Genomic DNA, 72,089 nt, shown 5'->3' with positions numbered 1-72,089 from the left:
CTCGTTTAAATTTTTTTTTTTAATTTCTGTCTCCTACCAGTACAAAGTATTCACAGCAAGTCTTAAGTCATCACTTATTTATTTCAACAAAATTTAAGTGCATTAACCAAATGGGAAGCTGAAAATAGGCGGGTATCAGGTTATAAGGAAGGTACACAATCCATCTATACAAGGTATCTTATTTCATTGGTGCATGTGGTCAATATAAATGTCATAAAACTACCGTTTAAACTGCCACCGCTATGCAGATATTTTACCTGAAGCTTCAGAATTTGTACGTTAATTATTTTCAGTACTCATATTGCTTATTTTAACACAAAAATTGTTTCAATTGGCTGTAGTTGTTAGCGCTAACACTTTTCACTTTTTTTCATGTAATGCATGTCTAATTTATAACAGTTGGTGTTTTTTCTAGTTATTTTCTAACCAATTTTAAAATAATATCTTTTTTTTTTGTTATTTTTTTTTTAATAAAAAACTGTTATCTATGGTTAAACTCAAATAAGTTAGTTGTTTTCAAACTAAAAATAAAGTACAGTTTTTTAAACTTATTTGTATGGTAAAGTGTGTAAAGAAATAAAAATATAAAATCTTGAGAATAAAAATTGTAACACTGATGTATTTTAACTTAAGAGTGTTCTAACTTAAAATTACTTCAATGATTTAGTTTCTGAAATTCTGTATACTGTTTAGTTTATATTTTTTCAATTTAATCATTAAAAAGATGTTTAAAAAAGTTATGTTACTAATGCATGATTTATTGTACACATATGTCTAAGAAAAATGTAAAATCAGACTTGTTAGATATAAGTTTTCGTAAATAATACTAAAAAGGCTTGATGATTACAAAGTAAAGTATTTTGAGTTTTTCTTTAGCAAAATATGCAAATATTTAACTTATTACGTGTTTTCAAACCTATGTATTACATTTTATTATTTCTATATGTTTAAATGAATACTTTTTATTAAACAAACACAAATTTGATTTGTTATTATTTTTTAATTCAATTTATATACTTAACTTAAAAAATGTAAAGTATATACTTTCATAAATCAATCTATTTATACTTATTTTTTACCATTCAAACTTGTTAGATATTCATTTTAACTATACTTTAATTTGAAGTAAAGTAAAGTATTTTGAGTTTTTCTTTAGCAAAATACGCAAATATTTAACTTATTACGTGTTTTCAAACCTATGTATTACATTTTATTATTTCTATATGTTTAAATGAATACTTTTTATTTATATTATTAAGTTTTCTCGTTTGTATTTTTATGCTTTAAAAACTCGATAACATAAGTAAGAAAGTCTATACAATTTTAGTTTTCAGGTTTTTATCGTCTAATAAACTTAATTTAGTCTCAAAAGTTTCTGATAGCTTACACTTATCTTTAGCTTAAATTTTCTATTTTAGCAACTAAGTGCTTTCAAAGCTAAAAATAATCAAGTTTTAATGCTTGTTTAATTTAAATGTTTGATTTTTGTTCATTTAACAATCTTAAAGTTTTGTAACTCATTATTTTTTGTGTATTAAATGATAAGATAAAATAAAAGTTGTATAAGTATTACTCATAAGTTTTTATAATAAATAGCTGTGTCGTGTAAATAAAATTTTATTTTTGAATGTAGCTGTTTTAAAAAGTATTTGTATGAAAAGTACAACTTTAATGCTTAATGGTAGTGATTTTTTTTTAACTATGTGTTTCAAACAACAACAGTAAAAATTATATTACGTATAAACAATTAATGAGTTTCTGTATAATAAAACTGCTAAAAGTTTTTTAATTGATCAGAATTTTTATATAATTAAAAAAATTCAATGTTATTGAACTTTATATACTTATAAAAGCTACAAATATAAGACTTACTAACTTTAAAAAAAATATTTAAATTTTTTGAGAGATAACAAATTACTATTCAAGTTTATATTTAAAATAGGTTTTATTTTAAAAACAATTGTTATAGTTTTTGTCTGTTTTTAAAATGAAAACCAAGTCGCAAACTTGAGCAATTATCAGCGTTTTTGAAATAATTGTGCTACTAATTGTTTACTTTAACATTATGTAAAGTTGATTTCAGTGATAAAATCAAAAACACAGGTGCTTATTTTCTATATTGTTTTTTTAAAGATTGTTGATAAAAAAGCTTAAACTGTGCGAAGGACTATGAATCATATCTGGATGTTTGAAACTAATTAAAAGTTAATAAACTGTTTTGATTTGAAGCAACAACAAGCAATTTAAACAAAACAGAAATTTAAAAGCTAAAGGACGATCATTGCGTTGTTGATTTGTTTAACAATTTGTTATAAATGTTTTAATTATTTTTTTTTTGATAGTTATTTTTAACTTAACCTGAACTTAAACTCGTAAAAACTATTACTAAGTTAAGTATAACAATGGAAAGATAACAAACGCTACTAGCTAAGTTTATTTCCGATAATTACTTGTAGCTTTTAAACAAGTTATTACGAGCTCCATAAATCAGTAATCACCTGTGTCAGTTTACAATCATAATCGTGAATGTAATATTAATAACAGTATATGAAATTACAGCTGTGCGGATACCAATTAATAGGAAATCCACACTTTGACTTTGCGTCGTAAAATCGAACGCTTCCGACGACAAACTTTGACGTCATAAAAGTCACGTGAACGCAATCTATTCTCATTATAGAGACTTTTTTGAAAGATAAGTTTGCGTGGCTGTTGAAAGAAAATTGCATTAATTTGTCACCAGACAGTGCTTAGAAAAATTAAAGTTTTCAAAAACTGCGCCCTAAAGTTGTTTTTTGTAATAAATGAAGTCTTGTTTATTATCTGTTTTTTTTTTTTTTTTTTTTTTTTTTTAATAATATATTACACCACTTCTAATCTGTTATAAATCAGAAAAGACTTACAAACAGTTTTGAACGTTTATTTTTGTTTTGAGTAATTTTAATCTAAAATGTTTTTACGTATTCAATTATGTCTACAAATGTAAATTTTGCTTTTTTTTTTACTTAAAATAAAGTTGTACAACATTTTAAAAGTTAAATTAGTTATCTTACCACCTTATTTATTCTGTTTCAAATTCTTTCCAGTTACTTTTTAGTTAAACTATTTTTATGTCGTAAGAGCTGTACATTTTAACAATAATATTTTTTCCACTAATTGGATAGCTGGTAAACATAAATGTGATATCATAAACTTGTTCAAAACATTTATGCAAAATAATTCAGTCTTGATATAAAAAAAATTTGCTTATTAATTTCTTAATTAGTTTCAAGCTAGTAAATTACTATATATAGCTTATAAAAGCTACTAAATTTTTAATTTTAGGTAACTTAAACTGAAGTTTAATCGAAATATATCGTTTTTTTTTTAAATGAGAACACTTCTTGTTTTTTTGTATTTGACTAATTTTTTCGTTTTAAAATATCAATAAGAAATTAAAATACGCAAACTTATAAACATATGAGAATTTTTTTATATAGGCATGCTTTTTTTACGTTAATATCTCTTAAAGCTTAAACAGATACTGTTAAAAATTACTACTGTAAATTTAATGTAAAATAATTCTGCAAATCAATTTAATTTTCAAAAGAGAATTCAATTTTTAAATATAGAAAATTGTTTTTAAGACAGTAGTGAACACAAAAACCAAAATTTGACGCTTTAGCTTAAGCCCTTATTAGTTTGTCAAAATAATTAGCTAAAACTGATTAACACTTTCATTTTTAATTTATTTTAAGTCTTTTTTTGTTTTAATTTAAGTTAGTGTTTTTTATTTTTTTAAACAGAAAATCTCGGCAATTTTTTGCTACATACCAATTATATTTGTTATTATAATAGTTATGAAGTTTATTTCATTAAAAAAAACTATTTAAAAAAACTGCAATGTATAAAATAATCTAAAGCAAAAAACTTTTAAAATATCAATTTAAGTTTTTGTGTTATTTGAGGAACATAACGTTAGGTGCAAAGTGTTTTTATAAGATTGTAACACTATTTAAAATTGTTGTGAAGAAAATAAATGAAAAATTTAAAACTCTATTGTTGCTTTAATTTTACAACCACGTTCACACACTATTTTATTGATAGTGCTTTTATTGGTTCGTTTTCAATTGCTTTACTTAAAGTAAAACAACAATTACATAACAAATCAATCAAACAATTTATTCTAAAACGCAAATTTGTCACATCAAAAGATGCAATCTTAAGCCTCAGTTCTCAGTGATTTAAACTTCAACGGAAGCAATTTGTCCTGCAATTTTTGGTTCTGAACTGTGTGTGACGTGACAGTCGAATTATGGTAATTGTGACGTCACAAATACGAAGCGATTGGGCAGGGCGTGACTCCGTTTATTAAAGTAATAAGAAGCACTTTTTTAAATTGCACCCTAAAATGTTTCGACCTTTAAAAATGAACTCTATTCAGTAACGTTTTATTTTTTTATATAACTGATAAATACTTAGATGATAAATAGATTTGAACTTTTTATTCAAGGTCAAAATGATTTGTTGGAATAGTTGTATTTTAAATCAAGTTACCGAATTATACTACAGTGAAGGTTAGTTATTCAAGTTTTATTCAATTTGTTAAGCATGTTGGAAGTTTAAACTTTTGTTAAATTTTTTAGGCTTTATTTTGCTGTATACAAATTTTAAAAGTACATTAACACAACTAAAATTATTTTTGACTAGTCACGGTTATTCTTTTACCTTCACTTAACTTTAAACTAAAATTGTTATTTTAAAATTATGCCAATTAAAAGTATAATAAGTTTCATTTACTGAATATAATCAACTATAAAATTAAGCTAGCAGTAATTTCAAACTATACTAAAGTAAGTGTTATGAAAATTATGTTATTTAATTTGAAGTAAAAGCAAAAGTTCGTTTAAAGTTAAACTTAAAATGTTTAATACGGTGATTTTTATACACAGATGAATGTAAAAAACTGTTTTTGTTTTTTTGCTTAAGAACTTTTATACTTACTAACGTTTTCCGCTTTAGAGCTTTTTACATTTAACTAAATAAAAAAGAAATAATAACTTTCATTTCTTAGTAACTTGAATTTGTGATCTAAAAGGGCAATATTAAATGAAACACCAAACCATTTCTCACGACTGTGAGCTAATAAAGCGCCGATGAAACCTCTAAACGGAATTTCGATACCTGGTAATAACGGTTTAAGTGCTACAAGGTCGCTTATCTACAGCATTCTGTTTCCCACACACATCTTGCATGTTATCAATCGAAAGCTTTATAACGCAAAACTTGAATGGGTTAGTAGTTTTATTAGTATTGTGAATCACTGCTACTTTTTTTTTATATAGAAATTATGTTGTGATTTTAACTGTGTATTTGTGCTTGAAGCTTTAAAACTGCACATTTATATTTTTAAATATATATGAGTTTTGAAATAAGGTGTTCAAATTACATAGCTTTTAATCTTAACAATTTTGATCAATAGTTTAATTTGAAAACATATATCTAACGAACTTATCAATAATATAGATTCTTAAATTTATTGATCAAAAATAAACAGACTTTTGTAACAATTAACTACGGTACTATTTAGAAAAATTAAACTCTTTTTTAATCAATATTGCAAATAAAACTTTATTTGACGATAATGCAATATAAATATGACTGAAAAAGAAATTTAATGAGATACTTTGTTATTATTTTAAATATTTCCTGTGTTTTATATTTTCAAAAAGTATATCTTGCAATTTTTTAACGAGCTAAACGTTAAAAATTAAATATACAAACTTATAATTGATATGATTTTCTTGAAAAACGTTCTAATCTTGAATAAAATTAATTAGTAAGTATAATGCCATCGTTTATATCTTTGAAGTGTTGGAAAACATTTGCCGAAAGGTGCTAATTTTTTTTTTGGTTTAAATAAGTGTTCTTTTTATATTTTTTGTATTCATAGAAAGTAAAAAAAATATTTGAAGGTTATATAATGCAGCAACTTAGATGGAAAGAAGAATAAAATGTTATTAAATAAATACATTTTTGTTAAAAAAAATATAGAGTAAGCGCAGTCAATAAAAATAGTAGTAGTAGTAGTAGTAGTAGTCAATTTAAAAATTTTAGTTTTAAGAATTTATTTAATAAATTAAGCAATAATAATCAACTATCAATTCATGAAATAAAAGCCAAACTGTAAGGGTTTACCACAAAAAACATTTTTATTGTTTTAAAAACGTATAATCAACGCTGAAAAGTACATCGCAGGCTGCAGTTTGCCAACCCCTAGTTTAGGCTGACTGCATTTAAACCACAAAATTTAAATACTAATTGTAATTATTATGTAGCGTAAAAATGATAAGTATTAAATTCTATCAAATATTTCTGTGTTATTGAAGGTTTATAGTTTAATAATAACATAAGCCACTAGTTTTGTTAGTTAGTAAAATATAAAATAAGTTGAAATGTGTTTATTACCTTTAATTAAACCGAAACTAAATAAAAAACTCAAAGCAATGTTGATTTTTTAACTATAGCATTCCTACGCTAAAATATTCAGGTTTAATTGAGTCTTGGACTATAAAAAGCATGATTGATAATAACTTTTAGATTTATATTAACGGAACTAAATAATGTTAATTTATAACTATAATAATAAATATATTAATTATAAATAATGAAATGTTGATTTAGTATGATCTTTTGAAATCAACTTATAATATTCAAAACTATTTTACGATCATTTAATAGTTTATAACAATTTTTTTTTAAATGTACTAGCACTAACAAAAAGGATATTATAAATCGACACGGGCTGTTACAACTAAAAGAATTTTAAAAATCCAAACAATAAAAAAATTCTTATACTAAAAAATGTACCAAAAAGGAAAACCGCAAAAGAAGGTCGCACGAAACAGAAGCTGACGTAAGTCGACACAAAAAGATGACGAAATTTACTTCTATGACATCACAGTATCTACTTACCCTAACAAGATTTTTCCGGCACCTGATACCAATCTCCACCCATTTGTCGTAATTAGAGATTCTCAGGGTATTTGAGGGGTAACGGGCAGATTCTAATTGATTATGTTGAAAGTCAGCCAACTTGACTGATGACCTTTTAATACAAATTAATTACGTAATTGTTTAAAAGACCTTTTTTACTTCTTCTGTAGCTAAGTCTTGTTTTCTAGCTTACAGGTGGAGTTTTATCGTTAAACTTTTAAGAATTAAATAACTTACTTAGTTAGGACTAAATTAGTCAAAAACTTTTTGTTTGCTCTTAAATCGTATTTTTTTTTTACTTTATTACACTTTTTGTTTTGTTTTCTCATTACCAGAAATAAGTATAACTACTTTCTGTTAAGTTTGTCAGTAGAAAAAAACTATTTTATTTCCTTAAAATATTTTTTTCTCTGTATTTTGTTGGTATATCAGCTTAAATTATATTTAAATAGATTGCTTAATTTCTAAAGCTTGTAAGGATCAATTTATAAGTAAGACATTTTAACTATACTTTTTCAAAGTATTTAAACTAGCTTCTAAAGAAATAGAAAATTACTTTATGACAAAGTTTTATACTTTTAAAGATAAAACTGTTTCCCAATATGAATGTAAAAAATGTACGAACTAAAAACACAACTAAGTATCAAAAAAATCTACGAGTTCATACGTTAAGACTTAATTCAAAACTTTTTATTTTTACTACGTACTTAAAAACTAGCAAAAAAGTTCAAACAAATTATTTCAGTGACATTAATGGACAGGTTGTATTCTGCGGGTCAGTTGCTATTGGCAACAATTGGCACCCAATGTATCACATGACCTTAGCAGCATACGCCAACTAAAATGGCGCGAATCGCAATTGACCGGAAAGTCTGGCGGTTTCATGTTTCGACTATCTGGGATCTGGGCAGAGGCCAAGACTTTTCGTTTTGTTTTAATGTTTTTTTCCGTTAAGGCTTTTCGATCACGTCATTTGAATTTGTTGTCTTTTTTGTTTTTCTTTCGATTGATCTTTCACTTTAGTGTCTGAAGTCATTTAACACGGGCTTTAGAGGACTTCTTAATTGAAATGAACTAAAGGTTACTTTCATTGATTTTTTATCTGTTACAGTTTTTTATAGAATTCTTGAAATCACATTTTGCAGATTTATTGAACATTAAGTTTTGATATTGCTTGTTAACAAACTTGTACCAAATCTAATGTGAACTTTAAAACTGTTCACTACTTTCATCGGTAGAAAACAGAAAGTAAGTCGTGTAAGTTAAGTTTTTACAAAACTTCAAGTGTTTATTCAGTATGTATCTTTATTAAACGTTAAATGAACCAAAACATGTTTCATAAAACTACTAGAAAACTAGCAACTACAGTTAAGCACAGTTATTTCAGCGATTAAATATATAATAAATGACGAAAAATATGTTACAAAAATTTTTACTACAAAAAATAACACCAACGAGACGAAACCAATCCACAAAAATTTATTACCAGCAAATTTTTAAAACCCTTCCAAAACCACTTGGCTTTACCTAACACGCTTGATTAACCAATTAGAAACATGCAAGTTGTTATGACAACAAACACGTTTGCGTCACCCACGTCACAGTGACGACGGAGGGTCGGTTGAGAGGGGGAAATTAAATGCATGGGTTGCCGTGGTAACCGAGCAGTTCACACGCTGCCCAATGGTTTGTGACGTTGAAAGGTTGCCCGTCGAACCGATGGTGTTGGTGACCTTGTTGTCAAAACTTCTTTGTACAGAATTCGAGGTTTGGTCCGTGTTTATAGCTAGGGATGGTTTTGACATTGTTAGAACATCTTTGTACAAGGTTCAATAGTTCTTGTCTGTGCTTATAAAAAGTGGTGGTTTTGACATTATGGATTTATGATAGTGTTTTAACTGGAATTTATAACTATTTATTTGAACTTTACTAAATGTTAAAACTTTTAAGTCGAAAAAATTTGTTTAATTGCGTGTAAAAGTTATTAAATAACATAAAGGAATTTTTTTTAGAAAATTTAAAATATTTGTGTACTTTTGTAAGTAAAAGTTTGAAGCTAAAAGTTATTAGATTTTTTAAAGAATTAGTTTAAAAAAATATCGTTAGTTGTGCAACTAAGAATATATTTCCTAAAAAATACCTTGAAAATTTTTCCGTTTTAGTAACGCTTCTTACAGTAACCACACAGGTAATTGAAAATTTGACGACCGGCGACATTCTCAAGTGGAAATTTGTCATTTTGCTTCCGACCTTCATTTAACCGTGGAGGTGGAAATTTTTTAAATAACTATGCTGGGTCAAAATTTTGTTATGTACTAAGTTGAGGCTGATACAAAATTAATCCAAATTTGAGCCATATAATTTAATTTAATTAACACTTAACACCCTGCACGTGAAGCACTATTTATATTTAACAGTTTTTTTTTTAATAGAGTTTGCTTTGATAAATTTACTTTACATTTTGGCTATTTTAGGGTATTTCAATATTACACAATTCTTAAAACTTATTAGTTAAAAATTGTTACATTTTAGAAAAATTTATATCATTAAGGTAATTCCACGACTAGCTACTACTGATTAAAAATATATTTTGAAGAAAGTTTACTTTGGTAAGCATGAGAAAAATTTAAAAACTGGTCAAAAACAAATATCAAATTTTTTATTTATTTTTTAATTATTTAGATATGAATTTCATCGCAAAATTTATATAAACTATTTTTCTTTTTTATTGCTATATTGATACCTATTAATCAATCTTAATACTTGACAGTTTATCTATTTAAGCGATAAAGTATCAACTTTTTTGAAACTCTGTAAATTTTCAAACGTATTTAGCGAAATTTTAAGCTAAAGTACACCTACACTTATTTAACTCAGAACATAATATATTTTTTTCTACTTTTATACCAAGTACTATGTGAAAGTAAATAAACCATTTAGTATTATAACTAAATTTGAAGCTTAAGAATTTTGTTTATTTTTGATTATATTACTTACTTAACATTATACACATTTTATTGAAATTTATTTATAAAATACCATTTTAAAGTTTTATGTGTTAATCGGTATACGTTTACAAAAGTTTAAAAAGCATGCATTATTTTTTATTTAAAATTAAAGCTACTGTCATTTTTTCTATGAAAGTTACAATTAAAAGCAAGACAAAAGTTTTATAAAAGTCAACATAATGCTTGTTTTTACCATAAATTGTTTGTAAAATCAAACTTTCCTGGACAAGACGTTGAAAGGTATCCAAGTGGTGTACGACCCGTTAACCTAAAGGTTTTTTTGTGCACTAGGTCCTACTTTCAGCACGTTTTTAGTCGTTCAATAAACAAAACAATTTAAACCTGTTTTTTTTTTTTGAACAATCAATCGTAAAAGTTTAAATTTGTGTTTAGTTTTTGCAATTAGCTTTCCTTATATACTTCAAGTTTATATAGCTGCTGGTGCAATAAAATGATAAGCTCAATTGAAAAATAGTTGTCATTCTTTACTTCTGGAGTTTGATTTAAGTTATTCTATTCAATTTTTTATTCTTAATAATATATTGCAAACAAACTGTACAATTTCTATTCTAAGATTTTTTAAAGTTGTTTTATTGAATTTTACAAGTGAGTAAAAAACAAATGCTTGTTATGAAAAGTACTTATATATATATTCTCAGAACAAACATATTTTATATAGAAGACAAAATAACTTTAATTTGTATAATGATTTATTTTTAGTTTATATTGTTAGTAAGAAGTCATACAATCTAAAAAAAATCATTATTTACATATTATAACACTTTTTTTTCAGCTATATTTTATACCAAATCGTTTTAAAAAGACAGGCATACCTATACACACTCAAACACACAGCCCAACGTAAATATAATCGCGTTATCTCATAAAAATCAAAATTTTCACCGCCTACTCCCAGCTTGATCAATCAGCACATTTCAAAACTCGCAGCTTTTCAACGCTCCAACTTCTCACCTGTTCGTTTGTTTGCGGTGAAAAATCAGCTTCAGACGTCAAACAGCAACTTTCCCATACAACCAATTCAAGTTCATTCGACCGTGAAAACTGATGTAACTTTGATTAGGGCTTTTTATGACCTTTGAATAGACTCTTTTGTTACTGTTGTTAAAAATTTTAATGTCCATTGCGGTCTTATGTACGCGCTTTTAATGAATAGAAAGTAAGTTCTTTAGATATTATGTGCACATTACAAATACAATTTTTAGTTGGATTTATTTTGTTTTCAAACCTTTTTTTCTAAAATGTGCTATATGTTGTTAAGCTATTTTTACAGACTTGTTTTAAAGTAAGGTCGGCAAACTCCGGCCCACTTATTAAATGTTGCCCATTGTAAACATTTAACGAGTGGGCCGGAGTTTGCCTACCTTAATTTAAAACAAGTCTATAAAAATAGGTTAACAACATATAGCACATTTTAGAAAAAAAAAGAGCTGAAAACAAATCTGGTCCGCGACGTACTTTTGGCTAAAAATAACTAATGTAGAATAATAAATAATGAACTTTACTGCATGACAATCGACAACAGCATCTGAGAAAATCTATTAATGTAAAGTAAGAAAGTTTAAGCTTTGAAAGGTATTCTGTCTTTTTTTGATAGGAGTAGATTGTGCTTTCAGGTTTATGTTTGTTGAATTACATAGTGGTTTTCGTAGTATCTTTTTTATTTAAAATTTAACTTTTGAAATATACCCTCGAAGATTATTTACGTCAAAACTATTCTGTTCTTCATTAAAAGGCTGTCGATTCATATCAAAAACTATAAAATACTAAAAAGTACATCGAAATATTTACTCTAAAAATTTAACAAAAGTAATATACAAAAAACGCAGAATCTTCTACAATAGACAAGTTTTTGTTCAAAATTTAAATTTCAGATTTTATGTTTCTAGACAATAACCGTTAGTGAAAGCTATGAATTTATTATTTGACTTTTTTGTCTTTGCATAGCTATGATATTAAAAAAACTTTGTTTTGTTTTTGAACAACAAAAAAAAATATAAGATAAAAATTCAACTTGAAACTAAAATTTTCCATACAACAGTTTTGTAATTGTTTCTGTGTTAAAAACCACGTAAGTAGCTTTTACTGTAAGTTGGCGTAAAAAGATAAAGAAAATTAAATTTCTATTCAATTTGGTGAACTATAAACAACATTAAAAAAATACTTTTAAAGAACATTCAAACCAGCTTTTTTGGAAATAGAATAGAATTTAAGCCACAATAAGATTTAAATACTTTAATTATTATATATGTTGTATACGTTTACATTAACAAAAAAATTTAAATCATCTTTATTTTGACCAAAAAATTTTTTTAATATTTTAAAAATCGAAACATTTGTCACCTTAAGTTTAGATTAGTCGTTGAAAATAAAATTTAACCTTTTTTCGTCTTATAAGTAAACAGCTAAAAATTTTTAGACATATTTTAAAGTCTAAATTAAAGTAGTAATTATAGTAGCATAAAAATTACAAAAGTATAAATTGATGCGTAAAAACTGTAGTTCAGTATTTTAAAAAGTATACGTTTAGCTTAATAAAAAACTTAATACTTACTTACATTGTAAACAGTACAATATAAACTTTAAATTACATCCAAAAATCATAAAAATAAAAGCCTTTCTTGTAAGATTACTCTTATTTTGTGATAGGTCATTGCCAAATGTATTATTTGCAAGTAATATGATGTTTTAACTTTATATTTTGGCAAGTATTCAAAACAAAAAAAATAGTATCTGATTCCAAAATCACAACTTCTAATGAAAGTCAAATATGATATCTGTTATGTAACTAAGTAGCTCATAGCGTGAGTTCTATTACATAAAAGTTTTGAGTGACATATGTTTTAATACGTCATAGTTAGAGTAAAAATGACAATTTTAGTTACTAGTACATAGTTTAGAATCTTATCATTAATATTAGTTTTTAATTAGAACTTTTTATGTTTAATGTTTTAGAAATCACGTTACTAATATATTTAGTATTTACTTAATTTCTTTAAAAAAACATGAAGTTAGGTATGAGTTTTTAACTTTTATACTTTTTCTATTGAGCAAAAAACTAGATGAACTGTATTAAACAACTAAGTTTCTATTTAAACTCTTAAATATGTAAAAATTATATTTTACCGATCTAATGTACAAATAGTATACATTGAATTTGAATAAGTATTAACTAAACTTATTTTACTTAGTAGCATTAAAATAAACTTTTTGAAACAGCTTTAAATTTTTATTATCAGTAAAATAACTTTTTGAACGAATCGATTAAAGTAAACAATATTGAAAGTAAAACAAAACATTTTTTTTTGTTCTCTCATCTAAACTTGTGCGAACACTTCATTATATACGAGCTGCTAGCGAGGCAAGATGTATATATCGTTTTAATTTATTTAAACAAAGTTTAATTACACTGCTATACTTTGTTAAATTTTTGAACGAATGTTTGTTGAGTACAAAAAAAAAGTTAACTATACTCTAATATTATTCGATAAAGTTTAACATTTTGTTACAACAAGTTTTTTTTTAGTTAGTATATTGCTTGCAAACGTAGTTTTAATGATACTTTAATCTTTTTTTTAATAATCCTGCATTTTTATAGTATTAACGAAGCAAAACGTTTAGAATATTTGTAATTTTTAAAGTAGAAAAACTACACTTCTTAAAATTTTTAAAACTAATTTAAAATTAAAACCAAATGTTAAAAATTCACAACCACATAATTTACTTTTTTGTCACTCTGGTTAGTTTTATGGATTATTTATACCACTGAGGTTTTTTGAAGAACCTAAAACTTTTTCAAAAAGAACTTGTATAGGCATTAGTTTACTTTAATTTGTTATCTTTTTTAGTAAATTTAGAAAATATAAAAAGTTAAGGTTAGTTTCAGTTTAAGGTAATTAGTTAGAAAATTCGTAGAAGATTTTGTAATTGTAAAAATAAGAACTGCTTTTTTAACAAACACTCTTTTTCATTATCAAAATAATTTGCTTTTCACCCGTTTACTTCAATTACTTTGAAAAGTTTATATACAGTCATTTGTCTTAACTAAAAATTATTTCTCGATTTACTGAAAATTAAAAAGCTTATTTAAATAATAATGGGCAGTTTATTGTTTTATTAAACTTGAAAGTTTCTTTTTTTATTGCCACCGAAACCTGGTAGTAAATAAAATATTTAATTTGCACATTATTATCGATAAGTTTGTGTAAAAACAACCAAACAAAAGTCTTGTAATTTGCATTAATAAGCATCGTAAAAAGGGTACTTTTGTATTAAAGAACTTTCTTAAATATTAAGCAAGATACCTAGAAAAAATATTGATTAAGTAAAAACTAAATAAATACTTGAAAGAAACAGTACAAATTTTTTTCTTTTATAGTGTTTTATGTTTAAAAGAATCACAACGACAAAGAAACTCACTCTACAATGCTTGCTTCAAGTTACAGAAACCCTTGCGTCAGTTAATAAGTGTTTTTATTTTTAATTTATGTTTAAAAAATCATTAAAGTATAGTATTTTATATTATTATTTTAAACAAAATAATTTTTCCGTTTCAATCTTTGCATTTAGAGTAGTTAAATAACTTTAAAAGAGTTAAACTAACTGGTTGCACGCATAAATATAAAATCTCACTCCAGTATATAAACATTAACAAAAAATTTGACAAAGTAAAAAGATGTTTACAATTTCAAATTAGTATATAAACAAGAAAGTAGATATACATAAACAATGAAACACTAAATTAATATTTCATAGTATTTTATGATATTTCTGAAAAATTTATCTCTCTATCAGAAGACACCAAGTAACATGAATTTTTTTAATCTTCATAGAACGAAACAGAGGAAGATCATATGACGACATTAAACATATGATGTTTTTTTTGTATTTAGATTCAAGCAATTACTGTCGTTTTATAAACAAAGAACAAAGTCTTTTTATACAAACTGAGTGTTCGCATAATTATAAAATTTTATTGTATTACATAGATACTAAACATAAAAGTTTACAGATACAATCTAGTAAGCATGTATAGAGTTTTTACAATAGTACATAAATAACAAGTATATATATATAATAAAAAGGTTTATTTAAAGATGCAAAACTCAAAGGACTCGAGTTTCGTGACTATTCACTCATCAGCTTCAAAACAAAAAAAAAAGTTTAAAACTTGTTTGAAGCTGATGAGTGAATAGTCACGAAACTCGAGTCCTTTGAGTTTTGCATCCTTAAATAAACCTTTTTAATAATAAAGCCCTCAAGGTGGGCTCAGTGAGATAAATTTAATTTATTAAGTTAAATAACCTAATTCTAATTATATATATATATGTATTAATTTAAATTAACTACAATTTTTTATCTTTTACTGAAATACACATTTCCACCAGCGACATAACGCCAATGTGCCTGATTTTTTTAGTTTTTAGAGAACAAATAGAGGAAGATCACCTGACGACTGTGTGCGATCATTTGGAGCAGGAGAACCGCGTGGAGCAGCTCAAGTTGTTCCTAAGCTGCATAGAGCACCACCAGGACTTGTGGCAGAACAATGAAGCGGTGCTGAAGGGAAGAGCTCTGTGCACCTTTCATGAGGGTGATTTCAAGTTGGTTTGAATTTTTGTTGGTTTTTAAAGTGTACTTTTTTTTTTAACTGTTTAAAATGTTTATAATGTTTCACAAAGGTGATCTTTAGTTGATTTTAAAAAAAATTAAACGAACAACATTAATTATAATTTTAAAAACGACTAAGAAAACCATTTTCAAAAGACATTATTATTTGTTTAATATATCTAAAACAACTTTCAAGCATTGTAAAAAAATTTGATGAGAAAAAAATGTTGTGGTAAATTAACAGTGAGATGAAAAACATCATTAAGACCTTCAAGTTCCAGCCGAAGAACCACAAGAGGCTGCAGAACCTGTGGCAGGCCGCCCACTACGAGGAAGGGTACCAGGCCAAGAGGCAGTGAGAAAGTACCGAATTCGAAAAAACATCCCCTTCCGAACACCATTTGGGACGGTGAAGAGACCAACAACATTTACAAGGTTTGAAAAGTAGTGAAAATAGCAAATTGTAGACAAAACTATCATTATCTTAAGTTTTCTTTGCAAGAATAAGTACATTTTTACCAACGTGTTCAAAAGTTACGTTACTGTTTCGTAAATTTGCACTAATCAATTAGTTTATGCTGAAAGTAATTTATTTTTTACAACGTTTGATAGCTTTAAAAGCAACGTTTGAATTCAACAATAGTTTGATTGCCGTATTTCTAGGAAAAATATCGAGAGATGTTGAAGTACTTCTACACAAACACCAACATTTACCCGTCCAACCTCGAAAAGAAGAACCTGGCTGAAAAAAAGGCCTGACCCAGACCCAAATCTCAAACTGATTCAAAAATGGATGGAAATAACAATAACAACAAGTAACTTTTTTTTCAATTAAAACAACTACTATACAAAAACATTTTCTGACTAATTGACTATTAAATTAAGTGTATTATATGTAGTTAACCCAAGTTCCAATCATTAACTAATAGAAATCTAAATTTACAAAACACGAATTCAAAACCAAGTTAACATTAAAAGCAGTTAAATTTCACTGAGAGATCCACATACGCACGTTTGGAAAATTTATTTATCCGTGTAAATTTAGCTTTTTAGTGAAGTTTGCAATGAAATGTCCCCGGAACATCGATCATGCGTTTTAAATGCACAATTCTCACGATCGAAACTAGAAAGATGTTTTTCTAAATATTGAGTAATTGCCCGTGTTTTTAAAGCTGAATTCCCTGGGGAGTTGCAAATTAGATCGCCATTTTGTTTCTCTTGTTTGCTCTAAGTTGTTGATTTTTTGGCCAAGCGGTTAATTTGTTGATTAACTAATAACTTGACTAAATGTAAATAGGTAAAGTGTGTGATAAGTAAAAAAACATATAACCGTACTTTTTTATTTTTTTAAGCTGTTTTAATTGAAACAGTTGGTTTAAAAGTTCAAAGCTAGTCTAGACTAATTATTTACAATTATTTTTTTTTATCTTTAAGAATTTTTCAGTTATGTTTCAAATTTTCTTTAAAAAACTCTACAGATTAAATAAAATTTAGTTTAAAAATTAAAAGTTGTTACTAATACTGCAAATACTGACTAATTATTATAATTATTAGCTTATTTACTTTAAATTATTCGAGATTGTTAATAAATGATAAAAATGTATCCAAAGTTTATGATATATAATACGCTTTTGTTCACAGTTAATTATTTTTTATTATACAAGATGCTTTTTATTTTTAAAGTAAACTTTTTGGTAAAACTTTACGTGTATTATTATGTTGTTGTATAACTATAATAAGCCAGCTATCAGCCAAAACAGGCTACGCTTGATGTTTTCAAAAAATTAATCATGTACAAAACAAGCTTTAAAGTAATTTTTATATTATTTTTTTAGTTGGCTGCCATAATAAATGATAAGCTGCTTCTTTACATAAAAATCTTGTAATACTAATATACCAAATTAATAAATTTAAGAAGTGTTGAGGTAGAAAAAAAAACGTATAAATATAGGTGTTTTAACATGATTTTCAAAACAATTTTTTTAAATAAAAATAACACTTTAGGATACAAGTCATCGTATTGTTTTACAAACAACCTTTAAAAACTAGTTTAAAGTAAAAAATGATTATCAAAAACTCTTGTAAATCAAGTTATAGGAGCCACTTTAACAGACACGGCTATTTTTCTTACATCGAATAATAAAATGTTGAACAAAATTGGCTACGTTGGACGCGATATTGTAATAGTATAGCCTGCGGGTTAGAATTATCTGGCTACACGTAATGTAAATTACCTCTATTACCTTTTTGTTGTCATACTTGTTAAAACTGTTTTTTTTTTTTTATTGGTTGACAGTAAATGGAGCAATGATTTTTTTTTAAACTTAGCGCCTATACTTTTTTTAAAGTATATTGTTTCACCAAAACCATTTCTTTTACGGTCTGCCTCTTTTCAGACACTTTTATTTACTTTTTAAGATAAATAATTATTAGTACATTTTTTTAAATAAAGTAAAACAAATAGGTGTCCGATTAAGCCTCGAAGTATTTTATTTTCAGCTTAATTAGTATAGATTTCTAAGATATATTTTAAAATTAAAAGTAGTCTTTGAATTAATCTGTACTTACTTAACAATCTTTCATTTGCTAATTTTAATTTAAAACTCAAAAAATACTTTATATTCAGGGACAACAAAAACACCAGCTCTTCCAGCTCCGTATCCAATGACCCGGACCTGCAGTCCGCCAGAAACGGTCTTTATAACAACGCAATTGGTGCGCGCAACGGCAGCCGGCCTCTGCAAAACGACTACGGGTCCTACCCCTTCGACTTCAGCTTGCACCAGCTGCAACCGGGTCACTACGGCAACAACCAGCAGAGTTATCAGCAGGGCCAGTTCCAACTCGCCTCACCCCAACCAGGTGGTGGCACTGCACAGCTACCACCAGAGTCCCTTCCTCCCCACCGCCCATATGTACCAGCCAACCAGCAAGGTGGTTACCACGGTAACCAGTACAGTCCGTCTCCGCCCCGCAACCACGGCAACCAGCAAGGTGGTTACCACGGTAACCAGTACCACTTCCCACAGTACAACCAGGCGTCGACGTCAGCCCAGTCCAGTTACCACAGCCCGAGCAACCAGCAGCCGTACAACTACAGCCAGAACGGGGTCAGTTTCACTCGAGTCCCGAAAACCAAATGTCCAATCACGTGACGGAGACCGGGGCTCAGGTGGTGACCGGTCAGCAGTCGCCTAGCAACCGGGAAATCAGCCCGGCGGGTCACAGCTCGTTCCAGGGAGCTGCAGGTCAGAACATCAGTGGTGGCGATAGCATGTATGGGGTCAACGGGGTCAATTAAGTTTTTTGAAACAATCCCGTAACTATAAATTCACATGCAACCCTTGTGAACGAACGGTTTGAAGTGGCAATAATAGCTTGTAATTTATAAACTTTTTTCTAATGTAATTGCTTAGTTTTTTCTAAGATAATGTTGTTTAAGTAAAGTGCTTTACTTATAACAATTTTCATAACATGTCTGTTTTAAGAAACGTTTTATTTTTGTATTGTTTTTATTTACTTCTTAGCTGCTCGCTAGCCGAGCTGGGCATTGTCTTGCTTTTATTGTGGTGTTATTGTATCTTTAACTATATGTTTTTTTTATATAAATATACTTCATAAAGTGTACTTTCTATAACTATTTTAATTGGAACTTATTTTTTATATATACAACTTGTCAACCAGCAAGCTGCGACGACGTTTTCTCTCAGATAAACTAACAACATAGCATTTTCGTATATTTAGACTTATAGATATACATTTTATTTTATTTTTTAAAATGTTTAAATGAAACATTTAAAGTTTTAAAATAATATTTTTGTTTTTACTTCAAGTAAAGAAAACAAATAAAAACTCAACTGCCAAAAGTTATTTGATAACAATTTAAGTTATGTCTAGTTTCTAAGTTTTATTTTTCTTGTAAACACCAGAACTTAAAACGCGTAAAAACAAAACTACATTAAGAGGTTTTGTCATAAAAATAGTATAAAAAAACTTTCTGAAAACTAAGACTTTTACTTACGTTGCAGTGTAAAATAAGTGAAGTAACTATTTGTTGAATTTTTACATTTCAAGAAAGTAGTTGTATTTATAAAGTGTACCCTTTGTCGTAAGTGATTGTAATATTTTGTTGTCAGTTTATTTATACATCGCCAAAATAAAGATTTGTCATTTATAAAGCTTACTTCGTTTATGCTTCAGTTATGTTACTTCAAATCTAACTTTAAATTCTAGTTCATTTGCACATATCAAATAATAACTCCTTTTCATGACAACCCTTTCACAAACTAAGCCCCCTAAAAATCGGATTAATTTTAGAAATTTGTTCTTCAATTGTGTTTCATCATTTCGCTTCACCCTAGCAACAATGGCGACTCTCATCATTCAGTTGCCAGTTTCTAGCTGCTGTTGGTGGGAATATGCAATCAACCGTGCCGGATTAAAAGCAGCCACTTAACAGCTGAAAACTGTCATTTCATTTCGGGGTTGCTGCAATGTCACCTGCCTTCTCACGGGTTGAAGCTTGTTGCCATAACAACCCTTGGGTTTCTGATGGGATGACATTCAGATTTACAGCTGGAAAAAAAAATTGAAGTCGAACGTATTAAGGTTTATTTTTTCGAGTAAACCTTTTATTTTTTATTATTGCACTCATACTTCAGTTCAACTTTTTTTATATTACTTGTGTAAAACCTAAATTAGTTCAGGCCCTTTACCAAAAATTATATATATATATATATAAATATATACATTTCACACTGAGCCCACCTTAAGGGCTTTATTAATAAAGCTTTGAGTTTTACATCTTTAAATATACATATATATATTTATAATATAAAAAACAACTAGTTTTCAAATCGTTTACTTAGTTTCGATGCTTTATGCATCTCCTCAGAACGATAATAAAGAACAAAGTAAGATTTTTAAAGAATAAAACAAAAAAAACATTGTGACGTTTCAACTAAAATTGAATAACTTTAGTTAGCCTATTTTAAAAACAACTTATGTACAAGTTAACTTATCTTTGCTTTGTTTGTTCTTGTTTTTAGATTTATTTTGTTGTTATTTAGTGGTTGTTGTTCTTCTGAAATACATATTTTGATTATGTAGGCAGGGTTGCTGCCTTTCTTTTCTTTTATTTAATGATAAATCTTTTTTAATTTTTTCAATCTCGTATATATACATATATATACATATATATATATATGTATATATATAAAATAAGTGAATGTTCAAACTTGAACACCTTCTACTGAGCCCACTTGAAGGGCTTTTAAAATATATGTTTAAATAAGAGGAGCGAATTCATATCGTCTTGTCGACATATGAAAAAGCTCCTCTTAAAATACAACAAATTTTGAAGTATTTTACAGTCAATTAACTGTTGTTTTCGTTAATTTTAGTGGTTTGATTAGTTAGATGGTAGATCGATTTTTGTACTGAATATTTGTAATGTACAATTTTCAATTCTTAGGTCATATTGTTTTTGTTTTTTTGTAAACTTTTGCATCTTTGTTTACCAAAGTGCTTTTTATTTTAAATTTGAACTGTCTGAAGATTAGAGACAATCTTTTTTGTCTTTATGAAACATATTTTCCAGCATTTTTAAAATCGTCATTTCAATAAATTATATATATATATACACATATAAATACTTTATAAATAACTGTAAGATAATGTTTGTCACACAAAAATAAAATACTAAAACTTTAAAAATTTTAAAACCCAAACTTTAACAAAATTCGGTACAAAAGTTATGAAAACACTAAAATGTATATCAGAGTTCAATATTTAAAATAAAATGAATTTTCATCTTATCACAGTAAGTTTTAAATCAAAAATCTCAAATTGAATTTAAAATTTCTCTTAAAAGCGTTTTTAATTAGGCCGCCGTATAAACAAAAAGTAATTACTTTCAAACTCAAATTATGTAAAAAGTTTTAATGTTTCTGCAATTTATGTCATTAAAAAACATTTAGGCCTGCCCTTAATGAAAAAATTTTCAACAGAAATCGAAAATTATAAACATCCATATTTTTTAAGCTAATAAAGTTTATTGAGTAATACAAGGCAAATTTCAAGTAATGAACAACGTATTTATGTATGAGTTGTCAGTACAAACTTTTTATCAAAATTTCTTCTATATCACTTATAATATTTCAATGGAAACTTTCAGAACTATAGACATTTATTTAATGTATTATGTTATTCATTAATTTTTATGAAATTCAATCATCGCTAAGTATAATTGATAGCTAAATGCCAGTATAACTTAGTTGAACTATAACGTTTATAAGTCTAAAAATTATGTTTTTTGGTTTAATATTTTAAATACAATTCAACAATGTTAATTATTCGTGTCATATAAAAATAAAACTATATAAATAATTTTGTATTTTTTGATTTTACCGTTGTAAACCAATTTTTATACAGTTCTATCAACATTTTTAAAAACTACGAAACAGTTAAAAAGTAGTTCTTTTTATAATTAAACTTTTATTTTCCTAATAGTTAACAATCTTAGAACCATCACTTTAACATGCAGAATCAATTTTATAATTTAATTTTTTTTTTAATAAAATATTTTATGCATTTATCTTAAAAATCGCTATATTTGTTAGTTATGTCTATTTAAAGCAAAGTCTGATTAAACTCTGCCTTTTTTTCTTATTTGTATTAAGAGTTGTTTTGAGTTTGAAAAATTAAATTAAATGTTTTAGAGAAATACTTTTGTCATTCGTGTTATTACATCTAGTTTGTTTTACAAATTTTTTGCTAGCCTGACTAAACTTAATTTTTTATTTTGCTACTTATCTTTGAAATGTTTAACTGTTTTATACAAAACCTTTTTATACAAAATATTAATAAGTTTGGTAATGTTTTCCTAGTTACTAGCAAAAGATTTTATTTCAATATAAGAGTTGTTGTTTATTAATAATTAATTAAGTATTAACTTTATGTTAGTTAGTTTATTTTTGTGCAAGTATAGAAAACTATAATCGAATATTAGTTATAGAAATTTAGCTATAGTTGTTTAAAAAATGCTAAACTTTAAAATAAATAAGTATTTTTTAAACAGTAACTTAGACTTTTTTATGTAGTAAAATTATTTTAATTTTAGTACTTGTATAGTTATTTGCCTTAACTAAAAAAGAATGCTCAATTTACTGGGATGTAAAGAGTTTATTCAAATAGATTTATGCAAATTGTATATTTTATTCGCGACCGGTTTCGGTGGCAACAGATTGCGACCTTTTAAGCAAAAAATAAAATATGAAACTGCATATAACAATGTTAGTTACTTATACTGTTATTTAAAATGTTATTCATGCGTGAAGAATATAAACAAAAACATAAACATTTTTATTTTTTATTTTTTTTTCTTTGACTCATTACATTAATATTAATTCAATTCGTTTTTTTTTTTGTTTTAAACTAGTACCAACTTTACCTAAATATACTCTGATATACTTGAATATTCGAATTTGCAACATTTTTGTTTTTGTTTATATTCTACAAGGTTTTTATATAGCTTATAAAAAAAAGTTTTAAGTTAGGGGATTTGTTTTGAAATCATTAAATTTTGCGCACCCCCTAACAAAAACACCACGCTACGCCACTGCTTGAAACTATACTTTTTTTTTTCGAGACAGTTTATTAGTATTTTTAAACACATTAGAGTTTAAAGGTTATGTTTTTATCAGCTTAAAATGTTTCATGTTAAAAACTTTTAACTACTTAAAAATTACTCTAAAAGGTAGTAAAATTCATATCATGGTATAATAATAGTAAGATATACGGCAACTTTTTTGTTAAAAATAGAAAAAATTAAAGCTATTTACTATTAAGCAGATGTAGGAAGTTAAAGATTATGCAAATTTTTGATTAACAAATTCGTACATAACTTTTTTTCTATAAACAAATGAAAAAATAGATAATTTAAGTTTTAAAAATTACTTTATTCAAACAAATGTCGTATATACATGGGATATTTAGACTTTTTTAAGTCTTACAAAAAACATGACGACACACGAAATTCGATCGGGTCGACTTCCGACTTTCACGGGATTTTGGTTGAGGATTTCTCAGGTTGGTAACCAGACACTATTGCGTCAAAGAGACCGAACTGGCCACAAGTTTCTGAAGTCGAGTAACATTACCGTTGGGATTTGAGCGCGGATGTTTGAAACGTTGAAACACACATCAGTAAGTTCTTTGTTGTTGATATTTATAAATTTGATCACTATGAGGTTTTTATGACTCTTTGAACACTATAATTTAAGCAGGCTAGTCTTATTAGAATTTAGATTTAAGTCCTTCTTACTTGTTTGATACAAAAGTGTGTTTTTATACTCAGATTTCTGTAGAATAAAGCTCCCTTTATTTTAAAGGCTTCAGTATTTCTGCATTTGTCGCTGTTAGTTTATTCAAAAAAAAATCAATTAAAAATGATAACTTGATTGCGGTAATCCTTTCTAAATTTTAATTTTATTCATTTTTGTTGTTTTTCTTAAACTAAAAATAGTAGTGTAATTTTTTTTAATTAAAATGGTTCATATGCTAAAGGATAATACTTTATGAATTTCTATTTTCTAATTTCTTATTGCTTGTATATGATACATGTTACGTTCAATTAATTGCAAATAAAATAAATATTTTAAGTTGTTTATTTTATCAATTTTAAAAAAACACCTCATTTTTTAGCATGTTTTTATAGCTATAGTTTATGGAATAAACATAGTTTTTGATTTCAGGTGTTAAAACTATACAAGATGAATAACTTATAACTTAGTTAATTTTACAAGGCAAAAAGCAATTAAGATTCACTAAATAACAGCTGTTTTATCCAAATAATGAAGGCTTAAATTGTTTGCTTTTAAGGCAGTTTTTATTACGTAAATTTTATAGTTTATTTTATTTAAAGCAATGAATTTGAAGTCTAACAAATCATAATGAAACATTTTTATTGTTATCTTGTACTTTTATCAAAATGGCTTTTAAAGAATTAGTAATAAAAAAATAAGTCAAAATAAGATTTAGCTTAGTATTGATGCCAGTTAAGCGTATTTAAAATTACCCTTAAAACGAAAATAATATTAAAATAATAATGTGAGAAAAATATCTTGGTGGATTTTGAGATCGGTCGTTAAGAACCTTAAGAATATAAAGTTACATTGACATTTGAAATAATCTCGACATTTTTACATGTTCATTTTCACCGCAAAATTTTCAACCGTGCATTATCTAGCTTTTAGAAAAAGCTTATAAACTTATTTTACTAATAAAAATGTAAGTAATTTCGTTGTAACTGCCTCAAAAATTGTTAATGGAATATTTTTGTCTCTACTTATTTTAAAGCAAAGTAAAGTTACTTTTAAACAGTGCATGTATAAAAAAAATTATCATTTTTAAAGTTAAATAAATCGTTTTTAGTCTTAGTATGTAATATTGTTTAATTTAAAAATAGTCAAACAGCTTCTTATAATAATTAATAGTCTCGAAAATAATATTTTTGACTTTTAATTCATAGTAGTTTGTATTTTTGTAGCTGATTTATAGACTAACTTTGCTAATTCGTTTTTAGTTTCAATAGTTTTTTCTGTCTACTACCAAACGAAGTATTAACAGTGAGTCTTAAGTCATTACTTATTTACTTCAACAAAATTAACGTGCATTAACCAAATGGGAAGCTGAAAATAGGCGGGTATCAGGTTATAAGGAAGGTACACAATCCATCTTTACAAGGTTTCATATTTCATTGGTGCATGTGGTCAATAGAAATGTCCATTTAAACTGTCACCGCTTTGCAGATATTTTACCTGAAGCTTCAGAGTTTGTACGTTAATTATTTTCAGTACTCATATTGCTCATTTTGACAGAAAAGTGTTGAACATAAATGAGTGAGGCAAAACTTTATGGCAATTATTTCAATTGATCGTAGTTGTTAGCGTTTACTTTTTTTTCTTTGCATTACAAAACTGTTTTCACTTTTTTTAGTTGTAGCATGTCTAATTAATAAAAACTTGATGCTATTTCTAGTTATTTTTTCGATCAAGTTTTAAAAAAAACCTGTTAGTTAAAAATTGAAGGTATTTTTTGATATTTATTTTTGATAAAAGTTTGTTTTTGGTGGTGAAATTTAAATAAGTTAGTTGCTTTCAAATTAAAAATAAATTACAGTTTTTTAAATTTACTTGTATGCTAAAGTGAGTAAAGTAGGAAAAACAAAAAAAAATAAGAACAATAGATGTAACACTGTAGTGTTTTAACTTAAGATTACTTTAATAATTTAGTTTTTTGAAATTTTATAGTTTATCTTTTGCTAGTTTATCTTTTTTTTTTAATACAATTATTAAAAAGTGTTTAAATAAAGTTACGTTTATAATGCATAATTTATTGTATACTAATGTATAAGAAAAAATGTAAAATATAATAAATTATAACTCGTTAATAATAATTTGAAAACTTGATGATTAAGGAATAAAGTATTTTGAGTTTTGGTTTAGCAAAATGTGTAAATACTTAATTTATTAACTTTGGAACCTACGTATTACATTTTATTATTTCTAAGAATTTAATTTAATGCTTTTTTGTTTGAATTAACGCATTTTCTCATTTGTATTATTATCAGAAACTCGATGACGTAAGTAAGAAAGTTAAAACAATTTTAGTTTTCAGGTTTTTAATTTACTTAATTTAGTCTTTAAAGTTTCTGATAACTTAAACTTATCTTTAACTTAAAATTCCTATTTTATTAATCGAGTGCTTTTAAAGCTACAAATAATAAAGTTTTAATGTTTGTTTAATTTAAATGTTTGATTTTTGTACATTTAACAGTCTTAGAGTTTTTTAATTCATTATTTTTAATTACTGAAAAATTAAATAAAATCAAAGTTGCATAAGTATTACTTATAAGTTTTAATAATAAACAGCTGTGTCGTATAAATAAACTTTTAGTTTTGTATGTAGTTATTTTAAGTATTTATTTGTATGAAAAATACAACTTTAATGCTTAATGGTAGTGAAATTTTTTAAACTAAAACTTTCAAATAAAAACAGTAAAAATCCTATTAATTACAAACGATTAATAAATTTATTTTTAATAAAATTGTTAAAAGGTTATACGTTCAAGTCAATTTAATTGCTCAGAAGTTTAATAAATTTATCTAAATTAAGTTTTTTTCTACTTACAAAAGTTACACATTTAAGATTTACGAACTTTATAAAAGGCTTAATTTTTCTTAAAGTATAACGAATTACTATTCAAGTTTAATTTAAAATAAGTGAATCTTTTAGAAAAAAAAATTTATAATTATTATCTGTTTCTAAAAATAAAACTTTAGCGTCGTAAACTTTAGCAATTACTTGGGTTTTTCAGCTAATTGAGCTAATATTTTTTTATTTTAACATTCTATAAAGTTGACTTCAGTGAAGAGGTCAAAAAATAATAACTTAATTTGTGCGAAGGACTGTGAATGATATATCGGTGTTTGAAATTATTTAACAATTTATAAACTATATTGAAATTAAGTAACAGCAAGCAATTTAAACGAACCATAATTTTAAAAGCTAAATAAAAATCGTTGTGTTGATGCTTTGTTTAACAATTAGTTGTAAATGTGTTAAATATATAATTTTTTTGTGTTTTAATTAGTAATAAGTTGACCTGAAATTAAGTTAAAGCCTGTAAAAATTATTACTCAATTAAGTAAAACAATGAAAAGATAATAAACACTACTAGCTAAGTTTTTTCTTCCGATAATTATTTGTAGCTTATAAACATTTTTTTACTGCATTAACCTTAAGCCAGTATTCATCGGCGTAAACTTTTAATAACAAAAGTAATATTGCTAACAAGTTATGAAATTACAGCTGTGCGGAAATCAATTAAATGGAAATCCACGCTTCAACTTTTGTCGTAAAGTCGAACGCTTCCGACGACAAACTGTGACGTCATAAAAGTCACGTGAACTCAATCTATTCTCATTACAGGGACTTTTTTAAAAGATAAGTTTGCGGTTACAAAGTGGTTGTTGAAAGCAAATTGCTTCAATTTGTCACCCGACAGAGCTTCAAAAGAGCTTCAAAAACTTCGAATGTTGCGCCCTAAAATATCTTTTGTTATATATGAAGCCTCATTTGTCATCTGCTTTTTTTATTTAAGTTTTTTTTTAAACTAAAGTAGTTTTAAATAGTTATAAATCAAGTAAGAAAAATCTTTCAAAAAGCTTTGAAAAACTTTTTTCGGTTAGGTTTATCTAAAACATATTTTACGAATTTAACGATGTTTGCAGAATTATTTTTTGCTGTTTTATCAAATTTGCTCAAAACAAAACAACAGTTTAAAAGTTATACTAGTTATTTTTTAGCACCATATGAAGTTTATTTCAAATTTATTTTAGTTCTCTTTTAAATTAGCAGATTTTACGTTGTAAAAACTTTGCATTTTAAGAAAAATGTAATCTTCACTTATTAGATATCTTGTTATAATAAAGATAATATATTAAACTTGATTAGAACATTTTTACAGAAGTTAATCCAGTTTGAAAGTAAAAAATTTCGATTTTAAGTAAATTTTTAATTTTTAAGCTGTTGAACTAGCTGATATAAACCGCTAAGCTTTTGACTGTATTGATTTTGGCTTAAATTTATTTAAAATGCAATGTTTATTTTACTCACATCAATTCTTATTTTTTTGTGTATGATACGTTATTTCATCTTAGAATATCGATTAAAGAGTAGAACACCAAACTTATCAAATATACAATGAATTTTTATACAAGTATAGATGATTTATCATTGTGTTTACTTTATTTCTTAAACTTATTATTAAAAATACTACTGTATACTCTTTGTTAAAAACTTCTTCAAAAGAGTTAAATTTTCCATAGAAAACTGTTTATAGAAAAATAGTTAAACATTTTAATTTTACGTTTTAACTTAAGCCCTTAATAGTTTTTCAAGATACGAAAAATACTAAAACTGACAAACGCTCTTTTAAACTAAGTTTACTTTAAGTCTTTCTTTCGTTCTAAACTGAGTTTGTGTTTTTATTTATCAACGAACGATTTCGAAAGTTTACTTGTACATACCAATCATTTTTTATATTATTACAGTTATAGAAATTTTTATTGAAAAAAGTGTTTACCAGAAAAATTTTCTGAAGCTAAAATAGTTAAAATTTATAAAAAAAAAATTTAATTTTTGTAATCGTATAAACGTAACGTTGTTTGTTCTCTTAAAAAAATTATCACTGTTTCAAACTGAAGTGAAATCATTAAAAAAATATTAAAGTTTAAAATTCTGTATTTGATTATATTTTACATTTTTTAATATTTATATTAACACTTAAAAAAAAACTACATAACACTTTAATTAAACAATTTATTCTAAAACTCAATTTTGTCACATCAAAAGATGCAATCTTAAGCCTCAGTTCTCAGTGATTTATATTTCAACGGAAGCAATTTGTCATGCAATTTTTGGTTTTGAACTGCTTGTGATGTGACAGTCGAATTATGGCAATTGTGACGTCACAAATACGAAGCGATTCTAAAGGGCGTGACTCAGTTTATTTAAATAATAAGCAGCACTGTTTTAAATTGCACCCTAAAATGTTTCGACCTTTAAAAATGAACTCTGTTCAATAAAAGTATATTATTTTTACAAATTTTGTGTACTTAAACATTAAATTGTTTTGAAGTTTTACTCTTAAGCTGTTTTAATAAAGTATAAAAATTTAAATTATGTTTATACAACAACTTGTATAACAATTGAGAATAAGTAAGTATATATATATCGAAATTGTAAAGCGTTGTAGAAATTGTTTTTTTTTTAGAAAGAGTAAACAATTTTAAGGTGTATGTTTTCTTATTTGTAGATCCTTACGTCTATTGCAAAGGTTGATAATCAGTTAGCCTTTTTTCTTTTACATAAAATTTTATTTTTTAAACTATAACATTTTAAAGTTTAACTAGTTTTATTTGTCTGATACCATTATTGTTTATTGAAGAAAAAAAAAACGCTCAATTATTTGGTCGAAGGACCTGGTGTACGAAAAAACCTTTCGGTTATCGAGTCATACACCAGGATACAGTTTAAAGTCATGTCCAGGACAATTACTTATATAAATCAGTTAAAAAAAATAAAAACATGAAAGAAAATAAAATGCATAAAATAAAACTGAACAAAACTTTTTTTTTCTTTAAGTTTTTTTTTAATTAAGTCAACAGTCTAACTACACTATACTAATAAAATGTTTAGAACATCTGTTTCCACTAAAAACAAGATCATTACATATTGTACAGAAAACAGTATTTTGTACATTTAAAAGATTTCTCAACTTCGTTTTGTTAAATAATATTTTCTTCCCAAGTTATAAAAATAGAGACAACAAAATAAAGTTGATTATAAGTTGTTAATAATTTAAACATAAATAAGTAAAATGTAAGGGTAGGACAAACATAAAGTTTTCATCTAAACTTAAAGTAGTAATTGTGTGAATTTAAAAGTACGTCTACACATTGAAAACATTTTTACAGCACTTTATAATCTTTTACTGGTATATTTTTATTGGAAAAATTTTTCAAACTAAGTTTAATGAAAAAATGGAAATACTTACTTTCATTTCTTAGTAACTTGAACTTGTGGTTTAAAAGGGCAACATTAAATGAAACACCAAACCATTTCTCACGACTGTGAGCTAATAAAGCGCCGATGAAACCTCTAAACGGAATTTCGATACCTGGTAATAACGGTTTAAGTACTACAAGGTCGCTTATCTACAGCATTCTGTTTCCCACACACATCTTGCATATTATTAATCGAATGCTTTATTACGCAAAACTTAAACGGTTTAGCAGCTTTATGAATATTAAGTATCACTGCTACTACTTTTTAAAAAAATTTATAAAGAAGTTTATTGTGATTGATGCTTTACAACTACAAACTTGCTTGCTTTTACTTAGCCTTAAACGAACATATTCAAAGTGTAAATTTTTTAAGCTTAAGAATTCCAATGACTGGTTGTATTTGAAATAAAGTTTTGTATTTTAACTACCACTACCTAGAAGTATAGAAAATCATATCAATTAGCTTAAGCACTAACTATCCTGGACAAGACATTAATAGGTATCTGTGGTGTACGACTCGATAACCAAAAAGTTTTTCATGCACCAGGTCCTAGAACTAAATATTTTAAGCGTTTTTTTATCGTTCAATACTTTATATACTTGAGCAATATACTTTATGCATTAAATTTCAAAAACAACGATAAAAAGTGAACCGTTTTTTGCAAACTAAATAACTCTTAAACTAGTTAGTTTATTTTAAGTTTATAAGTTATTATTTTTGGACAAAACTTAATTAATTGACGACAATACAACATTATTTTAGGCTAAAAACGTCTTATAAAAAATGCTTTTAAAGTTGAGGTTCTTTATAATAAATTAAAAGATTTCTTGTTTTTTTTTTAATTCAAAGTACTGCAATTTTTAACGAGGTAAACACTAGATTGAAAATAAAAAGTTTTATAGGTAATTTAGATTTTTCCCATTAAATATTTCATTTCTATAACTTCTTATGTTTATAAGTTTTAGCTATAATTTTACTTCGTATGTTTTTTTTAAACTTGCTTGAAAAATACATGTTTTGCGAGGACTTTAAATTACAAATAGAAGTAAAAAAAAAGTTTTCTGTTTTCTTTATATGTTTGCTTTTAACTAAATATTTAGATATTTTACTAAATCTCTAAAAATAAACCTAGTAAAGACAATTTTCTAGCCATACAAAACCCTTCAAACAAAAAAACGTAAAATTTCATTTTGACAATCTATTAAGCTTATAAGTTTGTCAGAGGTTTGTTGGATTTCCTTTTCAAGTTTTCTAAATTTATTCCTGGTTTTTTTAAAAAACAGTTAGTTTTTTGGTGTAATTATAGTATGAAACTCAATCTAAAGTTAAAAACTGTCTTAAGAAAATCTTAAAACATTAAAGAGTTATTGTAAAATACTTTAAATATGTTTTTTGATAAATAAAATAATAAATGATACAAAAGAGTTATATACAAATGATAGATTTTTTGTTTTAAACTTCATTACTTTGCATTTGAAAATAGTTTAAGATTCCTGCTTTTTATATTAATTTTATTCCTAATTTCAGGTTTTTTCAAAATTTCTCCGGTTTTTCGCATTTATTTTCAAATTCCAGGTTTTTGGCAATCCTGTTAAGTGATCGAAAAAAAATTTACTTAACTTACTATGTAAAACATAACAATAATTTTTCAGCTTCTTAGAACATATTTCTAAATTTCTGTTCGCTATCGCTGTCTAGCGGTTTAAACAAAGTATTTCAATTTAAAACATTTCACTATATTGTTAAAATCAGTTTTTAATATTTACAATAACTATTTTAAAATCAATAGTATACCGTTATTTAAACAACCTGAAAATATTAAGCACAACTACAGTAAAATTTTAGTTTAATGAATACAAAGCAAGAAGACTGTTAGTACTTTGTAGATTATGCTGTTGTTAATTCACAAATTTCAAGAAAAAAAACCGTTGTTGTTGACTTGGTTTTAAATATAATGAAAGATCAAAAAGAAATAAACCCTTTACTTTATTTATACAAAGTTTAGTTACAACGTCAAAAGTGATGAAAAACTAAAGTATTAAGTTGTACTTTAAAATGTTTTAATTTTACCCTTATTCAAGAATTTCAACATTATTTTTTATTTATTTTATCCATGTAATTTTCATTATAACTTTATTTGGGTATTCTACCTTGATCATTATGAAAGAAAAAAAAGATTAGTGTTTTAGATGATTAATTTTTAAACAAATAAAACTTAATACTCATCAAGATTATTACTAAATGCAAAATGAAACTTATTATATGGACGAGCTATGTGAACGTGCGTGTTAAAAGATGTAGAACTGAAAATTAATTATGTGTTCTTAATCAAAGGATTTTTTTGTATGCTTTACTACATGTAGTTCTATACTATACTACATAAATTATAATACTATTGAAAAACATTAAGTACTTAAACGAGCAAAAAAATAATGTTTCTTATGATAAAATAAACAAACATTTAATAGTAGAACTTACACTAATTAAAAAGCAACAAAGTGTTTAAAATATTTCTTAATAAAAAAGTTTATCTATTTTTTTACACATTAGATTTATTCAAAGTAAGTTGTAACCTTATTTTTAAATACTCAGGGTTTTACTTTGGCTAGTACATGGCTAAGAAACCTTGAAAATAATTTTTTTCAAGCATGATGCTTTATGTATAGTTTTTGTGGGTACTTTAGATCTTGAAATCAAGCTAATTTGCCTAAGAACTACGAGTTTTCCTTAAGGATCCCAGGCTAACTTAATCAGCGTTCTTTTCAAAAAATATTAACAATAAAGCGGCTTTTAATAAGCTCTTGCTACTAACGCTACTATTTTTTAGCATTTTTTAAAGTGACTAAAAAAAATTTCGTCTAGACGTCTCCAAATTTTATTTATGTTCAATACCGAAGCACCTTAACTTAGCATATTTAAAACCTTTATTTATCTTGTTGATGAATCTGTTATTATATCTGTCATTCTCTTTATATAGTAATAAATAAATAAACAATACTTGCACAGAAATGTAAGAACTGAAGTGTTGGAGTACCGTATACAGTCTTAAAATATTTTTCCTTACTAATATCGAGCTAGGGCTTTGCTTTGTAAGGTTTTTATTTTTGAATGAAAACAACATTAACAAAAAAACTTTATTAAGCCAACTATTATACACAATCAAAATAAAATCAAACACAATATTTATGGTTAGCAAGTTGAAACACTAAAACACTATATATACTTAAACTTCTGAAACTAAAAACATATTTATATCATCAAAAGTAACAAAACTTCGCATGCATAAAATTATAACACAAAAACTTTAATAACCGTTTCAATGATCCTATACATAATGAAAAAAAGAAAAATTAACTTAACATAATATATGTCTTTTTTTTTTGTTTTTACACACTCCTACTTTTAAGTTTACAGTTTTCAAACTGAAAACGTCTATTTGGACTTTCTATTTTAAAAAAAATATATTAACTCTATCTTGAGTTATTAACAAAAAATAAGTTCTTTATTGTTTTTAAGTATGTTTTAGTATCAAAATAAAAACCAAAATATACTTAGAAACAGGCAATTTCTATACATCAGTTTTGGTTTAAAATCAAGGGGCAATTATATTAAGCTCAACTCTTAGTTTTTTAATACAAAACATTTCAGCCATTTCTAAGTATGTTTTGTTGTATAACTTCAAACAAAAACACACTATTAAATTACCCGCCAAATTAATTGTGGTTGTTTTTGTAGTACTGTGAATGCTGCTGCATGTAGTGGTGCTGCAATAAGTACTGCTGCTGCAATGAGTTGTGCTGCTGCAATTGGTTCTGGCTTCTCATTGGTTGGATTTTGTTTGGAGCTTCAACTAGTTGCACCAGTATATCTCCCACCGTTTTCTCAAGAATCTTTAGTTTTATTTAATGTTTAATATTATTTTACTTGTGCATCTTTTCATTAAGTAAATGTAAACAGTAGAAATACTTACTCATTTTTAAATATGATCAAACTTAACAGATTAACAAAAAATAGTATTTTTTATCAAATTTTTAACTTAAATCAAATAAAATAAAAAGTTAATATTAAATAATAATATAAACAAACAATAATGTCTTCAGTGATCTTGGTGTTCTTCCCGTTATGCCACAATCTTTTCACGGGTTGATTTTGGGTCCTACTTTGTTGCAACCATCTCATTTGGAAGGAGTTTTCCTGATTACTTTCCAATTTCACTATGTCCTGTGAAAACAATGCGATAGTATTTGGGAGAAGATTCAATCTCAAGTGTATTAAAAACATTTAAATTTTCATAAATTGCTCTTTGATTGAAAAGATAAGCATACTGCTGTTTAGATGTCTTGCTAAACTCTTAACACTACAAATAACTTTTATGTTTAAAATTGCTACTACTACAAAAACAGCTTTTTTATGCTCCCTAGATAAAAAAGGCACTAAAAGCAGTTTTTAATTTCAATATTTTTAATTTCCCAAAAGTTTTTTCCTAGAAACATTAAAAACTTTTTTTTATTTACAAAAATAGTATTTAAAAAAAATTATTTACTATTTAAAATTTCTAAAGTTAACCTTAAACAAACAAAAAGAATAAATATGACTTTTACAACTTAATATTGTGTACAAAACATTGAACTCTTCCTAACAAATTCGTTGTAATGTCAAATCTTAATTTGACTACATGTTTACTATTAGTTTATGCAGTATTTAAAACAATTAATTTACTAAGTTGTTAAAATCTAAACATGAGAACTTATGGCATTATCTTTATGATGTTTCGCCTTAGATAAAGTTATAACTTATTCTGTGTTAAAGAAAGTACAATCAGTTAAAATATATAAATCAACATAGTACGTTTAAGTATATAAAGTTTATTCTAACGCATAGTTGTTTAAAACTTTATACCTGTAAAACTTCAGATCTATCAAGAACAAAGAAAATATAAACGTTTTCGTGTTTCAACTTCTCAACAAAAGTGTTTCTCAAGTCTTTGGACACCGTCCATTTGCCAGTTTGCTGTTTGATCAAAATTAAATTTATATCTTGAAATATTCCCTAAGCAATAAACTTGTATTTGTCTGTATAAACACGGCAATACTTTCTAACACAATTATGTCACATTTGCGGTGCGAATTTTAAATCATACTGTGGTATAATTTATGCTTAAAATCTACAAAAAAATCGAACTAACAAAAACAATTTTATTTGTTTACCAAAAACTTTCAAATTGTAATTATTTAAAAACTCTTTATCAAATTGCGCAACAAATAACTTTTTTTTAGTAACATTTATTTAACAAACCTTGAGTATTTGAATATCGTACAGTTGTTTAATTGTGTAGACAAAACAGCAATTAGAATCGTGACTGGTCAACTGCGCCAAGCTGCTTGAATCTGTAACAATTTGAAATGTTAAATAAACTTTATTATTTTTTATAAATATATTTCAAATGTAATTAAATATTCAAAAAATATAAATATTCGTATTAATTGATTTAATACACTGTAATATTTACAATATTTTTTTAGTGGTAGACTTTTAAAATTTATTATAAATAGATGAAGCAGTAGGTACTTGTAAAATTCATACAATTTAACATGTTAAGTTCAGATTAAGAAAATTTAAGCTTACTTGTAAGAAAAACTTATTACTGCTTATCGTGAAGAGTTAGTACTCTTTACAACTATTTTTTGGTTATTGATCTGAATTGTACACAATCATTAGATTAAAAAATGCTTTTTAGCTTTACACAACATTTACTAAGTAATAAACTAACAAGAAGACAAATCATTGATGGAGTTGAAACTCATTGTGCAGTATTTAGTAGTTTTATCACAATTATTTGTAGAATATTTGCTTTCCATCTTCTTTGACATAGATGCGTCCCCTGAACTGTATAAAAATTTGTACACACTTTTTGATGTTAGAATTTACTAAAAATATTTAGCTATATGTTAATTACAAAAGCTAGTAGTAATGTATAAAATAATGCACTGATTTTAAAGCAGTATTAAAATTGATTACTTTTTTTTTTTTTTAATTTCCAAAAATAGGTTAGATGCTTTAATATTCAAACTTTGTAATTTTGTTGAATATATTTATGTCCAAACAAATAAAGTATTAAGTTTTTTAAACTCCATATTTTTAAATGTTACAACATACTTGTGATTTAATTTGAAATACAAGTAACTAAGAGATAGAAACTTAGTTAATTAAATACTGTAAATACATTTTTAGAAGTTTTTTGTTTGCTATAATGTCAATAACTTATAATAATTCCTAGAAATTTAAGCATTTCAATGCAAAGTATTTAGATGTAAATGACTTTGAACTTTTTTTTTCATAAATATTTATCATAGCAATTATTAAAACTCATGAACATTATAATTTTTTTGACTGTGTGTTAACATCTTTAAAAAGTCTTAAACTTAAAATGTATACTTTTAATGATTTCTGTCCACATAAAAACTTCAATATTTATCAAAAACAAAACTATTTAGTTAGTTAAAAATAATATTTCACCCTAACTTAAGTGATTTAGGCACCAAAATAAAATCCAAGCATTTTACTTTCACAAACATTGTCATTTTTAACAGCTTATTACTTGTTTTTGTCAATTTTAATTTTAACTTGTAAAGTCTAAGTGTAACTTACCCAAACTTCAAAGATTTAGGAACAGTATTCCTCTGAATATTCTGAAAGTTCTTACTACTTTCCTCCTTTTTCTTGTTACTGTTTGTTGGTGTCTTTGGAATGAAACACGATGATTTCTTGCCTAGTTTATATATAAGTTTATATTTTATCTCCTTTTAAATACTTGTTAGTGTTCTTAATACAACTTTACTTGTGATTTCTTACCAAATGGTACAAAAGATTAAAAGTTTTCATTAAATTTTATATCTATTTATTTATATTATAAATATTAAAGTACTTAATTTATATAGAAACTTATACATATTTATCAAATAAATTCTTTGTACATATAACTTTTCATAAAATCTCTAAGAGTATTTGACATAAATTATGTTGTTTTACATGCAAACTAAATAATTTATATAAAATATTTTTTACCATGGTCGTCCTGATTAACCAGTTTCGGACGCTGGCCAATTCCTGATGGTTGCTGTAAATATTTATTTAATTATTGTTTATTATAACTCTGTGCCAATAGATGCAAATGTTTTGAAAGATTTTTTTAGTTCCATTTTTAGAAAGCTTAAAGTTGGTTAATTTCATTTAGTTACAATTTAAAACTTACTGCTCGTGCTTAATTTTATAATCGAAACAAACTTTCTTTTTATTAACTGAAAACATTCAATAAAAATTAATTAGCTGAGCACCTGCACTATAAGACAAACACAGATAATTCAACTACAATGTTTTTTATACAACTAAAAGTCAATTAATTTTAAACTAAACGGATAAACATAATTCTAACAGTCAATCTTGCAAGTTGATCTTCCGAGCTCAATATGTTGATTATCGTGCTCAACACGGCTTCATCTTCATTCTGCCAACTCTTGCTGGCGTTGTGAATTCTTCTGTAGAACAGAGAGTACCATTTAGTGCGGAGCTGCATCAATAGGTGGGCCAACTGTAAATAATTTATTTTGTAAAAAAGATTGTTGATTTATTTTTAGATTTATTCTAAGAGGCAAAGAAGTTTTTTTTTGGTCTTTGCAGCCAGATTTTTTTTAAGAAACAAGTAAAGACATAAAAAAAATATAAAAAACACCTGAAACTTTGTATATTTCAATACTTTAAGCAAAAACGATGAAATTTTATTTTTATTTCTAGTTATTAAAAACTAAATTTGAAATAATAAAATAAGCTAATAGTCAATTTAATCTAATCAACTGGATATACAAAACACTCACAGAGGGGTCCATTTGCAGTTGTATCCAATCGGATATGTGAACTTTGCACGAATTTGATTGGTCCTCGGTGTCCGAATCGCTGCAGCGATCATCCAATGACATGTCCGGACCCACTATTGTCTCTGATTTCTATTGGACGAATGTTTTTATTGTGTAAAAGCAGTTAACTATACAATTTAAAAATTGACAAGTAAGCAAAAAATAACAAAAAGTTTTCCCATTACATTCTTTTAACTCTAATAGATATAGTTGAGATTAATAAAAACATTTTTTCATTGTAAAATAAAAAACAAGTTTAACTTTAACAAAATACTAAACTTTAAACCTTTTATTTTTCTTTGCGTATTTTATTTTAAAATAAAATGTTCTAATGAACCATAACAACTACCTAGTTTTAAAAAAATATCAAAAATTAAGATGTTTATTTTCTATTAAACAGTAAATGCTTATTTTAAAAAATAACACATATGTGAACATGAAAGCAAGTAATTATCAAATAAAACCAATAAATCTAACAAACTTCAGAAATGAACGAGCTTCCGGCGAACAACGCGATGCAAGCGCTCGACAGCGAAGTGCAACATCTTGCAAGTGAAATACTCGACCTGTCATTGGTCGGTTTCCACATCTCGTCATAAACCATCCAATCAGAAGGCAGACATTCCAGCGCGCATTGATGGGTTTTGTTCTGATTAAAAATTTATCAATATTTGTTTATATTCAAAAATATAAATTCAATCGTTTGTTAACAAAGATGCGAGCGAAACAAGTTCACTGGAATATATAACAATAACAAATTGAACAGTATTCTTTCTTTATTACACTAACACACGTTTCTGTATGTTAACAGGTTAACACACTTCAACGGAGCTATTAAAATCAAGAAACTTGTTCTAAATTGGCGTTAATTAACCGATCAGAAGGTCATTTGAGTTGGCGAGTGAGCTTTTGGTTCTGATAAAATTAAGCTTGCTTCTTAGTCTACTATTAATTATCATTATATTTAGCAAATAATTTTTTTTTTCTTATATTATACATTGATCAGGAGACAGGTATTCAATGCAAATGCGTGCGTCTTGTTCTACATTAAAAATACGAAACTCTAATACTTCTGACTTTTCAAACTCGAAAGGTTTTATTTGATAAACGAAATGTCCAAAAAATAAAAGCTCATTGCTTATACTAGTTGCCAACCCATTTTAAACAATTAGAACATTTTTATCTACCAGATTGAAAAATTATAATCTTGACGAGTCAAGATTTAGTTCTTATACTTTTTTTTTGTATGGACTCTATGTACTTTTTATTCTTGAAATTTTACTACATGGTTACTCTATAGAAGCTATTTTTTTAACTTAAGTTTAACTTTACGTTATATAATTATAACAAATTTAAAGAACTTAACGGGTTAACACACTTCAACGGTACTCTGTAAAAAAATAATTACTGTAAGGAAAAAATAAAAGAGAAGCTAAAGAAGGTATATATATATATATATATATATATAAGATGTAACGTTAAAAGGCGTTAAATCCTGGAGATCCTGATAAGCTAAGCTTATCGGAATAAATACCACATATGTTCTTGTGCTAAAACTTTATTTCAACTAACGGCGTTTCACTGCTCTCAAATAAATTTAAGAACAGATCTACGGAGTCTATAAAATATTAACACACATTAGAAAAAAAGCAGAAAAAGCATGTATAATTATGTATAGTGTTTATGTAGGTAGTAACTATAAATGAACTTTATGGTTTAAAAACAAAGTTTGGGATAAAAACATAAAATTATAAAATTGTCTACAAAAAATATAAATTTAATAAAAGTAGGCACTAACCTCAAAAAGCTCTAAAAATAGGCAAGTTTTTAGATTGAAAATTAAATTGAGTTGTGCAGAAATGTTACGTCATAAAAAATTTAACAAATTGGTCAATAATTTATACAGCTTGAAAACATGAAGTATTAAGCTTGCAAGTGTATGTAATTGTAATGTGAGTGTTGTGAAATAAATTAGTACATAAAAAGACAGAGTTATTTAAAGTAGAATCGTCGGTTGTGGGGACAAATATTCGATAAATCTTGCTGCTTATTCAGAAGTAGGTCTTTATCTTCTGCTGAAGTTACTGCTCTTTCTGTATTGCAAGTTAGGCAAATTCTACTTACTCCGTTGGATGCATGTTTGATCTTTGAAACAATACTCCACTCCATGTTTGGCCTTTTACCGTACCTGTGAAAAAAGCTCCAGACATAATCCGATAAACGCGTGCTTTGTTTTTTATTTATATTTTTAAAAGTATGTTTATGGTTAGCATATCTATCCTTGAAACTACCTGCTGTACTTCCGATATAAATTTTATCTGGGCCCTTACTTTCAACTTTAACTTTATAAATTACATTTTTAATTAAAAAATTACCTTTTAATGGGCAGTTATCTTTGTTTAGTTTACGGCAATTACATGTTTTAGGCATTTTACTTAACTTATTACTATTAGGGTTAGTTGGTTTTGAATATTTATTTATAGTTTTATTGTTATGCATTTTGCTTATACTTTTAGCGCTATTATCACTTACTTGTTCTAAGTTTTCTTTTATCAATTTAGAAATACTTCTAGTTATACGTTGATTATTATAATCTACACTATTATTAGTACTATTGATATGGATATTTTCATTATCATTAATATAAAAGTTATCACTACAGCTTATATCTTTAATGTTTAAAGTTTTAATATGTTTTACATTATTGTTACCATAAATAAAGTTTTTACTATTAGGATTATCATTATTATTACTGTTATTATTACTATTATTAAGATTATTATTTTTATTATTACTGTTATTATTAATATGATTAGTATAATTAGAAATATTGTACATATCTACGTTATTACTAACTTTATTACTAGAATTATTATTTGTATTAGCTTTGATATGTCTATTTTTAAAGAAGAAAAATGATACCGATAGTTTTTTTGATTTACCAATGGGTAGTTTTCATGGAGCGGAGGTATGCGATCTTGTAGGGTTATACATCCTAGATAAACTCAAAAGTATTTTTGATAATTGTGGACTGTATAGAGATGATGGACTCGGTGTCATTGATCTTTCAAAACCTCTTGTTTACGGAAAAATTAAAAAGTCAACGTTTAGATTGATGTCTGATATCGGTTTTAAAATAACTTTAGAAATAAAGAGCACAAATAACGAATTTTTTAGATGTTACTTTAAATTTATCTAATAATACTTACCGTCCGTACCGTAAACCGAATTCTTTATTAAACTTTATTAATATTAATTCTGACCACCCTTATCATGTAAAAAAATGCCTCCCGGTAATGACACAAAAACGTTTAAGTACCCTCTCTTCGAATGAAAATATATTTAACGAAATAAAAGCACCGTACGAAAATTAATTAAAAAATCGAAGTTTTAAATGTAAATTAAAGTATGAAAAATTAGATGTAAATAAATAACGCAAAAAACCGCGTAACTGACATATAATGTGGTATAATCCTCCATATTGCTCTTCAGTTAATATAAACTTAGGTAAAGAATTTTTAAAGCTAGTCGATAAACACTTCCCCGAAAGCCACTTTTATAACAAAATTTTTAATAGAAAGACAGTTAAAATTTCTTATAGTTGCATGAGTAATGCTAAAACTTTAATACAATCGCACAACAAAACAGTAACTTCAAACTTTAAAAATAGACATATCAAAGCTAATACATATAATAATTCTAGTAATAAAGTCAGTAACAACGTAGATATGTACAATATTTCTAATTATACTAATCATATTAATAATAACAGTAATAATAAAAATAATAATCTTAATAATAGTAATAATAACAGTAATAATAATGATAATCCTAATAGTAAAAATTTTAATTATGGTAACAATAATGTAAAACATATTAAAACTATAAACATCAAAGATATAAGCTGTAACGATAACTTTAATATTAATGATAATGAAAATATCCATATCAATAGTACTAATAATAGTGTAGATTATAATAATCAACGTATAACTAGAAGTATTTCTAAAATGATAAAAGAAAACTTAGAACAAGTAAGTGATAATAGCGCTAAAAGTATAAGCAAAATGCATAACAATAAAACTATAAATAAATATTCAAAAACAACTAACCCTAATAGTAATAAGTTAAGCAATATGACTAAAAAATGTAATTGCCGTAAACTAAACAAAGATAACTGCCCATTAAAAGGTAATTGTTTAATTAAAAATGTAATTTATAAAGTTAAAGTTGAAAGTAAGGGCCCAGATAAAATTTATATCGGAAGTACAGCAGGTAGTTTCAAGGATAGATATGCTAACCATAAACATACTTTTAAAAATATAAATAAAAAACAAAGCACGCGTTTATCGGATTATGTCTGGAGCTTTTTTCACAGGTACGGTAAAAGGCCAAACATGGAGTGGAGTATTGTTTCAAAGATCAAACATGCATCCAACGGAGTAAGTAGAATTTGCCTAACTTGCAATACAGAAAGAGCAGTAACTTCAGCAGAAGATAAAGACCTACTTCTGAATAAGCGGCAAGATTTATCGAATATTTGTCCCCACAACCGACGATTCTACTTTAAATAACTCTGTCTACTTATGTACTAATTTATTTCACAACACTCACATTACAATTACATACACTTGCAAGCTTAATACTTCATGTTTTTAAGCTGTATAAATTATTGACCAATTTGTTAAATTTATTATGACGTAACATTTCTGCACAACTCTATTTAATTTTCAATCTAAAAACTTGCCTATTCTTAGAGATTTTTGAGGTTAGTGCCTACTTTTATTAAATTTATATTTTTTGTAGACAATTTTATAATTTTATGTTTTTATCCCAAACTTTGTTTTTAAACCATAAAGTTCATTTATAGTTACTACCTACATAAACACTATACATAATTATACATGCTTTTTCTGCTTTTTTTCTAATGTGTGTTAATATTTTATAGACTCCGTAGATCTGTTCTTAAATTTATTTGAGAGCAGTGAAACGCCGTTAGTTGAAATAAAGTTTTAGCACAAGAACATCTGTGGTATATATATATATATATATATATATATGTGTGTGTTTATTAAAAATAAATTATAGACTATTAGTTAATATTAGATACATTACATAATGTTAAATCCAACTGTTACAAAACTATATAATATTTGTAATTATTAAGTCTAAATTAGATAAACTAAAGTAAAACTACAAAATAAAATAACAAATCATAATATAAAGCAACTCACATGAAGATAAAGAAATACTGATCCAAAATATTTAAGTATCGTACTTTATATAGCTATTTTTATTTTCCAAAAATCTTTTTTTTTTTCAATAAAGCAGTGTGTTATTGATAAAGTTTTAATTTAACTATGTGAAAACCATGCCAAAGCACACAATATTGTGCATTAACTAATCAGAATTATATAAATAATCATGTTTGTTAAGGTTGAAACGAAATGGACTACTAAGAAATACAAAAACCACGCCCAACGTGGGGCTCGAACCCACGACCGTTGGATTAAGAGTCCAACGCTCTACCGACTGAGCTAGCCGGGCGCTTGTCGCACTAGTAATTGTGAAGTTTATATACTAACACGTTTAGTACTTAATTACGCCACAATTATACTTTATACGTCATAATATAAAGGGTTGTCAAAAAAATTAGAACAAAACGCGCAGTTGAAAGGTATAACTCTAAGCGCGTTTTGTTGTAAAGTATTTAAAATATCGTTTTTTATTTAAAAGTCTTATAAAAATGAAATGAATAATATTACAATTTAGTGAATTCTGACTAAATGTTCAAATATTAAACCAAGTCATAAGTGGGATGTATGTAATAGAAAATTCAAAATTTATATGTTTTAAATAAAGCATTAAACTCTTAAGTACAAAAATTACTAACAATAACAAACCTTAAAGTAATAATTTAAGTACATCACATTTAAACTATTGATTTAAATAAAATTTGAATTATTAATGACAAACAGAATACCATGATAGTGTTTTCATTAATTTAGTTTTTTAGATAAATTTACTAACATACCTTAATAATGTAAATATAAACATAAACAAACTAATAAAAATAATACCAAATTTAAACAAACCATGTTAGTATTGCATCTACTCAGCACAGAAGTGTGATCAAGCCACACATTTTTTTCATTTGAAGTGAACAGTCGGTTTGACTTTCTGTCCAGGTGAATTATGTTGGGAAATGAACTTGCACATATTGCAGCCTATTTTTTTTTTTTTTGAAAAAACTTACAAGCTTTGCTTTAACGCACAAACTTGTGTTTGCAATTTTTTAAATCTAATAAAGTAAAGGCATCTATTAGCAAAAACCTTCAGAAAATAAATAAGGCTATATTTTTTATAGCCAACTTTTAGTAGAGTTTAATAAAAATATAATTTTTCCATTACTTCGTAATTACTTTTGTACCTTTTATTAGAAACATACTACTGAAGAAAAATAACTAAAACATAAGTTGTTTTAGTTTATAAAACTTGTTATTAAATACACTTTTAGTCACAGTAAAAAAAAAACTAAATTTTCTCTTTTTTAGTTCACTTTATAAAAAACAAAGCTTTAAAAACATTTAAAAACTTTTAGTATATTGTTTTTAAATATATAGTAAGTATACTTTGAATTAAAAAAGTAAATAATTTTTTATTCTTACTTATTCCTAAAACTGATTTTTAAGTACATAAATGTTATCATTTTGTTCTACTTAAACCTTAACGACAGACTTAAAATTTTTTTTAAAGTATATGTATATAACATAAATTTATTTAACTACAAATAACAAACGCTCTATTTTAGTCTTGAAATTTAAAACATATAAACTTTAGAAAAACATACTATCGTAAAAAAAAATTAAGTTTACTTTCTTCAAACCTTAACGACAGCCCAATTTTCTGAATTGGTGTTCAGATCTCTAATATCGTTGCCACCTCTTGCCCTCACAAAACCTGTTGCTCTTAATTGTCCTAACAACTGGGAACGCATTGCTGTTTGAAATTTATATTTATTAAACTAATAACTTTGATATTTTAATTTATAACTCATCTTGAACACAGTATTAATTAATTTATTAATATTCTATTTTGACTAGTTAAAATTGTTTATATTGTTTACATTTTAAGTTAAAAATCATTTTCCTTCGTTGTCTAAGTGTTATTTTTTTAACTGTTATTACTATTGTTATTTTCAAACAACTAAGAATAAATTAATTTTAAAATGTAGGTAGCTGTTATACTATTGTTTGTATTAAATTTTTGCTTGTAACCAATGTTCTAAATGTTTTCAATGAATAAATTTATTTACCGTTATTACACAACTTAAATTTACTTAGAGCGTTTTAATTAAAGCTTGAATTTTAAAATAAAATTTTGGATACTTTTGTATAACTAAACCATAATTTTAGAAAACTATAATAACACTTATTTCAATGAAAATTTGATAGATTGTACAATTTATAAATTAGAATGCTAATTTGAAAAAACAATTAAACTTTTATTCAACTTAAAAAAACTAGTTTCTTTTTTTTATAGTTGTTGTTCGACATTTAAAGTCTTGTATGTAGTAAAACTGTTTATTTAGTTAGAATAATATTAGAATTTAAATACTATATATAAACAAAAGACTTTTTATTATTAACCTTTTCTTAAAATTAGATTTATAGTTATTTAAAAAACTATTATTTAATTTTTTCAAATGATCAGTAAAATAAAAATGTTCAACTTTTAAAAGTTACTAACCGACGATGGTTTCCATAGTGGCTTGACTCATGAAATTCTTCTCACAAAAAACTTGTTCCCATCCATCGGTGCGAGCTTTCTGCCAAGCTTGAAATGCCCGCAACAAACACATGTGGTCGCTGAATGTTCCTTTCAAAATATTTATGTTTTATTGTAAATTTTGAAACGCGTTCAAATTTCTTGTAGTTCGTTATATTTTTCATATATAGGCTGACTTGTACAAAGTCTAACAACTTGATTAAATAAAATAATTATTTTATAAATTTTTAAATCAAAAGCAATAAACTCTACAGGCTGCAAACTAAACATAGTTATATATGCTAATTTGTATTAAATCAAACTTAATAAAAATTTTGAGTATCAAGTATTTAAGCTCTTTGGTAAAGCTGTTTTTATGAATTTTAAGATAATTTGAATAAAATAAAGTATAAAAAAGTTTCTATCATTAGTATTTAAATTTTTGTTGTACTATATAAGCTAATGTTATAATTCAAATTCTTTAAATAAAATTTTAAAGTAATAATAAATATTTGAGTTGTTTGGTAAACTGCATTTTTTGATAACTTTAAGCTGTTTTGTATAGTTATTGTATTTAAAAAAGACTTAATCATTACATGTTCATACTAAATACGTAATCAAGTATAAGTGCTATTGCAAAAGTAATCATTTCAAAACTCACGACAGAAAAATAAACATTAGTCACTTGTCAAACATTTCAAGTAGCTAATGAAAACCGCCGCGCGAAAGTGATCAATTTTCAAGTATAAATACGATCATTGAGCGGACTTAAACGTGGCCTGTTGGTCTAGGGGTATGATTCGCGCTTCGGGTGCGCGAGGTCCCGGGTTCAATTCCCGGACAGGCCCACTTTTTTAATATATATTTTCAAACAGTTTTTATGAAAATATAAAACTTGCTTATATTAAAATATATATGTTTATTTTGTTCAAACTTTATGTTTTATTACAATTTCTATGTCAGCATTTTGTTTTCTAAAACTTTTATTTAATTCTTTTAGGCACTTATTAATAGTTTAAAGTTAGTTTATAAAAAACTTTTCGCTCTAAACTATTTATAACAACTTTAAGTTTTAATGTTTTATAAAAAAAACTATTATTAGCAGTAGATAGATATATGCTTTGTTTTTATTTTTAAAAGTATAATTATAAATGGACTAAACATAAGTTAAACTATTTTATCTAAACACTTAAATATTTAAAAATATCAGAGTATAATTTATCAATACTGTTTTTTTTTTTAATTTCTTTGTTTTTAATAACGGAAACTTAAATCTTAAATACTATTTATAAGCAACATGCTTTACTGTTATAAAACAAGTATAAAAATACCAGCGTTTTATATTATAGAAATAAAAAAAATATTTATGTTAATTTACTTCAATTTGAAAATGTTATAAACTAATTACAACAGTGATAAAAACAAAATATTATGTGATTTTTTTATTTGTACGATTTGTACCAACTCTGTTTTATTTCAATCTTTTAGTGAAATTTTTCATTAATTTTAATGTTTAATCTAACATGTATACGATGTGTTAGAAAAACTTTAATTGTAGTACAGTGTCAGTAAAAAATCAAAGATTTGAATTTGTTCTCGTTGTTAAGACATAAAAGAATAAAAAGTAAACAAAATTTTTTTTTAATAAATTAATAACAGTTACTCAGTTTATTTTAAGTAGTAGAAGCGATTTAACTATTAAATTAATTAAACCTATATATAATGATTTTTTATAATTAAACATTTTATAAAATTGTTACTTATTCGGTTAAAACATTGACCATACAAATGATAGTTCAAGTATATCTAAATAACTAAGCTTGACTTTGATGTGAATAGCTTTTCAAAATTTCCAAGTTTAAAATTATTTGGTACTGTTTTTTAAGATTTACTAAAAAATACATTACTATGTATATTAACTATTCTAAAACTATACTTAATTCTTATTGCATATTGAAATATATGGTTAGTAAGTTAACGTTATATGTTCTAAAACACTTTTTATTGTAACTTTAAAGCTTTTAACTATTTAAACGTGTTTTTTATCAGACTATTGATATAAAATCAACCTTTTTAATTTTTAATATTTAACTTCGTACTTAAAATTTACTGACTTTTATACATAGTTTTTACTAAACCCGTTTTCAAGCATATTTATGAGGAAAACTTAAATCCTTCGCTAATAAAAAAGTTCAAAAATGAATTTAATATTTTTTACTTTTTTTTACAGTTCTTTCAAAAGTACGATTTATCTAACTTTTGTTAAACACAAAATTTTAAAGACAATCATGTGATAAATCTGCAAAAAACTTCGGGTATCAAATAAATAACAGAACTTTTATTAATTTCAAACTTTTAAACAAACTGTTTTACGTCCTCTACAATTATCAACCAGCGATTTTATTAAAAAACGCATCAATGAAAATTTAAATAAAATCAATTGAAAACCTGCAGAGAACTTGAGCCTGCTGTCAATAGCTTTCTGTTTCAAGTTGGCTTGTGTCGGGTTGATGAACGGATGGTTGTGAGCTAGTGAGCAAGATATTGTCAGTATCGGGTCCAAACATTTCAGCACCACGCCACATAACACCATCTTGCCTGTTGTATTTTTGTTTAATAATTACGCAGTTGAATTTATAAGTGACTGGTTTTATCAGTAATTGTTTTAACATATTAAACAAAGTACAACTAACTAGTTAATAGAAATAAACTTATAAAAAAAATATTTTAATTACTTAAACTCCTCAATAGACCATTTTGTCTGTTGTACTATTAGTAAATATTTTAATTTATTAAGAATTACATTAAAGTTAAAGTAAAATTAAAGTTATAAACTACAAAACAAACTGAATGATTGTACTGTTTGTTGTTATGAAAATATATAAATAAGTAACAATTATTTTTACTATAATTCAAAGATTTCAGGGTTCATATACAAAATTTTGAAGTTTTAAACTGACTTTTTACCTAAAACTTGTTGGTGGGGTTTCAACCGGGCTTATAAACAGATGAAACTAAATAGTCTATTAGTTTGGTTTTAATGGCGTAGCCTATTAATAATTTGTTTTTTTTTTTTACAATTTCAAAATTACTTTACTAGATATGACCCTGCAAAACACCATAGTAATTTGAGAAGTCAAAACTTAAACTGTCATATATCCACTACAAACTTATTTCTAGCAAATTTATTACTTTGAAGGTGCTAGATCACTTAATCTTGAATTTATGAAATAACTTGAATTAGAGCAACTTTTTAAGTTTAAAATAAGTTTTTTTTTAATTAAATGCATAAAATAATTTCAAAGCTACTACTTTAAGCCTGATGACTTTTCTTCCAATAAGAATAATTTTTAAGCATCTGTTGTGGCTAACCCTGAAATTTTGGCAATGTTGTTTTAGACAAATTTTTACTAGAAAAACAAAATTTAATTGAGAAAGATACTCACAGCTAAATTATTAACTCAAAAAAATTATTTTCGTATAAAAATTTAAAAAAATTTAAGCATTTCTATTGACGTTTTGCCATTATTAAATAAAAACTGATTTAGCCTAAAGCTTAAAAATCCTGATATTAATTAGCATGTCCGATTGTGGTCTTCCACAACAAATGTTATGAGAATAATTTATAGCACATTAAATGCTTTACAAATATCATCAAAATAGGCAATATCCAAACAAAGGTTAATACTTAGAGCTAAATGTAGCATAATATACTCTTGTAAGAAATAAAATTAAGTTCAAATTATTATTCATTACGTCACTATTAGTCTCATGAGCAAGAAAAATTGATAAAAATAAATGTACTATAAAAATGATATAATAAGAATGATTTAATGGTAGAAGTAGTTTGACATTAGTCAATGTAAACTCATTTTAAAACAGGGGTCGTCAAACTGCGGCCCGCAAGCATGTTTCTGTTTTTTTGATGGGATGCGGCCCATGAAAGGTAAAACCTGCGGCCCGCAGAAGAAAATTTTGAAACTTATACTACATATTCTGGGATTCGAAATAATGAACAAAAAACGTCTTTGGTAAATTTCACCGGAAGTTTACTTTAAATATTTTCAAAACTTTGCTCGCGATCGCCAAATGTCTGCCGACCCCTGATATAAACAAATAAGATTTAAAATGTGTGTCTCATGCAATATTCTGAAGTAGAAGTGGGGCGAACTGCAACTCACAGGAATTTGTGGTCCGCGACGTAGTTTAAGATCGATAACAGCATGTAGTATATAAGCAAGACTTTAATAATAAACTGTAATGAACCTGCTGCGTTTACATGCATTTCATATTTTGATGATTGAATATGTGGTTTTAGTAAACAAAATGATCGCTTTAAAAACGAAGGATTGAGTTAGATTTCAAGGATTTTTTTTTTAATCATCCTTAAAAACTTTTGATTCCATGCGGTTGTATCGGAATTTTTTTACAGGACTTGTTATATCTCAAAAATAATTGATTTTTTTTTTGTTTTACAAAAAGAAACTTGTAGTATATACTCTTTGCTTTGAAAAATAAGTCAATGTTAATTTTTTGAAGAAAATAGTGTTGGACTACCCTATGCCCTTAACACACTTGAAAGCAAACTTAAAACAAATTATAGCAAACAGATTTACTTATAAAATGACATTTAATAAAATTTCATATTTAGACAATGCTTTAAAAAAGTGCTAAAAATATCATTAATATTTAGTTTAAAATCCATATTTTTATTTAAAGTAATTGTAAGAATTTCGTTATAAGTTTTTAAAACTTTTAAGTATTTCAACTGACACTTTGCCACTATTTCAAAAAAAAAGATTTAGCCTAACGCGTATGAACCCTTTACGTTACAATAATTTAAACTTGTGAAACATTGTTTTGGTGATAATACTTAAAAATTTGAAGTGATATTATAATTTCTATTTACAATTGGAGAACTTTTGTTGTAATCCAAAAAGTTAAAAGTACACAATGTCGTTTTAGTGGAGCAAAAGTTGTTTGTCATTGGTGAGAAAAATTCAATCTGAAACAAATAAGATTTGAAATTTATATATTATACAATATTCTGAAGCAGCGGTCAGCAAACTGCAACACAATAAGCAAAAAATTGTGGCCCGCGACATTTATTTTTTTGCTTAATAAAAATTAAATCATAGATGCTTCAAACAAATGTTTTCAAGTTGATCTTAAGATAACTATCTAATTTTTAAACAGTTTCAATACTTGCATGAATTTTTTATTCCTATTTATTAGTACAGTTTTTTTAAACTGAAAAATTGCTAGTATTTATAAAAAAAGGTTTAATCTAACGCATTTGAACCCTGTTCTAATTATTTAACATGTCCAACTGTGATCTAAAGAAACTTGTTTATAATGTATAGAGTAGTAGCACTTTAAATGCTTTAAAAAAGTGACATTAAACCCGACAACGTACTAATCAAAGTAGACATTCTTAATACAAATATACCGTAAAAAATATGCGTAAGAAATAAAATCCAGTTCAAGTTATTATGCACTACGTCACTATTAGTTTTATGTGCAACAAAACTTGACAAAATAAAAATAATTAGTTTTGATAGCAAAAATTGCATAATATTGGTGAAAGAAAACTCAATTTAAACCAAATAAGAACTGAAATACGAGTTTTATACAATATTTTGAAGCAGTGGCCGGCAAACTTATTCGTGACCGTACTTTTAACTCGATACCAGCACGTACTCTGCAAGCAAGTCTAAGAATTTTTAAACAAACATTTTAGAAATAGCTTTAAAATAATCATGAGTTAGGCTTATTTTTGGCTTATTCGCTTACAGCCTTTTTTTTTTATATCTATTAGTATAGTTTTTTTTATTTTTAAGGTGGCTTGCAAAGGACTTTTTCTAGTGAAACAGGCCCATTAGCTGGAAAATACTACAACTAGAAAAATTGAAGTATTACGATGTTTTAATTCATAAACACGGTTTTTCATTCTCAAAAAAAATTCCCAAAGCATTTACAAACATAATTGTAAAGCGGCTTATTGTAATCAGTTAAATTTTATTTAAAAATTCAGACAAAATTACACAAAATAAATCATACTACATACTTAACTCTTCAAAGTAATTTAGAAATATTTTTAAAAAGTCTCTTATTGGTAATACCTTAAATTTAAGATGTTTAGGGAAGAAAACAAGAATTTTCAGTTTTGCAATTAGTTAAATTTTATCAAAAGAAAACAATAACACACAATAAATATCCTATTACATCATAAAATAATAAATTGTAATGAAAAAAACTGTAACTGAGAAGTACCAGTTAATATATTAGCAATTTTAGGTTATTTAATCAATTTTTAAAGGTGAATATTTTATCGATGCGTACTTAAGTAGCTTCAAACAAAAACATTGATCTAAACATTACAAACACAGTTAGTTATTTAACTACATTACATGAAGTTTCAAACTTGGATAATGCTTTTAAAATAGTAATAATATTGATGAAAAATGTTGCTTTCATAACTTATATTGTTATATGCATCAATTATAAGAATTTCGTTTGGAAATTTAAAAGCTTTCAAGCTATTGAACTGACAAATTTCCGTATTTCCAAAAAAAAATATTTTGCCTGACGCGTATGAACCTCGTTTCTAATTATTTAACATGTCTATATTGGAAGGTGAAAAAAAAAATTAAACTCAGTAAAAGCAATTAAGGTGCTTCAGAAATTAAAAATTAACTAGCGAACGTCTCAAAGTTCAGCAGGTACATCAAGCAAAATATATATTTATAAAAAATAAAATTCACTTCAAATTATCGACTAACTACGTCACTATTAGTTTCATGTGCAACGAAAATTGATAAAACATAATCCTTTTGCTTTGATAGAAAAAGTTGTGTGTTATTGGTGAAAAAACAATTGATCTATAACTAAGTAGATTTGAAACATGTGTTTCATAAAATATTCTGAATAGCTGAGTTCGGCAAATCGAAAGCCACATAGGGAGTTTTCCGCAAACAGGAACTTGCGGCCCGCGACGTATTTTACAAGAATGTAATACACAAGCAAATCTAAGGTTTTTATGACAAATATTTTCAAGTTTGTTCTTAACATAGTTATCTTATTTTGTAACAGTTTTAATACTTGCATGTAATGAGTTTCCTATTCCTTTTTACTAGAGTAGTTTTTCTTTTTTAGTTTACGGTGGCATGCCAAAGACCTTTTCTAGTAAATCCGTTTTTTTTGTCGGTTGCAAAATACTCTAGGTATAAAACATGCATTATTACGATTTTTGAAATCTAAAAATTCAAAAAAAACAAGATTAACGGTTTAAGAAACACAAATATAAAGTAGCTTAATATATTTGTTTAACTTTATACACTAATCATTAAAATAAAATATTATACAAATAAGAAAAAAAATGATACGAATATTTAAAACTTATTAGATTTAAAGATTATTTTTTAAACTCCTTGATTCAGTAATCATTCTCTAGAGTCATACGGAATATTTTTATAGCTGTTTTTTAAAGTCTTTTATTATTGTTTAAACTTTAACTCATATTATTAGAAAAACAAGCAATGTTCATTGTTGTAATTAGTTAAACTTAAAAAGCAACAACAATCATGCTAATCAATTAAAAATATTATATTTTGTTAGATCATAAAAAAAACAACTGTTGATAAACTAGTGTGCTAAAAAGTATCAAAAAATATTTTGAAACTTCAGGTTATTTAATCAACCTTTTTAAAGTGAGCAATTAACCAATGCGCATTTAAGAGTGTACAAATATTTTTAAATGCCTTCAAAATAAAATCCAAAATATAATATTACAAACAGAGAAATTTATTTAATTACATTTAATAGATTTTTAAACTTCAAAAATGCTTTAAAAATTGTAATAGAATCGATAATTGTTATGTTAAATGCAATAACTATAAAGAGATAGAAGTTTTTATTAGGTATTATTTACTAAATAATTTTTTTTTTAATTTATTTGAGAGCAGTGAAACGCCGTTAGTCGGAATAAAGTTTTGACACAAAAACATCTGTGGTATATATACCGATAAGCTTATCTTATCAGGATCTCCAGAATTTAACGCCTTATAAGGTTACATCTTATACATTTTACAAAGTATATATAAACATCTGCCTCAATTATAATTGATATAACTTACGTTTCTGTGGCTCTATTCTGTACTTATTTTGTTAAGAAAAAATTGAAAAGCAGTGGATTGGAATGAACAAAATATAGTTTTTATAAAATTAACGACGAAGAAATATAAAAAGTACAATTTTATGCTGGAAAACTAAATAAAAAACAAACTTCAAAACTTTATAAACATCACTTTTAATACTTTATTACTGGGTAGAGCAATTTGTAAATAAAAATATAACGACACTTCAATATTCTTAAAACAGTTAATATACTTTTTATTATTATAAACAAACATAAATTTTAATTATACGTAAACTTTCAATAAATTTTATGTTTTTGATTAATGTTTTATAATAAAAATTGTTAAAAAGTGTATATCTATTCAACAAACCGAGTCTAGGCTCAATAGGAAGATCAATGAGGTGTTTTCCCAACTCTGTTACGTTCGCCAGCGAGTCCAATGCTTCTATTTCCTACAAAACTTGATAAATATATATTCAAATTAATTGAGTAGTTCACATAAAAAACTGTATTTGAACTATGGTTATTTTAAAAACACTAGCCACGAAAAAAATCCAAATATTTCAGGTTTTGAGTCTTTTTGATTAATATCCTGTTGTATTAATACTTCAAGCATTGGTATCAATAAATAAAGCTTTATTTATTTTGGAAATCTCAAAAAAGCTGATTGCTTCCACGACGTTACGACGTTTAAACAAAAAAATAACAATAAAAAAGTTTTTCTAAATATAAAATTATTCTGTCTTTCATGACAACTGTATGTCGCTTGCAGATGGCTCTTATGTTTTTAAACACAAAAAAATAGGTTTTCACATATGCAACACATCTTTGACTTTCATGTCAATAAAGCAGCAACCCCGACTAATCGCCAAGTACTAATTTAAAGTGCACTTATCATAGCTTTTATTATTTATCTACAAACCTTCAAATTAGTGATTGCTCTTGTAATATTCTCAACGGGCGGCTTCACCGGCGCCTCCATGAAGTAGCTCACAATCGACCTTTATAAAAAACACAAATTGTTACGCATGAATATTTCATATACAAATGTTTTAATATAAATGTAACCTCTCGTTTGAGTTCGCCGACGTCTGTTCCCCCGCGTAGTTGTGACTGTTTGTTGAAACCATCCTCACCTGTTGACAGTTTATTAGAGCTAAAAGTTAAAAAAAGATTTGAAAGCTTTAGTCAGGCTACAAACGTATTGCTAGATGGTATACTACAAATAAAAACTCTAAGAATATCGTGAGTCAAAGTATAAAGATTTTTTTTTAAATCCTCACTTGCAAGCACAGGTCGTGCAGTGATCTTCTTGTCAGCTGGGCTTTGGCGTGGTCGGTCATGCGTGAGTTCATCAGTGATTTGGTGAACAAGTGGTAGCAAGTTCCCGGGTCGCTGTGTGAAGGTTTGTTGTTGAGAGCCAGGCTTTAGTTTAGTACTTTATACTGTTGTGAGTAAAAAGCAAGCAACGTGCAAAAAAATCAATTAAGTTGATAAATTCTATTTTTCTCCTGTAAGAAAGAGCTTTAATACCAAAAACAAAATTTACGACAAAGCTTTTACTAAAGAACCATCACTATTGGCTGTACAATTTACTTATTACAGAGAAAACTTTTATAATTACAGAATCTTTAAATACATAAAGAACATTCTTCATTTAGTTGTCACAGAAGAAAGATGAACTGAACAGTTATTAATACCTCGATCTTCCGGCCAACCCTGCTCTCAACCGTACATTTTCCCGCGAAACCCACTCGACACTCTTGACCGAGCACGACGACTTGGAGCAGTATGACGTCACTGTGTGCAATCCGCTGTCTATGACGTAGCTGACGTCATCGACCGTCACCGCGCTCTCCGCTATGCTGTCCGCTAATACCTGGTGGGAAAAGTTTTTATACAAAATTACAAACTTTCACCTGTGTGAGAAAAAATATTGTGGATATTATAAAACTTAACATTGTTGAATTATACTTCGTGCAATGAAAATAGTTAACTATTGTCGAAAACCTGGCAAAAAAAGCTTTTAAATTGACCACCCTTTATTTTGATATTAAGTTAAAATGAGTTATTCCTTTTAAAAGTATACATTTCAAGCATTTTTTAAGGATAATTATACATACCTATCCAAACTAACAAAAAAATATGGGTCAACAATCTAGTTTATTTTCTAACAATTAAAAAAAGTTTCTTCTAACAAATGACTTTTCATTTTTAAAAAATCTTATTAGTTTTTATCTAAAACTGTGGTTGAAAAATCTTTTTAAAAACAACAAAAATTCATAAATAACAAAACATAATTTATACAAAATTCTCACAATTTTCCTGGTTCCTGCGGGGGCTGGCTGGAAAGCTTGCTTCTGATCGCTGGAAGTTTGCAGCACACCCAGCAATATGAATATCCACATCGACGAGTTGTCAGACAGTCTGGAGTGGGACTTGATGAAGTCGCGAAGTTGGATTATGTCGTCGTAAGTTGGAAGCAGGATCAACACCGTGCCTGGAGATTTGTTAAGTAGTTGATTATTACATAATAACTAAATGAGGTGAAATTATACAACAATATAGTTAAATATTATAACTAACAATATAAACGACCTTATAATTATTCTCAATATGTACTGTACATTAAAAAATTTAACTTTTATCAAAATTTATTTATTCATAAGTTGGAAGCAGGATCAACACTGTGCCTGTTTCATGTGGAATTAGTGTATATGGAAAAATTTAATTTATATTTAAAATATAAATTATAGTAAATATGGAGTTGAAACGTGCTTTTTGATTATATATAATGATAAAAAATTCAAAGGTCTGATAGCTCACACCTAAAACTTTTTTTTTGTTTTGGTAAAACTAATATAACAATAGTATAAACTATATAACGATAAATAATTAAATTTGATAGCTTTAGTTAAGTGCAACGTTAAAAAGTTTAATTTTTCTTTGTTAAAAAAATAGATCAATTTATTTGGCAACTTTTTTTTCTGCATTGAATTACAAATTACTTTTCTATTCAACTAAACTATGCTGTATTCTACTTAAAAATATCGAAACGACAACAACTAATTTTGTCCATTTACCATTTAAAAACTATTGTTTTACATAACATTTTATACTCGACTATAAATATCACAACAAACCTTGTCCGGGCTGCATGCAAATATCTTCCAGTATTCTGATGACCAGGTCAAAATCAACATTTTTTCCCGGCTTTTTCGTGTTGTACAAACTTATAACGTCCTTTTCTTCTGAACTTTCACAAGAGGATTGCTTTGTAATGCTGTTAAATAATTTATTAATACGAGCACAGAAACATGTGTAAAATTGTTTTTAATTTGCGAAAAAAGTCTAGAGAGAAAAAGTTTAAAATAGTATTTATTTCGTTACATTATCTAAAAACTATTAAAAAATTCTCAATTGCAAGTATTCAGAAAAAAACACATCTTAATCTTTAATAAGCATGATGTAGTAGCTATAACCTTCTCATTACTTTTTAGATCTTTTTTAGCTTTTAACTGTTACTTCAGGAAAATTTTTTAGTAAGTTTGAAAAACTATTTATATTAATTTCAACAAAATAAGCATTTGAGAAATGAGCATTGTATTTATAACGTTCTTTTTGCATAATGTCTCTGGTAGTCTGAAAAGTTTGTCGTAATTTATACAAGTCCAACAAAACAAACTTTTTGAGAAAAACACAGAGGTCCTTGTGGTTGTTCTTCTGCGCAAAATCGAAACTGACCATTTTGTTCGGCGCTTTCAAGTTGGGGTCGGCCCCGCACTGCAACAGCTTGTCGACCGATTCCGCGTCGCCATGCCAACTGGCCACCATCAGCGCCGTCACGCCCGACTTGCTGTGACGCGTGTCCGCTGTGTCGTCATAATTACGATCAAAACAACTTCTATATTGATACTGCTTACGTCATGATCAACAAAAAATTACTCAGTTACAAGATAAAGAGTTCATAATGTGTTCATAAACATTTGTCTAACTATATTAGCAAAGATTTTTTTAATTTAATCTGAAAAAAATCTTCAAAACAAATATTTTGAAAAACTAGAGATAAGTTATTTTAAAACAAAAGTACAAAGTTTTAAAAAGTCTTGTTCTGAATATACTCATTCAATTTTTTTTTTAATTTTTTTTTAAATTACTATGCTCATAACTTTAGATGAAATAAAACATAAAATTATACACAGATTACATAAAAATCAAATAACCAAATATTTTGTTACAAGTGAACAAAAATTCTTCAAAAGTTTTCGCTAAAAAATTCTAAAACAAAAAAGTCTTGATTGAACCATTTTTTCTGATACAAACTCTGTCAAATTTCATCCTCATCATTTGACAAAAATCATATAAAAAATTGAAAATAATATTTTTTAAGACATACAAACCAGAAATTTTGTTGCAAGTTATCATCTTGTAAACTTCATCAAGCGATTGGAGGTTTTTATTGAACCAGGCGTTTTGAATCAATTTCTCAAACTTGCTCAAATTTCCATCCAGTAAATCTCTGTCTCTGCATAAGATGTATTCTTTAATTAACCTACTGATATGACAAATTGTTTGCAAAGGTTTATAAAATGTTTATTTGGGTTTAGAAATTACGAAGAATAACATAAAATAAGTTGACTTAACTTTGAACTCAGAAAAAAGGGTTCTAACAAATATAAGGAGGAGGTTTTAAGATAAAGGCATTAACAAAACTCATTTTATACAAGTAATTTTTAGTTTAAAAACATATGAAATTTTTGAATAATTATTCCACTATTTAATATTTTTTAAATTAATGTTATATTTAGTAACAATTTAAAAAACAAGATAATCTTATTTTAATTATATTTTTTAATTGCTTACTGAATTTACAAGTTAATGTAAAGTGAATTTTATTAATTTTCTATTTTCACGTAGTAATTACTTTTTATATTAAAATACAAATATTCGAAAATAAAGCAACACATTTAAGTTTAAAAATCAAAAGCTTTAAAACATTGCTTAATCTACTAACCCTGAGTTTTTCATAGTTATGTTTTGCACTTCATGATCCAAAGAATCATCCTTATAAGAAGATTCATGCTAGAAAAAATTATAACTACTGTCTATTACCTTGTCACACAAAAATTTTAATACGCATTATTCTTAAAAAAGATTTATTCTTAGTTAGTTGATTAGGTAAAAAAGCTATAATTACGTGAAGACTTTCCTTTGTTTTTACAAACTTTCAAGACATAAAATTTTTAGTGTTTAATGTATAAGAATATGCGTTTGAAAAACAAGCATCCAGATTGGTTTAAAATAAAAGTATCAAAATTTAAGTAATAACAAAAAGATTCGTTAAATTATACATTATCCTACATTATTAAACTTGTACGTATGATTAATTTAAAGAAAAAAACTTTATGTACTTTATATTTTATTACAAACATTAAAACACTTGACATATTACCAGAACAAATAAAAGTTTAATAACTTTTTACGGATTTAAAAACACTTGTATCATAAAATAACTAAAACTCCACAAACCAAACTGTCATTAGATATCAGTCCGTTTTCTTTAGTGAGCCATTCCTTCAATTTAGATGCTTGGCTTAAAACTAAAATGCAATATTTAAACGTTCAAATAGTTTAATAAAAAACATAAGTATTGTAGAACCTTAGATGAAAAATGTTCAACCGTGAAAATGATTATGGGTTTATTTTATTTACAGTTGCTCATTTTACATTTAATTAATTAAACAGTTTTTAAATGACACAAAAGCTTTACAAATAAAAGAGTAGCAACCACGTTTCAGCTTTGTACTAAGAAAAATATAATTTACAGGTTTTTAATTATGTATTTTATTTAAAATATGCTTTACGGTATTAAATATATAGAATACATTGTACTGCAAAATTGAAAAAAAATGTTTTGTTTAATAACCAATCAATAAATTAAATAATTTCTGGTCATTTATTTACTATTACAAAAATTGTCTTTTTTTAATGTACTGATTATGAAGTACTTGATATATTCATCAAAAAATATTTTCACCACTACACATTGTAAACTAAATGGTAATTCAATGAAGTCATTAATATATTACAAACGTCTAAAAACTTATTCAAATGACCTTTTTGATTTTCCTGTCGCAAATGACTGACTTCTCTGTCAAGAAATCCAGTGCTAAAAAATACTTGTTTAAATATAAATCAATAGAAACTTGATTTTAATAGTATTTTTTACCTGTTTAAAATGTCATCCAAAAACAACTCTTTCACTTCTTGCGAATTGTTTGATACTGAAATAGATTTGAAGTATTTAATTAATTTAAAAATTTCTGAGTTTACAAATAATTTAGTCAAAACTTAGTATTTTTGTTTAGTAAAAAAAGATAAAACCTTATTACAATTTATTTTACTTTTACTTAAAAAACACATCCTGAAGATTCAAAATATTATTTAAGAACAAGGCAATTACTGTTTTGTAATTAGAAAAGCTTTTTTTGGTTAATAGACAAACAAACATTTTACAACGGCGGCATCTTTGAAATACTGCTGGTAAACGTGAATGTTCTGGCTAGAAGTCAGCAAAATAAGTTTGAAGTTTTTGTTGTTTTCATTTGCAAGCAAGTGGCGCAATTTAACCAGCACAAAGTCGCTGTAGTGGTCTCTTTCGTTCACTTCATCCTTTGTTTTAGTTTTTATTTTCTTATTTTATACTTACTTAGCACAAGTAAAAATGACTTTGCTGTTTTTTTTTTTCTTAAAGCTACAATTCTAATTGATAAGTGTATAGTAAGTAAATTTTAAAAGTGGTCAACTTTTCCATATTATTTTTTAACTTTAATCTATGTAAACATTTTAGTTTTTAAAATCAATAGCAAAAAAATGTTCACAAGTCGTATTTTCAGGATAAAGGCTAAAGATTTGTATTATCAAATAACCTTTTTTTTAACTTTGAAGAAAAAGCGTAACAATTCAAGTGAAAAAAAATTCTACATAATTATTTTTTGTGTCTTATTGAAGCAAATTATAAACAATCTAATATTTACGATAATAATGTGAGTAATGCTCTTCATGAGGTTTCCTTTCGACATCAAAGTTCTCAGTAAAACTCCGTTCGTGCAAAAAGTCAGTAGAGTTCTTGGTGAAGCCCTGAAAAAACAGAAAATGTGTTATTTTGTATAGACATAACCATTCATTTGAAACAGTTTAACCTGCTCTCAAGTCATAACTGATACCAAATTATCTGCCCGACTTTTTGTTTATGCTTATATCAATTATTCTATAAATTACTTTTCATTGTTCCAACCTGCTTTAAAGCCCGATCTGAAACTCTATGGTGTACCAAATTTTTCTATTTTTTATACTAATTATTATATTTTACTACTTTTCATTATACAAATCTGCTCTCAAGCCTGATCTGATACTCTATTATCTGCTTGACTTATTATTTAAAGTTGTATTAAAACTTAATTTTTCATTAAACCTGCTTTCAAGCCTGATCTGGTACCCAATCGTCTGCCCGACACACTCCCCCCTCTCAATGGCCACCCTCTCAGCCATGCTCACTGCTGATATACGGTGAGGTTGACTGGATATTATCCTGCAAGCCTCCTTCGTTTGCATGCACTCGTCCAATATAAACTGGGGTACCTTTTGAGTAAGGATTAATTTAGCAAATGTTTCAGTTTGACTCAGTCAGTGAGAAATAGTTTGATAAAAAGATTATTTTTATTTAATTTAATGCTATTGAAAAAAAAATATAAATAACAAACTTGACTTTTAAAAATCAACAAACTTAATATAAATATCAGTTTTGCTCTTAAACTAATGATGTTTTCAAGTTGTTTGGACTCGACAATACTGAAACAAGTTGAAAATTATTGTAAAGTTTGGCAAAACATATAAACAAAACTGTAATATTCAATGGAGAGTATGTTGTAAAGTTAACGAATATGTAAAAAATCGTACTTTAGTATACAAATAACAATATAGTTTATTGACAGAATAATTTCCCACCTGAGTAGTCTTACCAACACCGGCGCTTCCCTGTATGATCAGCACCTTCTTTCTCCTTATCTTATTTAGTATTTCTTCCCTGCTCATCATTATGGGAAGATTATTACGGTGAATGTCGAACTTTGAACTCTGTCTTTTGGCGGGAACCTGGGGAATTCCATCGGGTAATCTGCCGCTTGGTTTGTTGATGTCTGACCTGAAGTCTGCAGACAAACATTTGTTTTACTTGCATTTCTTAGTTTTACAACATAAAAAAATATATATTCTAATTAAATTTATTATATTAATGATTTAATAAGTTTAAAGCGTAAATTTTATCAATATCTTAACACTATTTTAACATAAACAAGTAACAATAGAATATATATGAGATTAGAAACTAGCTGAATTCAAAGACTTAAGCATCAAAGAATTAAAACAGATATAAATGGAATCTTTTTATACTCCTTTTTATAATTTTTATCGAGAAAAATAGGAACATATTTTCAATTTATAGTTCAGTTTTCCTGCTCTTTAAAAAAAGTATAATAACTGTTAGTGCATTCAAATCAAAACCATTAAATTATAAATTAAATAATAAATACAAATGCTAAACATATTTAACAAGTCATAAATCGAATTAACAAAATTTAGTAGTTTTGATACATTTATATAACAAAAACCTGTCACTTGGTTATACATTGACTTTTCACTGCTAAAATAAACATCTTGCTTTTCTTTTTGCCTGACTGGCCATCTAAATAAAGTTTTATAAATAAAAATTAAGCTAAAGTATTTTGTTCTTCTTTTGTCAAAACAAAAATCTAAAACAAAATGCTTAAATTTTCTGACAACTTTAATTAAAAACCTATTAGAAAACTTTCTAAGCTATTTAAAAACTGGTCTACTTAATTTATATAAATTCAGCAAAATATAAACAACATTAATAGTATTTTTTATTTTTATTGGCTAAAATATTTTTACAAGCTTTGAAATTAAATTCTATAATTTCCAACTACCTGTGCAATAAAGAGTGCAAAACTCTTCTGGAATTCGGGCTGCAATAAAATATCATGGGACTCTGTATGACCTCTTTGTACTTTTTCTTTCTGACAGTTACATACCTACTAGAACTTCTCCTGTAAAGTTAAACTTATTTTAGTTAAAATAAAAGTCTAAACTTTACGATGTTTTACCTACAGGGTTTGGTAAAGCAAGAAAAACAACATAATGAGTTGTCATGAGTTTACAAAATCAATTAGAAACATGGCAAAATAAACACTATTTTTAAAAATAATTAAGTATAACACTAGACAGTTTTAAACACAAAAATAAGAAGTTTAAACTATGTTTACAATTTTTATTTTCTATGTTATACTATGTAAATTATATAAACACTTTAAATACAGTTAATAACTATTACCACTAGATATCTTTGTTATAATTTCACATAAAAATAAACACAAATTTTAACTTCAACATACTTTGAATTGGATAAAAGCTTGTTATCATTTATCGAATTATATGAATTATAAATGTAACCTTTAAGCTGGTTTTAAAAAGTATCTTCAAAACTACACAAGTTGTCAGAAATAGTTGTTAAAAAAAAAGTTTCCAAAGTGCTAAAAAATAAGAACTTTACATAAAGAACTCAAAATTAAAATTGAAATGTTTATTTAAACTAAAATTTAGCTGACAACTATCATTTTCAATACAAAATTAAACTTTGTGATATAGTTTTAAAGAAATATAATTCAAGTACTTTTACAGATTGAAACAAATAGTAAAATTAGTTTTATAAAAGCAGGAAAGTATACAAACTTAAATCAAGCAATAAAAACTTCAAAAATATCATATATAAAAAAATAGAATAAAAGTGCTAAACAAAATAAACATCAAGCTTTTTAAAGTAAACTTTTGTTGTAATTTATAAAAATATATTTTTTTAAATATCAAAGTTTTATTTAATCTACTAAAAACAAACATACCCAATACTTCTAGAAACCAGACCATGTTGAGTTGCTTTCTGATGCACAAAAGCTCTTTCTGTTGTTGTGAATGAAGATGGAAAATCCAACTCTGTGATATAAAAAACATTTAGTCTTATAACTATTAATACTAAGTGAAAAACTTCTTAAACAAATAAAAATTGAAACTTAACTATTTTTATACTCAAAATAAAGTTATGCAGTTTTTATAAAAAAGTTTGTTAATTTTATACATTTTATAAAATAAAAACTACTGAAATTTTCACTTAAAAGTTTACTGGTTAGAGTTTATTTGTAATTTTATTTACAGATTTTTTGAAACCAACTCAATTTTTAAGATATGAATACAGGTAACAAGTCAAAATTGCACGAAGACAAAATTGCACAAGGGGAATAAATTGTACGAGAACAAAATTGCACAAAGATACTTTTGCAAGAGGGCACAAACTGCACAAGGAGACAAAATTGCACGCAGACAATTTTGCACCAAGGGTCAATTTTGCTTGAGTTACAAATTGCACAGAGGATCATTTTTGCATGAGAGTAAAAAACAGAAAAAAATAAACTAACAGATAAATTAATAAAAAAACAAAAAGAAAAAAAAAAGTTATTATAAAATAAAAACAAAATTCAAATCATGCAAAAATGTCTCCATGCAAAATTGTCTACTTGTGCAAAAATGTCTTTGTGCAATTTTATCTTTGTGCAATATTGTCCCCTTGTGCAAAAGTATCTTTGTGCAACTTTGTCCCCTCGTGCAATTTTGTAGTGCAAATTGGATAGCTACCCATGAATAGAAGCTTAAAATATATAGTTTTTGAACCCACTTTAGTCAAAACAAAAGATTTAAATTTTCTATAAAAATTCACCTAAATCTAAAATTATACATTGTTTTAGTTTATACACTAAAAGCTAGTGATATTTTATTTATCTAAGTTGTTTCACTTCCGCTACAATTTATAAATTATGGAGATTTTTATTTTTATTTTAGTCAACTTTTTTAATCAACTTTAGTTTTTTAATAACTTAATTAAGTTATAGTGTAGGAAGAGATACATTTTAGTTTTTTGTAACTTCTTCATCAATAACAAAATAAGAAAGCTACCAACTACTTAAAACTTGTATCATTTCTATTTTTTATGCTATTTTAACAAAAACTTTTAAGGTTGTTTCATTTAAAAATATCATAGATTTTTCATCTTTAAAAAAAATTATTTACTGAAATAAAATCTACAAATTAATATCTGCAATTATCTCTCTGTGTGGGTTATATCAATAAAAATAAGTAAAGTAAACAAGTAAAATTGTTGATTGATATATTTACTTACCTAAACTAGTTTCATTTAAAATAAATCTTTTGAAAGCTATCAAAATGGCTGTCTCAACGAGTTCATCTACTCCTTGTTTGGAAACAGATGTCATGTTTATTAGATCTTGTCAAAAATTTTATTTTTTATTCAATCAAATGCTGCAATGTTAAACTAATTTTAGTTTATTATATTTTAAAATATATTAGTGTATTCTAGTCTATAAGCTACTTATATATTTACTTGAAATAATTCTAAAAAACAACTATAAACTTTACTTTCTAATTTTTTTTTCAATAAATTCAAAAGATAAAAACGTTAAAGAGTGAACAAGCAGAACTTATAACAAGCAGTAGCAACACTGACGAGTCATAGGGGATATAAGCAGACAGAGCAACATAAACCAACTGAAATACATTATCTTTCATGCATAAATGTTCTTTTATTAGTTTGAATATAATAATCATTGTAAACTAAAAAATATCTTAAATAGTTTAAGTTGCCCATACCCATATGACATTGCCCCTGATAAGATTAAAAGTACACTTTTTAATGAAAATAGTAGTTTGAGTATAATTAAATAAATTCACATCTATTTAAGGCCATAGGGGTGTCCAACATTTGTTTACAAAACTTGACATTGGCACTTATTTGAACTTTTAAACTATGTACTATAAAACAAATAAATGGTCAGCAAGGTGAAAAATTATATAAACAAGAATAAAGAGATTTTTTATTACAGATTTTCTCTGAGTTTTACAAAAACTCTTCAAATCTATTTTATTTTTTGTTTTGAACTAATCTCAATTTTTTATGTTACAGCAGTAAATGTAGTACTGTAAATGGTACTTACAGTATTAGAAGAAATCCTATGGTAAAAATTAGAAAAAATTCAAAATTTAGTACTTTATGACCGAAGATTAAAAAAATATTTATTTTTTATTCAAAAAAATCTTATTTTTATTTGTAATTAAACAAATTCTACAATACTATTCATTCTTTATTTTATTAAAGTAAAAGTTTATCATTAAGGTCAAAAGGAAGTGGAGGTAAAAGACTCTTTTCACAATTTAATCTTATTTTGATCAGGTTTTTTGTGAGAGGCTTTAATAAAATGTGAAAAAAAAATGAGTTAACTAAAAATCTATCTAAAATTTTGTCAACATAACTGTAAATTATTTTTCTATTATAATTTCTTCAATATTGCAAGAAACATTTCCTGAAAGTTTAAAGTTATTATGAAAATAACGTAGAAGATAGAAGTCTTTTAGTGATTTCTAGTTATTTGCAGTTTTAGTTTTCTCCTCCCATAAGAAACCTATAGTACTCTCCAAAATTAACCACACCGGCTAGATTTTTTGATTAGAAAGGAAGATTTTTACTGAAGTTGTATTTTTGGTTTTTGATTTAGTACTTCAACAAGGAACTTGCTGAACTCTATGAATATTTTAACTTAAAAATAAATTTGAATTTTGAGAAAACAGTGAAATGCAACTTATAACTAAGTATTGAATTTTATGAGACTTACTTCTAAAGTTTCCTTACCCATTTGGCTTTAACTTAGGTTGCAGAAAAATAACTAGAATTATACATTTTATTTTTCAATTACTCATTAAGCTAAAAAAAAAGAAATTAAAGTAACTAATAAGTTCAAATATAAATTTTATTTCAATTTTACAGTTTTTTTATTTTTATTTACTTGTTCTTTTCCAACAATTGTTAAAATTGTTGATTTTTTTTTTCAGAACTTATTATAATACTTAAAACAAGTGATAATAATTTTGTATCAGATATTGTTTATAAAAACATAAGGTTTGTTTTAAAAAATTTAAAAATTTGTTTCAAAAAAATTTGGAAAATGTACACAGCTCTGAAAGTTAACATCAAAAAAATATTAAAAGCATTTTCTGAAGACAAAGTGAGAGTCTGGAACAAGGTTTCCTAAAGGGGGCAGTTTTGGCTATCAGGGTAGAAAAATAAATGGGTTATTAACTATAATAACCTGTTAATACTCAAGAGTCAAGATCTAAAACAATAAGGCAATTGTTTCTATAACTTTTTATAAGTGGTCGATTCTCAGAATGAGTTTTGAAAAACTCGATTTAGTTACATAACTATTATAAAACAGTATAATAATAAAACCAACAAACATTCCAAGAAAACATTTTTTCATAAAAAACTTTCGTAAACAAACTACTTTAATGCGTAGTTTAGATAAGTCTGTGTTGCTTATTTTATAAATAACAAAGTTTAAATATATCATAGAATTTAATAAACACTATGTAGTATGTACTGAATTATGTTATTCTAGTAATATGAAAGCAAAAATGTTACAATATATATTTAAAAATTTTTAACTTATAAGCAGCGCTTGTAGCGTAACGATAGACGAGACTCGAGAGATTTTGATATATGTATATATAATTTAAAACTTTTATTTAAGATGTTTTTCTCTTGTCCACTTTAAATTTACTACTGTCAAAGTCCTTATAGGCAAATTAAATGTATGTTTTACTTTTAAAGTCATAACAAATAATAACAGTTTACGATTGTACTATATAAAATCACTTTTTCTTTCTTCCAAATTTTTTTATTTATTGCAAAACTTCCTTTAAGTTACAAAAATATCTAGAAATATTTAGATCTATGTTTACTTTTCTTCTGATTCCATTATTTTTTGTTTGTTCGATTCGAACACTTATTTAAAACCTTTGGTATTTAGAAAATGTTGATTGATTTTACTTATCAGTTTCATTGAGTTTTCTCAATTTTCATTCGTGATTTTTAAAAATGTTTATTTCTTTTATTGTAAAATTAAAACGTTAAAAGTTTAAAAATTAATGTTTGTTTGAGTTTTTATTTTTTTTCACTTCTTAACTACTTATCACTTAATTCTTTGAATTTTTACTTCTGCACTATTTTATTTATAAAATATTTACATAAAACAATTAAGTAATACATAAAAAAGGGGACCTTAAACTTTATATAGATGAATAATAAAATTCATAAACTTTAACTATCATAAGAACAAAGTTGATTTTAACTTAAAATGGGTTACAAAAATATATTTAGTAGGATTTATAAAAGTTAAGTTTAAAGGTAAAAATATAGTTAGCTGCTGAATTTTACTATGAGTTGTTGTATGACTAACTTTTATTTTGAAGTAACCACAATATTGTAACTAACAGTTTTTAGGTAAATAATATAACTGTCAATTAATTCTTTAATATTTGTCATTTTTTGATGCCGTGTCGCCACCAATTAGTTTTTAAAGCAGGGAAATTATAGGGACAATACCTATTACAGAGAGCCTCTCTAAATGGGCTATTATGAAAATCGAATACTTATTAAAAAAAATTATTTCAAAATGTCTTATAGAGAACCACGAAAAGTAATATAAAATATATTTAGTTTTTTATGTGTTTTTCCGTGTAACCAATCAGCTTTCAATAGTTCTAGTTATCGAATTATTTTTTTTTAAGTTTTAATCTATTTATAACTATTACTTTAACTTCTAAACTATTTAGTATTTTATAAAAGTAATTAACTGTTTTTAATAGTAACTATAACAAATTTTTAATATAAAATGTTGTTGTTTAACACATTTGTACAAATAGTTATTGTTGTACAATACAAAAATAAAAACATTATTTAATTAAATAAAACTAATATAAAATTATTTAGTCCGCTCTTATCAACAGTTACAAGTGATCTAGCATAATGCGTACTTTTATTTTTAAATTTATTTTGTATAAACAATATTTTTGACGAAAGTTTTTAAAGAAAGTTTATTACAAAATAAAGTTTAATTTAAAGTTATAGAATTGTTTCTAAAAGTTTTCTTTTTTCAGCTAAGATTCAATAAGATATAAAATAAATTTCAGAATATTTAACTATAAATGTTACACTTTATAACAAACCACAGTTTTATACAGCTGTTTCATATATGAAACATTTTTATCTCATATAATCCTCAGTAAAACTTTAGTTTATTTATGTTTTATAAACTGTATCAAAAGCAATTTTTATTCCAGCAAAAGATACGTTTTGTTCAAGAATAGTTAATACATGCCAGCTAGAAAAGTTTAAAAATAAACAATTAAAATAAAATTGTTGAAAAGTTTTTTTCTCATACAAAAGCAGATTTCAACAGTTATTTTTTTAAATGGTTTTTATTATATTAGTTTACATAAGATAGTATTTTAATTTAAATGTTGGTTCATTACTTATATAAGTAATTTTTAATAAAAATTCATACTGTTAAACTTTTCTCAGTTTAAAAAATAAATCTGATTACGTTGCTTAATCATCTATCATCTCCTGATTTTTTAACTCACAATATATTGCTTTATATGGTGATAAAAGTCATACTTTTTACTATAATTTTAACATAGAAATATTTCACAATAACTATATATATAAAGTTTGTTTTTATCTTAAACTTTTTAAGCTTCTATGAGTGAATGTTAAATAGCATAGTTTTAGATGTTTATGACTTGAAAAGCTATTTTTAACTGTAGCCTCAAATATGTTATTTATCTTATAAAAACTATTTCAGTTGCCAATTTTTTTTTGTTTAAGAAGTTTAGTTACTTAACAGGTTACACATATAAGCTACTATTTAATGCAATAAATAAGTTATTAAATTATATAATTTAAATTAACGTCTAAGGAAATAATACTTTTTGAGAAAAAACTATTTACTGTAGCTGTCTTAGTAATACATTTTTGTTTTTTGTTTTTGAATAAGTGTAACTTAACTATGAGTAAACTACTAATCTTAAACAAAAATTTTTAAACTTGTTTAATTTTATTTAAAACTTCCTTCGTTGCTTAATTTAATATATTTTTAAATATATAAGAATAAAAAATGAATAAAACAATAAGCTTTAATAGTAATTATTCAGATTGTTTTTTTTTTTTTTTGATTATGAGTCTACTAGATGTTTGGTTAAAGTAAAGAACAATTTTTTATCACTTGTTTTAATTTTTTTGTATTTAAGGGTTAGGAAAAATTAAGTAAAAACATAAATTTATGTTTCCACTTAAATATTAATAGTATAACTACAATGTCGTTCTTTTTTATTTAGTGGTTATAGTTTTTATGTTTAAGTCTTTTGCTTTATTGCTGAATTTAATACATTTACAAATTAAAACTTAAATTAACATAAGAAACTGTACTTATTTGATTGTTTTAGAGCCACTTAGCTAATACGATAGTATTAAATTATGTGTCATATGAAGTATGATGAATGCTGATTATAATATAATTAGCCTAATTTATTGATAATTGATCAAGAAGTATGTGCTTTAAAAAGCTTTTACTTGATATAGAAACAATAAAATAAGTTGTTATAAAGTATGTTTAACATATTTAGTTTTTTGAAATTGAAGTTTATTAAAGAAAAAATTGGTTAGCTTTAAAGAATTTAAAAGCTTCAAAAATTAAAAGCTATCTCTCAAATGTTGAATAAAACAACTTTGTTTTAGTAAAATATAATATAATAAGGATTATTTTTCCAACATAACAAGCTAGTTTATTTTAAATTTTTAATAAAGCTTAAAAACTACAATTTGTATAAGTAAGTAGAACAATTATCGAAGTATAATTATAAAAAAATTACTTTACAATTATTTTATGTTTTTATATGCGTATAAATAATGCAATAAGCACAAAAACAAAATCAGAAAAAAAGTCATTGAAAATATTTACTCAAACTTTGGATACATCGAATCTAGTTATGAGCTACATTAGTTTTCTGATATCAAATAATTTTGAGATATTCATTTAGCGCATTATGTATGCAAATGAGATTATTATCGTAAAAGTTGAGAAACAAAAGAAAGCATTTTAAAAAAATACTGATTAAAAGTAATTTTTAACACAAAAACACTTGAAAAACTTTAAATTCAAAATAATAAATAGTAGTTAAACAAGAAAATATATTAATTGAAACTAATTAAAGCTACACAAAACTATAAAAATGTTTTAGTAAAATCATGTTAAAAAATTAGTGTGTTAACAATAAACCAAATCTTTATTTTTGTATTTAAAAGAATATACTAACTATATTTCCAATTTATAAGGTTAAAGTTTATTTTTAATAACTTTTAATCTTAATAAATATTAGACTTAAAGTAGGTCAGAATAGAACGTTTTATTTTGTTTTTATAGTAAAGTACTTCTGACGAGAAAAAAAAACTTTCTAACAATTATTTCGTGGCCATTGAAGCAGTTAGGAGCTAACAAAACGCCTTTTTTAATCAATCTCGCTTAGAAATGATCAGAACATCAAAGCAAAATTTCTGTCGAATGTTTCACAGGAAACAGCTCAAATTGTTTACAGACGCTTAAACGTGAACCAGTATTTCAGCCTTAAGTGTTTTTTTCAGTTTTGAAAGTTTTATTTGAATTGCGCGTTGTGTTTACAACGTGCTTAGAACTTAAACTAAGTTGGAGTTAATGCAGTGAGTTTTGAGGCTTTCAATATAATCATTTGAATTTCTAAATGACTTGAATGTAGCTTTAAAAACAAGTTTTGTTCCAATGCAGATTACAGAGTATAAACAAATCATATTCAGTACAATGAATTACCTAGTTACTTAAAATTTACAATATTCTAATATTAAAATAGTTTAATCTTTTTCTGTTATTAGTTTGCTTTATAGGGAGTTTTAGTTAATTACTGAGCAAGATATGAACAAAAGGTCATTGCTGTTACAAAATAAATTGAATTTAACGTTATAAAAAA

General features: G+C 25.8%; 1 protein-coding gene and 2 non-coding genes across 3 annotated transcripts; 1 reads left to right on the top strand and 2 right to left on the bottom strand.

Annotated features, from left to right (window-relative positions):
* Positions 1-33,845: 33,845 nt before the first annotated feature.
* LOC145836486 (3'-5' RNA helicase YTHDC2-like) lies at positions 33,846-65,485 on the bottom strand. The gene is made up of 32 exons (XM_082944283.1): positions 65,359-65,485; positions 64,031-64,121; positions 63,062-63,181; positions 62,726-62,799; positions 62,064-62,266; positions 61,531-61,697; positions 61,094-61,196; positions 60,566-60,728; positions 60,286-60,340; positions 58,457-58,581; positions 57,742-57,928; positions 57,200-57,339; positions 56,375-56,556; positions 55,757-55,935; positions 55,340-55,451; positions 55,125-55,192; positions 54,979-55,057; positions 54,427-54,508; positions 48,368-48,517; positions 45,902-46,030; positions 45,039-45,151; positions 44,248-44,379; positions 38,634-38,801; positions 38,114-38,242; positions 37,675-37,830; positions 37,308-37,359; positions 36,891-37,011; positions 36,013-36,128; positions 35,538-35,629; positions 35,142-35,252; positions 34,329-34,463; positions 33,846-34,132 (listed from the first exon to the last, which is right to left on the bottom strand). The coding sequence occupies exons 1-32, from the start codon at positions 65,450-65,452 to the stop codon at positions 33,956-33,958; spliced, it is 4,005 nt and encodes a 1,334-aa protein (XP_082800409.1). The 5' UTR covers positions 65,453-65,485; the 3' UTR covers positions 33,846-33,955.
* Positions 43,627-43,699, bottom strand: Trnak-cuu (transfer RNA lysine (anticodon CUU)). Its single transcript has one exon. It is a non-coding gene; the product is annotated as a tRNA-Lys (tRNA).
* On the top strand, positions 46,696-46,767 carry Trnap-cgg (transfer RNA proline (anticodon CGG)). Its single transcript has one exon. It is a non-coding gene; the product is annotated as a tRNA-Pro (tRNA).
* Positions 65,486-72,089: the final 6,604 nt, after the last annotated feature.

This window comes from Thalia democratica, chromosome 5 (genome assembly GCF_965202585.1).
Source record: "Thalia democratica chromosome 5, ktThaDemo2.hap1.1, whole genome shotgun sequence".
NCBI lineage: Eukaryota > Metazoa > Chordata > Thaliacea > Salpida > Salpidae > Thalia > Thalia democratica.
This window is presented reverse-complemented; position numbering and strand designations above follow the sequence as displayed.

Excerpts from the sequence above, each read along its gene's own strand:
- LOC145836486 (XM_082944283.1), bottom strand. The coding sequence starts at position 65,452 with ATGACATCTGTTTCCAAACAAGGAGTAGATGAACTCGTTGAGACAGCC. Across the intron at positions 46,031-48,367 it reads CAGGCTCAAGTTCTCTGCAG|GAACATTCAGCGACCACATG; the intron begins GTTTTCAATTGA and ends ATATTTTGAAAG. Across the intron at positions 36,129-36,890 it reads CCTAAATCTTTGAAGTTTGG|TTCAGGGGACGCATCTATGT; the intron begins GTAAGTTACACT and ends ATTTTTATACAG.